Source organism: Equus asinus, chromosome 13 (assembly GCF_041296235.1).
Source record: "Equus asinus isolate D_3611 breed Donkey chromosome 13, EquAss-T2T_v2, whole genome shotgun sequence".
Classification (NCBI taxonomy): domain Eukaryota; kingdom Metazoa; phylum Chordata; class Mammalia; order Perissodactyla; family Equidae; genus Equus; species Equus asinus.
Genome location: NC_091802.1, coordinates 36,144,815 through 36,214,020, shown reverse-complemented (window position 1 = coordinate 36,214,020; position 69,206 = coordinate 36,144,815). Strand labels below are relative to the sequence as shown.

The window sequence follows — 69,206 nt, the reverse complement described above, 5'->3', positions numbered from 1 at the left end:
ACTGAGAAGTTCGCTGCTGGCTATATCCTCCATAGGCCAGGGCTGAGGGTGGGAGACACTATTATAATATAATATGATATAATATGATATGATATGATATGATATGATATGATATAATATAATATAATATAATATAATATAATATAATATGTAATACATGGGGCCCCTGAGAGTAATGGGGATAAGAGGAGCCTAGAATAATAGAAGCTAGATGGTAGCACTTAACTGTCGGAAGATGCCACAATTCTCATAATGAGCAGCAAGGTCAGAGAGGCAGCCAGAGGTCCTGACTTTGGTAGGAGAAAGGACTGTTTGACTGATACAAGTTTCACTCAGAGGGAACTAAAACCGTCTCCTTCACATGCAAACCTCTTCCACTTCCATTGAGAGAAGAACCAGAAAGAACCATTTGGCTGAGAGCCTGGAATGGGGAAGCAAACAGATAAAATGACCAGGGACTGTTTGGAGGTTAGAGGGGGGATGGGGAAGAGGAAGAGAATAAGGAGGAACCAGAGAGGGAATTCTCAGATGTCCACTGATTTGGGCTCAGTGGAAAAAGGAGTAAGTTTTCTATACCATTCTTGACTGTAGGGTTGATTGTCTAATGATAAGGTTTTACCTTCCCACCCTTTCAAATCTGAAGGGTCATACTTACCTTGAGCTTAAACCAGTACTAATTAGTTCTGGGTATCACCCAAAGATGTCTTGGTTGAGCCAGATGAAGAGAAGGCCAGCACGGCAGTTGTCTGGGGTGGACCCTTGGCGTTAATCAGAAAGGTGGCGCCAGTGAACCAGGTTTCCACAAGCGACTCCTTACATAAGAGGCAAGATGTAAATTATTCCCACTCCTCCCAGAGCGGGCAATGCCCTTAGGTGCAAATTTTAAAATACTGTTCATCAGTCCCAAACAATTTCTTTGAGTATTTCTACCAACATGTAAATTACAAGGTGCAGCCACGGGCCTGGCACCAAACCGAAAACCAGCCAGCAACTTTGCTATGCTTCCCTGAAGATTGCGGCTGCAGTCCGCTGAAATTATGAAACCAAATCACACAAGGAGAAGACTGTGTACCCAGAAGGAGAGATTTATTTTATTGTCTAATATTTAAACAGTTTTATATGCCTCCCAATAAATTGTCTGAATGGTTCAGAAAAAAAGCATGTAACAAATATATGCAATAAATCCCTCTTTTTCAACATAAAGGACTATATGTGCAGATTTTATTAACAGGGCATCTGTTTCTCTCCATCTCAACCACATCTCTCAGTCCCCCTGGCCTCAATAGCCTGTGGGTACAAATGAGGCCACATTATCATTACTCCCCAAACTATAAAAGCTCTTTGCTCTGGCCTGCAGCACCTCAGATGCTCAGCCACCCCCTCCCCAGTATCGCTGAATGAGGGGCCTCTCTGTGCCCAAGGACAGCCTCCCTGTCTGAGCCTCCTCCCCAGCCAGCCATTGCCCACATGCCTCAAATAGGAACCCTGTACTGTTGCTGCTTCTGGAGCCCTGCAGCGACCAAGATGTCTCCTGACGCTGCGCTGCTGGGCAGGCTGGTCGTTGCTGGTGGCACCCGGTGCCCTCAGGCCATGAAAGCTACCGAGGTCTGTGGAGATGCGGAGGTGGAGGAGCGGAGGGAGAATGGCCCCTCCACAGCTCCACACCACGTCTTGTCACCTGGACTTCAAAGGGGCAGAGGGGTGTTCAGAGTCTCCTTGCACCCTTCAGCTTCTGGCCCTGACCTGTCTCTATCAAGGTTCTAAACCAGTTTCTCAGGCAGGGCCAGGAGACACAGGCCACTCCATTCCCTCCCTTCTCCTCCCTCACTTCCTCCCTGTCCTGGATTCCCTTCCACGCTAGCCTGCATGTGTGTGCATGCGCACATATGCACAGACATACAAACGTAAGCTCCATGAGGGCAGGGATTTTTTAAAAAATTACTTTACTGAGGTCATATTGGTTTATAACATTGTGTAATTTCAGGTGTACATTATTATATATCAGCTTCTGTATACAAAGCATCTTGCTTACCCCCAATAGTCTAGTTTTTGTCTGACACCATACACATGTGCCCCATTCGCCCTGCCCTCTACCCCTTTCCCCTCTGGTAACCACTAAACTGTTCTCCTAATGCATGTGTTTATCTTCCACATATGAGTGAAATCATATGGTGTTTGTCTTTCTCTGTCTGCCTTATTTCGCTTAACACAATGCCCTCAAGTTTCATCCATGTTGTTGCAAATGGGATGATTTTGCCTTTTTTGTGGCTAATATTCCATTATATATATATATATATATCACATCTTCTTTCTCCATTCATCAGTTGATGGGCACTTGGGTTGCTTGCACATCTTGGCTATTGTGAATAATGCTGCAGTGAACATAGGGGTGCATAGATCTCTTTGGATTGTTGATTTCATGTTCTTTGGATAAATACCCAGTAGTGAGATAGGTGGATTGTATGGTATTTCTATTTTTAATTTTTTGAGGAATCTCCATACTGTTTTCCACAGTGGCTGCACCACTTTGATTCCCACCAGCAGTGTATGAGGGTTCCCTTTCCTCCACATCTTCTCCAACATTTGTTATTTCTTGTCTTGTTAATTGTAGTCGTTCTAACCAGTATAAGGTGATATCTCGTAGTTGTGATTTAAATTTCCCTAATAATTAGTGATGTTGAACATCTTTTCATGTGCCTGTTGGCCATCTGTGTGTCTTTGGGAAAAGGACTGTTCACATGAGGGCAGGGATTTTTGCCCATTTTAGTCACCATTATGTCTTCAGTGCCAAGAACAGTGCTAGCACATAATAGATGCTCAAGAAACCTTGTGAATGAATGGGGGAAAAAAGTGAATCCAAGAAACCCTCCTACCTCCTCCTTCATGACAAAAGTCCAGGCACCTATGTGTATCATTACACAAAGAGAGCCCACAGGGTCCCCAGTCCACCATTTTACCGCTCAGCTAGGTTCAGCCAGGATGAGGATGCAGCTGTCATAGTCATGTTGTCAGCATGCCCTGGCCTCAGCAGCCTGGGCCTACAAAATGGGCACAAGTCACAGAGGCTCCAGTTCCCATCTCACTCAACTATAGGAAGTCTGGCCTTCCTGAGTACTCCTGGGGTCCCTGGGGGAATGCTGGGACCACCCTGTGCCCCTGCTGCCTCACCCAGCCTTCTGCCCCTACCACTGCTCCACTCTCTCCATCCACCCAGTGCCTGCTCTGTTGCAGCCCGTCCCCAGCCTCCCTCAAGCTGATCCTCCTTATCCCCAGCACTGGCCCAGACCCTTCTGGGAGTTCAACACAAGAGTAGGAGCTAGGTTCCAACTGCTAAAGACTTGACTGAAAGTTTGAGGGAAGAGAAAGAAAGCAGAAGACAGAGAGACACTTCCCACTGCCTCTCGATGCCCCGGGGCCCATCCCCCAGGGCCTCTAACATCTCTTTGACCACCTGGCCGGCTTCTGGGAGCAGGGCCACTGCCCTGAGTACATGATCTGGCCTGGGCCATCACTCCTATCTCATTTCCTCCCACTCCCCCTTGCTCGTCAACCTGCAGGCCCTGGAGCCTTCTTTCTATTCCAGGAACACGCCCAGCTCACTTCCACTGCAGGACCTTCACCTGGCTGGCTTCATCTGGCCTTTACTTCCTCTCCTGATGTTGCCCCAGGAGGCCTTCTCTGAGTATACCATCTACAATAGCCACCCGGCCCCTCGCTGTCACCTCTGCCTGTTGTATGGTCCTCATAGCATCTATCACTATCTGAATTACTCTTATCCCACAGGGATATCCATTTATTTTTGCTTGTGTATTGTCTATCTCTCTTGGGGAGACTGTAAGCCCCATGTGAGCAAGGACTTTGTTCCACTCACCACCGCATCCCGATGCTTAGAATGGTGCCTGGCACACAGTAGGTGCTCGATTAAAACTCACTGGATGTTGAATGTTGACTATCCTCCCTGCTTGGACTCCTGGTCCAACAACCACCAGCCCAGAGAGAAGAAGGGTTTCCCTCCTCTCAGCGTTAGGCCTACCCCCGAGGCTCTGATATCTCATGATGGGATCTAGCTCATCCCAGCATGCCTGACGGGGGAACTGTTGACTCTTCTCAGGGGAGACCCCACCACCGCCCTTAGCCCCAATCAACCCAGACAAAATTCCCCAACATCCGGACATTTCCTAGTGATGGTCATTTAGGGCTGAGGACCAACATGTGGAGGGCATCAGCGGTCTGGGGAAAGTGAAGCCCTGCCAAATCCAGGCCAGTTCCTTTAGTCAGTCAGAGGCAGGCAGGGTCAGGCCTGCGGGAGCCCCCTCACAGCTTTGGCGCCCCTGTCTGTGAGCGTGGGAACAACACACACATCACCGGGCACAGACCCTTGAATCCGTTCTCAGAGGCCCCTGAGTCTGGAGACCGAGGCCCAGCTCCACACAAACACGCACGCTGCGGACACTGGGAAGCAGACTGCTCACTTCGTCTCCAGGCACGGTATGGTCAGTGACTCAAGGGTCCTCCCCAGGAAGGACAAGTGGGAACTTGCTGGTCATCCAGGTAACTCCTGTCTCCTCCTAAGGTTTTGCCCAGAATAAGAATCAGCCTTGGTGCAAAGGTGATGTCAAACCGCCGCCACACGGGCTTCCACTTCTCAGAAGGCAATTTTCTCAGATCCAGCATCAAGGTTTCAAAAGGCCTCCATCCCCTCCATGCACCCCATCACAGCCAGGACCTGGGCCCTTCCTGTTTCCATCTGCACTATCCCTTCTGGTGCACAAACAAGGCAGGGCGGGGGGCTTGATTAACTCGGAATGGCTTTAGCTGTTTCAGCCTCTCTCTGATAATTCTTAAAATGCTAAAAGCACAGAAGATGACTCTAAGTGTTTTCACAATCAGAAACCAAAGGGGAGTAGCAAACCTTTTAAAATCAGAATAGACTGAGAGTGGAACATGTTCTGACAAATGCATGAGTGCACACTGATGGGAGGTGGGCGAGCGCACAGGGATCCGGGGGCGGGGAGGGGGGCACACGTGGTCACTTCTGCCTGCAGAGAGGGGAGGGCCCAGGAAGAGGGGGCCTGAAGGGGGAATTTAAGCTGCGTTTAAAAGACGAGGTGACGTACCAGGCAACAGCTGTCTAGGGGTCCGGGGGCCATCCAGGCCTGTGTCTCTTCCGTCTGACACTATTTCCATGCAGAAGCCCCTGTCTTTATTGCCTTTATCACCAGAAAATCATATCACAGTAATTGGGAACATGAATCCCAAAAGCCTGGAATGTAGAATGGTAAGAGTAGGAAAATATTGTTTTCTCGTTTTCAAATGATGAAGTAGACATAAGAATTGGGAATAAGTGAGTAAAACTTGGTTGGGAATTCCTGGCAGGAGGGTGACATAGACACTGCTCTCTAGATATCGTCCTCAGCCTCCCCTCCTCCTGTCCCCAAAAAACACCCCTGAAATGGCTGTCAGAAAAGCAGAAGCCTTGCAAGAGCCCTGGAAACTAGCCATCCACACCATGGAAGCATGAGGTCTTTCTGCTGGATTGTGCCCTGCGGGCCAAATGGAAGGCCAGGTTAAGAGAAGGCAGGCTGCTACCACATCCACAGGGGCCACGTGTCCAGGACAAAGTAGGAGATGCTGGCTACCCAGGGGAGTCCACTTCAGTCAGCAGGCAAGGGCTGGAGGCCAGGGTGGCCCAAGGGATGATGGGGAAAAGGTGCACCCCTAAGCTTCCCTCCCACCTCTACACACCTGCAGCTTTCAGACCACCCCTAGCACACTCTGTGCCTGGCTGGTCACACCTGGGCACAGCCACCGAGAAGCTCTGAGATGCAGCTGGTGGCTCTATAAATCAGAAAAGCGTGCCACCATCCAGCCAGTAATCCCCCAAAATCTTTTATGAACTTATTTGCAATGGTTATGTCTTCTTGAGAATTTAAAAATAATAAAACTCCATTATTTTTTTTTTCCTTTTCTAAAAATTCATCCATGGAGGTGGCAGTAAATCTCCCAGCAGTGGCGGCCCAGCTCTTGCTTTCTCCCACTCCTCCTGGGCTGCGTGATGTCTGAAATGATCATTTCCTGCTGTGTTCTCTGTCAATTTTCCTTGAGTCCTTTGGTTGAACCTGAACGACTGAGAAAGATTCAGGCAGAAACTCTTACCACCTCCCACTGAAGTGGCTCGGTTCCTTCTTGACTTGAGTCGTTGCTGGATAGGAAAAAATGACGTCCCTTTCTTCCCCCGCTAAGTGTGGGATCATCTGAGAAATAGGTCACAGGAATTAGGCAACTGGAGATGAAACTGTCAGGTTTATCACCGACAAAGGAGGCTAGAGAACATAGCTTTAGCTCCTTAGACAAGTGGGCTCCCCAGTGGTTCACACTTGAACTCCACAGTCTTTGCCATCAGCCCCTGATACGCTGCCCCCTGCAGGGACAAGGCATTTATTGCCAGGCAAAGAGAAAACCAGAAAACACTCTTTCTGAGAAGGAGCTGAGCCACACTGACCAAACAGATAAGACATTCCTCTGAGGAGTGGGCGGCAGCCAGAGAGGCCTCTAGAGTTTCTGTGGCCTAAGTCTGAACCCCACCCTTACCCCCACCCCCAATCTCACCCTGCCCCAAAAAGATGAAACTAGAGAAATAAAGCTTCTCTGCTAACGGCCATACTGGTCAGACATAGACTTTCCTCTGTGAGGATGAGGCAAAGAAAGCTCATAGGATCTGGGAACAGTGCAGCTCCAAACATAAACGTCCCCTAAAGGTTCTGAGGTCGCTGCCTCTCTGAGGGGGGAAAGAAAACAACAGACTGCAGCACAAGTTTCTTAAAAAAGATCTGATTCAAACTCTCAATAAGATTCTAGGGGGCTCTGGAAAAGGTCTAGAAACTAGAAAAGATCATAACCCAGAGGCAGAAATCTGAGAGCAGGAAGTGTAACAAGGAGACAGAAACCACAATAGCTGGGTTAAAAACCTATGACGTAGGCTGCAAATAGCAGACAAGACACTGGAGAAAATAAAACTAACGTGGTCAAGGGCAAAATGATAAAGAGATGAAAAGGAAAGAAGCAGGCGCTCAGACATGGGGGATATAATCGGGGAACGCCAGCAATTCTGGAGAGAAAAGAATAGGTACAGCAAAAGCAGTAATCAAAGACACGAGAGGAGAAAACTTTTCTGGTATACAGAAAGAACTCAGCTGGAAACCGAGAGTGTGTTCTGAGTCCCGAGCAAAGGTGATGAAAAGAGGACCACATTTTGACACGCTGTGGTGGAACTCTCAAAGGAAAATGAGTTAACAAAATTTCTGGAACACACACACGCACGCACGCACACACACACACACACACCCTTGGAACGGGGAACTGAAGAGGGAGAGAGATTTTGCTTTTCTTTTTATATCCTTTGTTCTGCTGTATTTTTTCAAACCACCACATGCATATGTTTCCTGTGTAATTTTTAAAACAGGCTTAAATTAGGGGGAGGGGTGATAAATAAGGATCTTGCAGACAAATGGGAAAAAGAACAAAGAGCTTAAAACTAAAATGATTTCAGACTTCTCACAACATCCAAAGAAGTAAATGTCATTTTTTTACCTCAACTCACTGTTAGAAATACATTTTTCTTTGTAACACATTTATATATATATGTAAATATGATAAAAGATACAAAAAGAAAATGTAAATCTCCCTCTTACTTAAATCTTCAGACATTCATGATGCAATAATTATCCTTACTACATCCAATGCACTTTAATATTTTCTATTCTTGTCTATATTGTTCCATGTTTTTTAAAATGCAGTCACAATCTATTAAATAGAGTGGGTTGTGACCTGCAGTTTGAAATACTCTCATCTAGAAAAACCTAAAGGAAAAGCCATGTTGTCATTCATGGATGATGTCAGCAAAAAGACCTTCTCAGGTGTGGAAGTTGTTTAAAAAATAATCCCTCCTGAGAAATAAAAAAATATCTGGAGACAAATGAGACTGAAAATACACCATACCAACTCATATTGGATGCAGCAAAAGTGGTCCTAAGAGGGAAATTCATAGCAACACAGGCCTAGCTTAACAAACAAGAAAAATCTCAAATAAGCAATCTTAAACTACACCTAACAGAATTAGAAAAAGAAGAACAAATAAAGCCCAAAATCAGCAGAAGGAGAGAAATAATAAAAATTAGAGGTGAAATAAATGAAATTGAAACAAACAAACAAAAAACAGTAAAAATGATCAATGAAACAAAAAGGTGGTTCTTTGAGAAGATAAACAAAATTGACAAACCCTTAGCTAGACTAAGAAAAAAAGACAGAATCCTCAAATAAACAAAATTAGAAATGAAAGAAGAGAAATTACAATGGATACCAGAGAAATACAAAGCATTATAAGAGAATACTATGAAAAAACTATATGCTGACAAATTGGACAATCTATAAGAAATGGACAAATTCTGAGGCTCATACAACCTCCCAAAACTGAATCAAGAAGAAATAGAGAATCTGAATAGACCAATCACAAGTAAAGAGATTGAAACAGTAATTAAAAACCTCCCCCAAAATAAAAGTCCAGGACTAGATGGCTTCTCTGGAGAATTCTACCAAAAATTCAAAGAAGATTTAATACCTATATTTCTAAAATTATTCCAAAAAACTGAGGAGGATGGAACACTTCCTAACACATTCTATAAGGCCAACATCACCCTGATACCAAAGCCAGACAAGGACAACACAAAGAAGGAAAATTACAGGCCAATATCACTGATGAACATAGATGCAAAAATTCTCAACAAAATATTGGCAAATCAAATACAGGAATACATTAAAAAGATCATACACCATGATCAAGTGTGATTTATACCAGGGACACAGGGATGGTTCAACATCCACAAATCAATCAATGTGATACACCAAATTAATAAAATGAGGAATAAAAGCCACATGATCATCTCAATAGATGCAAAAAAGCATTTGACAAGATCCAACATCCATTTGTGAGAAAAACTCTCAATAAAATGGGTGTAGAAGGAAAGTACCTCAATATAATAAAGGCCATATGTGACAAACCTACAGCCAACATCATACTCAATGGGGAAAAACTGAACGCCATCCCTCTGAGAACAGGAACAAGACAAGGATGACCACTTTTGCCACTCTTATTCAACATAGTACTGGAGGTTTTGGCCAGAGCAAATAGGCAAGAAAAAGAAATAAAAGGAGTCCAAACATGCAATGAAGAAATAAACTCTTGCTGTTTGCAGATGACATGATTATATATATAGAAAACCCTAAAGAATCCATCAGAAAGCTGTTAGAAATAATCAACAACTACAGCAAAGTTGCAGGGTACAAAATCGACTGACAAAAATCAGTTGCATTTCTATACCCTAATAACAAACTAACAGAAAGAGAACTCAAGAATACAATCCTATTTACAACTGCAACAAAAAGAATAAAATATCCAGGAATAAATTTAACCAAGGAGGTAAAAAACCTATAAATGAAAACTATAAGACATTATCAAAAGAAATCAGTGATGACATAAAGAAATGGAAATATATTTCATGCTCATGGATTGGAAGAATAAATATAGTTAAAATATCCATACTACCTAAAGCAATCTACAGATTCAACACAATCTCAATCAGAATCCCAATGATATTCTTCATGGAAATATAACAAAGAATCCTAAAATACATATGGGGCAACAAAAGACCTCGAATAGCTAAAGGGATCCTGAGAAAAAAGAACAAAGCTGGAAGCATCATAATCCCTGACTTCAAAATATACTACAAAGCTATAGTGATCAAAACAGCATGGAACTAGTACAAAAACAGACACACAGATCAATGAAACAGAATTGAAAGCCCAGAAATAAAACCACACATCTACGGATAGCTAATCTTAGACAAAGGAGCCAAGAACATACAATGAAGAAAGGAAAGTCTCTTCAATAAGTGGTGTTGGGAAAACTGGACAGCCACATGCAAAAGAATGAAAGTAGACCGTTATCTTACACCACACAAAAATTAACTCAAAATGGATCAAAGACTTGAAGGTGAGACATGAAACCATAAAACTCCTAGAATAAAACATAGGCAGTACGCTCTTTGACATTGGTCTTAGAAGGATCTTTTCAAATATGACGTCTACTCAGACAATGGAAACAAAAGAAAAAATAAACAAGTGGGACTTCATTGGACTAAAGTGCTTCTGCAAGGCAAAGGAAACCAGGAACAAAAGGAAAAGACAACCCACCAACTGGGAGAAAATATTTACAAATCACATACCCAACAAGCGATTAATCTCCAAAATATATAAAGAACTCACACAACTGAACCACAAAAAAACAAACAACCAGATCAAAAAATGGGCAGAGGATATATGAACAGACATTTTTCCAAAGAAGATATACAGATGGCCAATAGGCACATGAAAAGATGTTCAACATCACTAATCATCAAGGAAATGCAAATCACTTAGATATCACCTTGCACATGTTAGAATGGCTAGAATCACCAAGCCAACAAATAACAAATGTTGGAGAGGGTGTGGAGAAAAGGGAACCCTCACACACTGCTGGTGGGAATGCAAACTGGTGCAGTCACTACGGAAAACAGTATGGAGATTTCTCAAAAAATTGAAAATAGAAACACCATATGACCTAGCAATCCCACTACTGGTATTTATCCAGAGAACTTGAAATCAACAAATCAGAGACTTATGCACCTCTATGTTTACCGCAGCATTATTCACAATAGCCAAGACGTGGAAGCAATCCAAATGCCCATCAACTGATGAATGGATAAAGAAGATGTGGTATATATATATACAATAGAATACTACTCAGCCATAAAAAAGACAAAATCATCCCATTTGCAACAATATGGATGGACCTTGTGGGTATTATGTTAAGCAAAATAAGCCAGACAGAGAAAGACAAACACCGTATGATTTCACTTGTATGTGGAAGATAAACTAACACATGGACAAAGAGAACAGATTAGTAGTTACCAGAGGGGAAGGGGGTTGCGGGGTGGGCACAGGGGTGAAGAGGCACATTTATACGGTAACTGACAAATAACAACATACAAATAAAATTTCGCAATGTTATAAACTGTTATCACCTCAATAAAAAGATAAAAAATAATACCTCCCAAGTGCTCTTCTTGAATAAATCACTTGAAAATATATGCTAAGATACTAGGAGAAAAATCACATGTAAAAATAAGAATGGGGCTGGCCCCATGGTCAAGTGGTTAAGTTCATGCCCTCTGCTTCAGCGGCCCAGGATTTCTCCAGTTCAGATCCTGGGTGTGGACGTCGTGCAGCTCGTCTTGCCATGCTGAGGTGGTGTCCCACATGCCACAGCTAGAAGGACCCACAACTACAATGTGCAGCTGTGTACTGGGGTCTTTGGGGAGAAAAGCAGAAAAAAAAAATTGGCAACAGTTTTTAGCTCAGGTACCAATCTTAAAAAAAAAAAAAAACATAAAAAACCCTCAAGAATGAGGGGCCGGCCCGTGGCAAAGTGGTTAGGTTTGTGCATTCCGCTTCAGTGGCCCAGGGTTTCACCGGTTTGAATCCTGGGTACGGACATGGCACCACTCATCAAGCCACGCTGAGGCGGCATCCCACATGCCACAACTAGGTACCAGGGGGCTTTGGGGAGAAAAAGGAAAAATAAAATCTTTAAAAAAAAAAAAAAGAAAAACTCAAGAATGAGAAAAAAATCCAGCTTGAGGTGTCTGCTTAGAGGTTTATGTCTTCTAATGAAAAAAGACTTTCATGTCTTCTCAAAAGAATATGAATTGCTAGCATCTTTTTTTTCAATCTTCTGGCAATATCTTTTAAAAATTGGAATGTACATACTCATCTCACTTGTGGGAATCTGTCATACAAAAATAGAGACACCAGTATACAAGGATATATGAACTAAGATGCTTCTTGCAGCAATATGTATAGTGGCAAAATAACTAGCAATGACCTCAAGTCCAATAACGTGTAGATGGTTTAATAAATTATGGTGCGTCTATACTAAAGTAATAAACAGTCTGTAGCTATTTCTAATAAATTAGCTATATGTGTATTAACTGGAAGGGTGTCCATGATAAAATGAACCTAAAAGAATGACCATAAACAAATAATGATTTAAACGACGATTAAATGATAAAATGATGATTAAAGAAAGCATGTAGTTGGTCCCATGGCCTAGTGGCTAAGTTTGGTGTGCTCCGCTTCGGCAGCCTGGATTCAGTTCCTGGGTGTGGACCTACACCACTTGTCAGCAGCCATGCTGTGGCAGCGACCCACATACAAAATAGAGGAAGATTGGCACAGATGTTAGCTCATGGCGAATCTTCCTCAGGAAAAAAAAAAAAAGCAAGTAGTTGAGTAATTCCTGTATGATCCCATTTCTGTAAAACATTGAGGGGGAACATATGAAAGAGTTTACATCTGCATGTATTTATGTGAGCAGAGAGGAAGATGTGGCAAGAACACAGCAAACTGTCAAGGCTGCTTAATTCTAAAGGGTTGGGGCAGAGGGGAAAGAGGGGGAGATCGCTGGCTGTCCTGAAACACTTTTGAGGTGACTTGTTGCAATAAATACACCTTACTTTTGAAATTTCTAATCCAATTTAAAAAATGATCGACTTGGTAAAGGGCATTAAATGTAACATAACTTAAAGTTATATAACTTAAAGTTAATATACATGCATTACTCTAAATAATTGTTTCTTTTTTTTTTAAGATTTTATTTTTCCTTTTTCTCCCCAAAGCTCCCTGGCACATAGCTGTGTAATTTTAGTTGTGGGTCCTTCTAGCTGTGGCATGTGGGACGCTGCCTCAGCATGGCTTGATGAGCGGTGCCATGTCCGCGCCCAGGATCTGAACCAGTGAAACCCTGAACCACCAAAGCAGAGCATGTGAACTTAACCACTTGGCCACAGGGCTGGCCCCTAAATAACTGTTTCTTTAAAAATTATTTCAAATTGAAGATTCCAAAGAAATATTTATTCTTTTAAAAGAGATTAGCTATTATAAATAAAAATGACAAAGTTTGTAATCCCAGATGAAATTAAGAGAAAGCGGGAATGAATGGGGACAAACTTATTTTCCACAACAGGGAGTAAAAATTAGTTTTATATGGACTATGGTCATTGAATATTATATCAAACACATCTGAAAATCTCTAAGGCAAATCTGAGTAAAGTTAGTAAAGAATTCTAATTCTTTTTTTTTTTTTTGAGGAAGATTAGCCCTGAGCTAACTGCTGCCAATCCTCCTCTTTTTGCTGAGGAAGACTGGCCCTGAGCTAACATCCATGCCCATCTTCCTCTACTTTATATGTGGGATGCCTACCACAGCATGGCTTGCCAAGTGGTACCATGTCCACACCAGGATCTGAACCGGCGAACCCCAGGCTGCCAAAGCAGAACGTGTGCACTTAACCACTGCACCACCGGGCCGGCCCCAAGAATTATAATTCTTGCCTTCTAAATTATTGAGGATTACAGTAAACAGTCTATACAGCACTAAAAAGAAAATTAACAGCAAAATGTGTGTTAGGCCTAAAACTAAAGCCCAATATTAAGTCCCAAACAACCCTCCTTATCAAGGGGATCAGGGCAGGTCCTGCTTGTTCCTGAGGAGTGGGTTTCAGTTCCTGCTAGCCTGCATAATTATTCAAAGAAGCCCATAATATCCTCCCAGAAAAACCAGGGGTCATCTCACACTTTTGATACTATAAACCCTGCCTCCTTGCAGCCCCTGGTTGTTCACTCTGTTCCTGAATTTACTCTGTTCCCTGTACAACACTGCACAGTATGCTGTTCCCTCCTCCCCTGGACAGTGCACATGTGTGACTAAGAAACCACCCAGAAATGGGTGCCATGTGTTCGGCCATCTCCATAACCCTAAGGCAGAAATCCCTCTCTCACCAATGGGGTGAATAGTTGGCAATTAAAAAACAAGAAGATACAAAAAAGCAGAAGGCATCAAATAAATTGGTAAAAGCAGTAAAAAAGAGCTGGGAGAGAAAAGGAAAACAGAAGATTTTATCAATTCAACAGAAGGTAGGAAAGGAGAGAAAAACTAGAGAAAAAGGATGGTAAACAGAAAATATAGTGTAACAGTAAAGGAAAGTCCAAATAAGTCATTAATGGCAATAAATGTGAACTGATTAAGCACATGTAGGAAGACATAGATTATCAGATTGGGTAAAAATTAAAATCTTACCATATGTTATTAATTTTTCCTCAATTCTGGAATAATCTCAGCTATTGTATCTTCAATATTACTTCCCTGCCTTTTTTTTTTTTTTTTGGTGAGGAAGATTAGCCCTGAGCTAACCTTTGTTCCAGTCTTCCTCTACTTTGTACATGGAATGCCTCCACAGCATGGCCAACAAGTGGACTAGGTCTGTGCCTGGGATCTGAACCCATGAACTTGGGCCACCGAAGCAGAGTTCACAGAACTTTAACCGTTCAGCCACAGGGCTGGCCTCCTGCCATTTTCTTTTCTTTTTTTTTTTTCTTTTTGGTGAGAAAGTTTTCCTCTGAGCTAACATCCATTGCCAATCTTCCTCTTTTTTTTTCTTGAGGAAGACTAGCTCTGAGCTAACATCTGTGCCAATCTTCCTGTTTTGTATGTGGGATGCTGCCACAGCATGGCTTGACGAATGGTGCAGGTCTGTCCCTGGGATCGGAACCCGCAAACCCAGGCTACCAAAGCGGAGTACACTGAACTTAACCACTACGTCATGGGGCTGGCTCCCCCGCCATTTTCTTTTTTCTTTTCTTCTCTAAGTCCTATTGGACATATTTTGGAGTCTCTCAATCTATTCTCCTGCTTTTTGAACTGTTCCCTCTTATTTTAAATCTCTTTGTTTCTCCACCTGCACTCTGTGTAGATTCTTCAGAACTATCTTCCAATTCACTAACTTTATCTTCAACTATATCTAGTCTAAAGTTCATCCCGTCTATTGAGATTTTTTTTGCTTCATGACTATATTTTTATTTCTGAGATTTATAATTGTTTATATTTCACATCCATATGTTCATTTCATTTTCATCTACATTGTTTCATAATTTCTTGTTTGTCAAATGATGTCTTCATTTCTCTCTGAGATAAATGAGATAAATTCCTTATTTGCAAGTGTTGCCAGTATATCCCAAAGAAATGAATTTCATCTGTGACTTTGTATTTCAGTTGTTGAGTTGGTTGGTTGTCTTCCTTAGTATTTTATTTCTTCCTGTGCTTTAGAGTTTTGGTTTGCAGGCTCATCATGGCTGGGAGTTTCTGCTTTTGCTTTGTGCTCTGCTTTTCACTTTTTCCTGTCTCATCTGGTGGATTTAGTTTGGTGTTCGCATCCACTGTGCCTAGTCCGGAACTGGCCTTGTGATGCAGCTGTGAACTTGTGCTCTCCACCGATGTGGGGGTCTGACAGACCCAGTCACAGGGTTAGAGGATGGCTTGACCCAATTCTTGGTTGTGAGGCTGTCTTTGCTCAGCTGCCTCCTTAAGCCCACAGTTTTGGCCATAGCTCCTAAAAGCTGGTCAGTTGCCATTTTTTCCAGCCTCCTTTCACGAGTGAGGGGGCCTCACTCCAGTCCCTGGCTTCAGCCAGAGAGCCTGGCTCTATCCTCTACTCCATGTGCAACATTTTAGCTCCCACGACCCCATCAGCCCTCGGCTTTGGCCCTACTCACCACTTTGCTTTCCAGTTAGTTCTCTTTCATGTCCACTGAGATGTTTAGCCTGCTTTTTAGCCTGTTTACGTCTTATTAATGTCTTCTAAAACTTTTTCTCTCATTGTTATGTGTTTGGAGCATAGAGGGTATGTCAGAACAAGAACTTTCCCACCTGCCTCTCGTGAGTGTTTAAACAACTTGGGGATGGAGTTTCCACTTCTCACGGTGGAAACATACTAGTGGACAGAGTTTGGGGTGACAGAATTGAGCACTGAGACTACAACTCTGGGGTGCAAGTAATGGGCATTTTGTCTGGGCTTAGTGGGCTGTCCAGAGATGTGGATCAGACCAGTAAAAGTCCCTCCGGGCAACTTCTAATTATGGACCAGCTTCCTACATCGACCCCAGGTGGCAGTAAGACGATTTGCAGGGGCAGAATGTTCTGCCCAACGTGCTCTCTTGCTTGGGAGTGGAAGCCCAGCTGACACCTCCTTTGTGAACTGCATGTGCCCACCACAGGTTTTTTAGACAACTCGGGAGACCAAAAAGAAAGCTAATACAACATATGGGCTCTCAGCTGGCTAAATAGAAAATTGAAAGAGAGGTCACCCTTTCATTTTGGGAGCAATTCATACTAACATAGAATACAAACAAAATAACAGAAAAATAAGAGAGACATAGTTGAGTGTTTAAATTCTTCTCCAGAAAAAGATTCATAAACTTCAACATTGATCCAAAAAAGAAGCACAAAATTCTGAATAGACCAATAACCAAGAAAGAAATAAAATAGAAGTTACCAAAGAATTAGCTCCCTGGGTTACCTTTGCTGGCGAGACTTTTTAAATGTTTCAGGAACAGCAGTGTGTATTTTTGCACAAATTATTTCAAAACACGGAATAAAGAAAGAATGCTCCTCAATGTGGGTTGTAAACTGATATAACTCTGATTCTCAAATCTACCAAAAAATAAATTAATAAATAATAAGCAAAGAAAACCATAGACCAGAGTTTGCAAACACAAGTGTCTTTAAGAACCGGAAAGTAATATAAATGGGTGAAGTTGATTGAGTTTGAAATAACAGTGAAAAGTGGGTGGTACAGGAAGTAGAGAGTGTGTGCCCCTTCACCAGGAATTCAAAATCAACCTGCGCTGGTCAAATAAACAAGTTCCATGAGTCACCAGTTTGCAGCTTCTGGTATATAGATCCATCTCTGCTATAAACATAGATGTAAAAATCCTAAATAAAATATTAGCAAGTCCAATTCAACCTATATTAAAACAAAAACAAAATCTACTTAGACCAAGTTACATTTACCCTAAAGGATGCAAAAATGTTTTAATATGTGGAAATTATTTTTAAAATAATCCATCATCTCAAAAGGTCACATTAGAAAAACCCATATGATCATTTCAATAGATATTGGGACTTACTTCCTGAGAAGCAGAGGCGCAGGGCTCCAGAGCTGGGTTGGGTGTGGGCTGGAAGAGGGTTTCCCAACAGTAGCATCCAGGAGTAAAGCCAGCATCAGGCCCAGTGGACAGGCCAGTGAAGTGTCAGGACAAGGAATGGACAGGGAAGCAGGGTAGCCAGATAAAGGCGAGAAGACAGAGGCTGGGGAGATGCTTGGAGGCACAGCCTTGGGGATCTACGTCCGCTGGTCCTCAGCCTCCATGTCCTCTGGTCCTGAGCCAAGTGTTGACTCGAGCTTCCAAAAACGCATTTGAAAACATTCAGCACCCATGCCTCATAAACTAGCTCCTAAAACTACCACTCTAAGGATAATAACTTCATGTGAGACAGGATAGATCATACAAGCAGCCCACTTAAAACTAAAAATGGGGGCCAGCCCGGTGGTGCAGCAGTTAAATACGCACGTTCTGCTTCTGTGGCCTGGGGCTCGCTGGTTCGGATCCCGCGTGCAGACAGCACCACTTGGTCAAGCCATGCTGTGATAGGCGTCCCACATATAAAGTGGAGGAAGATGGGCATGGATGTGAGCTTAGGGCCAGTCTTCCTCAGCAAAGAGAGGAGGATGGACAGCAGATGTTAGCTGAGGGCTAATCTTCCTCAAAAAAAAAAAACCCACAAAAAATGCTTTTCATTCTGATTTTCTGAGGAGCCATTTCTGTATTTTTAAGGCTTTCTGCAATAAAAGAAAAAAAAGCACAATGGAAGTTTTAGGGGAAGCTGAAGAGGAGAAAGAGGGCAGCAGGGGGCTGGCCCCCTGGCCGAGTGGTTAAGTTCATGTGCTCTGCTTTGGCGGCCCAGGGTTGCGCCGGTTCGGATCATGGGCGCGGACAAGGCACTGTCCATCAAGCCACGTTGAGGCAGCGTCCCACATGCCACAACTAGAAGGACCCACAACTAAAAAAAAATATGCAACTGTGTACTGGGGGGATTTGGGGAGAAAAAAAAGAAAAAGAAAAAGAGGGCAGAAATGAACCTTGCATTTCGTGTGGTCAAATCTAAACCCGTCTCTGCACGTTATACCTCAGTAACAAATTTGTTTTAAAAAACAGTTAAATCTGAGTGGATACTGATATAGTGACAGGGAATAAATGCTAAATAAAGACTCCCACACTCTACTTCAGACCACACACAAAACAAACTGCAGACGGATTAAAGACTTACATGTAATCTGTAAAATAAAAACTGCAGGAGAAAATATATGCGAAGACATCCCTCATCAAAGATCAGATCTTCTGAACCAGAACAGAAAACGAGAAGCCATAAAACAAGAGGAATATATTTGATTCCCGAAAAAGTTAAAAATTTTAGAAAAGTCTTAAAAAGTCAAAGTGCAGCGATAAATTGACGGAAACTTTAAACTTTAAAAGGATGAACAACTCTTAAAATTGATAAGAAAAAGACAAATGATGCAATAGCATTAGAGAAACTCATGGAGATTTTGAAGAGGCAATTCTGGGACGAGCAAATCCAGCCAAAAAACCAATTAACAGACACTCCCCAGCAGAGAAGCGAAAATTAAGAAAACCGAGGAGGTCACTTCTCACCTCTCAGGTTAGCAAAAATTAAAAACAGTGCTACCACCTGCTGCTGGAAGGGATGCAGGAAGACAATACTCCGACACAGTGCTGTTGGCAATGTGAATTGTCACAGCATTTTGGAAAAGCAATCTAGCAATAGCTATTAAAATTAAAAATTCCCCTTTTCCCAGGAATCCCATTCCTGGGAAACTCTACCATAGAAATAAATGCATCAGTGCCTAGGGATATGTGTAAAACCATGTTTATTATAGCCTTGTGGTAGTGGCAAAAACTGAAAACCAAGTGAACACCCATTCATGAAGGGAGTGGAATATTATGCAGCCATTAAAAAAGAATTTTAGATCCATCCCATCCAACTTGGAGGAACTTCTGCCCCATATTTATGGTGAAGGGAGAAAAGCAAGATGCAGAGAAGTGTATGTAGTATGAGTCAACTTTTTAAATATAATGACACCCATCCCCCTCAAAGTAAAAAAGCTGTGTGTGTCAACTGTTACAGAGAAAGGTGGAAGGAAGGAAGTTAGGAAGACAGCAAGCAAGCCAGCCAGGCTGTTAACATGGAGGGGAAGGGGAGAGAAATACTTATAATTAGTTTCTATATTTAAAAACCGTGTGTAATGTGACCCCATCTATGCAAAGTTATGTACTCATAAAGACATGGGGAAAAGGATGGCCACCAAGATATTAATGATGAATATCTTAGGGGGTAGGACTGCAAGTGACTTTTACCGTTTCCCTTATATTTTTTCTATGTTTTAAATGTATATAAGTATGTATTATTTGAGTATTTATATAATCAGCAGAAAACAGTTACTTCATGGTGAGGTGGGGAGTACTGGCAGGCAGCCCTAGGGGACCTGATTTCATGAGCACACGAGATGCATATTTAATTGACATGTCAATTGCTGGCATGTCAACTGATGTTTTCCAAAATCTCTGAAGTGCAGGTTCTCTTAGGTAGCCGGACTATCATCTCACACATTGTGTACAATTCTCCCGTTGAAGGAAGGCTGAAGAAAGGAATGATCACGAATACTGAAGGGGTGAGAGATGAGCAAAGGAGGTTTCACGTAAGTGCCATCAAATATCTGGATCTCCTGTACTCAGCACAGCTTAGAATTCCCTCACCAAGCTCAGCTCCCAGCAACTTCCAAACCCTTTATCATCGCTTTCAAACTTTGTGTGTTTGTTTGTTTACCTTTTCTTTTCCCAGACCTCTCTGGAGTGATTCTGAGGGTCTTCCTGTTAAATCTCCAGTCTTGGTTTGTTCTGCTGCGGTGCTCGGCTCCGCTGCAGGGGCGTGCACCTGGCTTTGGCGGACACTGCCTTCCCTCCCCTCCCCTCCCCTCTCCTCTCTCCGTGGACCTGCCAGCTTCAGGAGACAGCGGCAGGTGTTCAGACCGCGTCTACGCGGAGTTGAACATGCCAGGGTCTGAAAAAATATTAGGGTCAGCTGGTTAAACAGGAAGTTGGGCTTCACCTGCTCTTTCTTTCACAACATTTATTGAGCATGGTGTCCAGTGCCAGGCTAAGGATTTAAAGGTGAATAAGGCACGATCCCAGAGAAATCACGCCCAGATATGTGCTCGACTGGACAGTGCTGGGGAAGCACTAGGGGAGGACGCCATTGATGGGGGGAACATGCCAAGGTCTAGCTGTTTCCAAGTTGGGTCCCAGATTAGCAGCACAACATCACCTGGGAACTTGTTGAAAATTCTAATTCTCAAGCCCCATTCCTGACCTACCAAAGCAGAAACTGGGCACGGGGCCCAGCAATCTGTTTCATCAAGTCCTCCAGGTGATTCTCACACACCCTAGACCTTGAGAACCGCGTCTCTAGCAGAGGCCTGAGGATGCTTATGATGAGAGAGGGCGGGGAGAGGTAAGAGGCTTTGTGAAGGACCTCAGATGCCAGTCAAGGGGGTTAGACTTTGCCCCGTAAGTGCGGCCTCCAGGGTCGCAAAGAAAGCAAGGGCCTGTGGCACTTAGTCTCTGTCAACTTGGCGTTTCTGGGAGCTACAGCATTCTCTGTGCGCCCTGGAGCGGAGAGTCTATCCGCGCGGGGCTGAGTTTTCCCGCTCCCCCGAGATACCAGTCGGAGAGCAAGAGAGGGGTCGGGCCCCGGTACCACGGTCTGCGGTCCAAGAGGAGGTGAGCACACGCAGGAGAAGGAGCATGTGCACAGACAGGGAAGGTACGGTGGGGAGCAGACCCGGCGCGGGAGGCCCGCGCCCCGCCCCACGCCCTCCGCGGCTAGAGCAGGCGGCTCTGCGGGCCCAGGCTCCGCCCCTGGCCTGCGGGGCGCGGCGATTCGGACCCGCGGGCCCCTCCTCCGGCCCCGCCCCAGCGCGCACCCGGCCCGCCTACCGAGGGGGAGCCAGCAAGGTCCGCGCTCGTGCGCGCGCCCGCGGACGGGTTGCAGGTCTGGGCGCGCGCCCCGCGTCCCGGGCAGGAAGATGGTGGCGAGCGCGCGAGTGCAGAAGCTGGTGCGGCGCTACAAGCTGGCGATCGCGACGGCGCTGGCCATCCTGCTGCTGCAAGGCCTAGTGGTGTGGAGCTTCAGCGGCCTGGAGGAGGACGAGCCGGGCGAGGTGCTCCGACTGCCGGGCGGGCAGGCGGGCAGGCCGGGCGCGGGAGCGCGCGGGGTCCTGGCGGGGCTGCGGGCGGCCCCGGCTGGGGAAGTGGGGCACTGGCCGCGTGCGTGCCGAGCGCGGGCGGTTGCCTGGAGCGCGTCATCGGACGCCGGGAGCCCCCTTCCCAGTCGGGCCCGGGGACTGCGCGCGGGGGCGGTGCGTGACCCGGAGGCCCGGGCCGCGGGAGGACAGGGGACCGGGGTGAGAGGGGCGGGTCTTGGTGGGGTGGTTTACCGCCTGGGGAGCAATGAAGGTCAGGCGCAGGGAGCGGGGCCGGGAGGTGGGGCTGGGCCCGAGCCTGCTCCGAGGTGGGGTGCCCCAGGCCAAACTTTCTGAAGTTGGGAGGGGGCCGGGGGGGGTGCGCGCCGTGGGTCGAGGAGTGGGGCCGAGGGACCCCGGGCATCCTCGCCTAGCGGCGCCTGACGAGCAAGGGCCGGTGGGGAAGTGGAGCCCTGGGCTGGAACTCACTCCAGCAACTGAGGGAAAAGGGAGCGACCCCGAGGGAGAGACGTGGAGTGTCCCCGAGGCATGGCTGTCTCAGCCAGGGGTCTGAAGAACCTGTGTGGGTCTTCAGGAGAGGATGGCAGGGGAAAGTGAGCTGGTGAGTTGGCCTTAAGACATTAGGGAATTGGGGAGGGGGCCCCTCTGGCTCTAAGGGAATGGGGACAGCAGCAGCTGGTTTAGCAGAGCCCCAGGCCACGGAGCAGGGGCAAACCCGTCCTGCTCAGTCCCCAAGTCCCTGCCCCGTGGGTCTCACCCACTCTTGGCTGCTGTGGTTTTAGCTGGAGGCCCACATATGTCCTCCCCAGCGTGGTCAGGAAGGGTGCAGTGGGGTCTGGGGCCATCCTGAAAGGTCCGGGAGGATAGGCCAAACCCTGGCCCTAAGCTGTGGGGCAGAGGACAGGACTTCCCAGTCCTCAGCACCACCCCCTTGGTTCTGGTGCTCCTAGGATTCTAGGTCAGACGCTCTGCTTGCCATGTCGTCCTGGGTTTCTCCAACTGGCAGACGGAAGGCCAAGGTTCCCCTTCCTGCGTCTGGGCCGTCTGGAAGGCCGGGTGCGGAGACTGGGAGAAGAGCTGCTCTTGCCTTTTTTGGGAGAACCAAGCAGCTGGGATGGTGAGGGGAGCTGGAACAGAGTCACCTGAGACCATAAGTCCAAAAGGAGGTGGTGGGGGAGGCTAGCTCTGTGACATCCGAAGGGAGTGAGCTTGTTCTATGTGGACCAATAAGTAGGAGGAAGAGGAAGCGAGTGTTTTGGGCTCAGTGTAAGAAGACTCTCTGGGCAGATGAGACATTCTGAGATGGAATGGGCTGCTGAGGCAGTTAGGGAGCGCTCTGACTCTGGAGTATGTGACAGAAGCCTGTGACCACCCTGGGGAGGGGCATGGTAAAGCATCTGAGGCTTCTCAGAAACAAATGGCCCTGAGTGGCACGGCTCTGTGAGTCTTTGTTTGGGCAGAGAGATTGTCCAGGCCTCAAGGTCCCTGCTGCCCTGCCCACGGGCTGGGGTGGAGAAGTGGGGCAGTAGAGTGGTTGGGAGCCCCTCTCCCCTCTCCTCTGCTTCCTGGCAGAAGCTTGATAGGGGAATCCCTGGACTAGAATGGAAAACGATCCTTGATGACCTAAATGTTGTGCTGTCCAAGCAGCCACTGGTGCTTGGTCTCCCTCAGCAGCCACCGCATCAGACCTGGGTATTGCCAGGCAGCCTAATATAGTGCTTAGGAAGGTGGACACTGAGGTTGGACTGCCCCGCTTCACCGACCTATGTCCTATTCCAGCGCTGCTCCTAAGTAGCCATGTGACCACCGGCAAGTCACCCAACCTCTTTCTGTGTCCTCATCAGTATCCCCCCTCAAGACAGGGATAATAGCACCTCTCTCATTGGGTGATTGTAACGATTAAATAAAAATGATACCTGTGAAGTATTTGCAGGAGTTCCTGGCATATGCTAAGCCATCAGTAAATAACTCTGATTATCTCAGCTCTGCACATTGGGAATGGGATTCATTCCTTCATTTAATCATTCATTCAACAAATATTTATTAAGTCCTACTTTGTACGAGGCACTGTGATGATACTGGGAATAGAGAAATGAACAAAATAGACAAGGTCTCGGCCCTCGTGGGCAGACACTCTGCAGGGAGAGGCTGACAGTGAAAAGGAAATTCAGTCGAATAACAAGGGGGCTGGTTTAGAACAGATGGTCGGGTAAGGCTTCTGCAGGAAGTGGCCCGTGAGCTGGAGGCACCAGTCAGCCTGGGGAAGAGGCCGGCAGAGTTTGGGCAAAAGGGCCCGAGGACAATGGGCTTAGCTAGGGGCCTCTGAGGAATGGAAAGGAGGGTGTGGTGGTTCCCTGGAAGAGGGTTTAAGACTTAGCCCAGGGCACATCCTCGAGACTACAGTGAGGGGCTGGGGTTTTATTCTAAGTGCAGTGGGAGAGCACCGAAGGGGCTTAAGCAGTCATGGGATCAGATGTGCATTTAAGATGCACACTCCGCCCGTCTGTGGAGGGACTAGAGTGGAGACCAGGGATGCCCATTAACATCCAAAGAGCCACTTTATGGTTTTCAGAGCTTTCACAAACATTGTCTCACCGCTCACTTTAAACACAGTCTGAGAAATCCAGAGGTGGGGGGGTTTGGGTAAGCGTTGCTGTATTCGTGGTCTCCCTGGCTCAGAGAAGGGTTCTGAGGAGCTGCGGAGCCAGGAAGTGGCAGAGGACTTTGAATGCCTCCTCAGTGGGGAGGAGGGGGCCTCAGAGGCCGGAACGCATCCAGACCAGAGGTCAGAGGGCCAGTCCCCACCCTCAGTAGTCAGAGGGGACTCTGACCTCAGGGCACAGAGGGCAGCTCCTCTAGGGGCACAAGTATAGGGCCCTGCTGCTAATCATATGAACATGCCTGCAAGGGGCAGAGGTGGGGGCTGGCTGCCCACTAGGGGACCTCCCTCCCGTTCCTCACTGCTGCCTTCTAGTTCCCCAGCCTCCTCTGGGGTGTCCTTCTCAGGGTCAGCAAGCTCCCTGCTGCAGTGCAGGGCACCAAGATGCCCATCTCCTCCCACATCCTGTCCCCCACCACAGCCAGCCTGGCCCTGTGCCCTGTGCCCTGCCCTCCAGACCAGCTTCCTGTCTCGCTGATACTGGCTTCCATCCTGAGAGCCCCCAGCTCCTCGCCATCTCTACCCACCTAAGCTCGAGAATGTCTTTCTCTGCCCACTGTGTGGCCAGGTCAGACATCACCAGGTTGATGTACACTGCACTCAGTGGGGCTGCCCAGTTCTGGGTGCCCTCCCCAATGTGGATATAGAATGGGGTCTGTTGCTTCCTCCCCACCCTGCCCTCCCTCCTGCAGGTGCCTCTTCTCAGATGGAGATGGATGCCCTAGCTCTCATTGCACACCTCTCAAGAGATTAGAGGGCTATGCCAGGCACAGAGGGCATGGGTGCTAGGGTGTAGGGGTGGGGCTCTGGCCTTAAGGCAGCTGTCAGCCTGACATGTGAGGTGCCTGCTGTGCTCTGACAGAGGAAGGGAGGAAGGTGCTAGGCGAGGAGGGGCAGGGAAAACTCAACCCAGAAGAGTCCAAAGCGTCTGAGGGTCTTGAGCCCTCTCCTGAGTTCGCATTTGACTGTTTCTCCGTCCACTTTCAGTAATAAGAATAAGGATGGCGGCACTGAATGCTGAGCCTGCACCCAGAGCTCTACATTCATTCATTCATTCAACAAATATTTATTGAGTGTCTCCCATTGCCAGACATTCAGTGAACAAAACGACAAAAAGCCTTGTCCCCGTGGAGCTTACATCCTTGAAGGGGAGAGACACAGAATAACAATATATTGAATACAGTAGAGGATGAGCGAAGGCATTGAGTGCCATAGAGGAAACAAAGCAGAGGCGGCAAGAGGGCTGGAGCTTTAAGTACAGTGGTCAGGGTCTTACTGAGAAGATCCCATTTGAGCAAAGAATGGAAGAAGGCAAGGAATGATCTGTGGGGACATCTAGGGGAGAGCATTCCAGGTACAGGGCACAGCGAGTGTCAGGTGGGATGGAGGGATACTGAGAAGGCCATTGTGGCTGGAGAAGAGTGAGCATGAGAAGAGGTTGGTAGGAGATGAGGTCAGAGAGGGGCAGGGTGGCGGGAGGGGGCAGCCAGACACAGCTCACACCACCTTTGTAGGCTCCTGTAAGGGCTTTGGGCCTCGTCCTCAGAGGGGGTGCCGTGGGCGGTTTCCAGCAGAGGGCTGGTGAGATGGGCCTTGTTTTCCCAGGAACGCTGGCTGCTGTGATGAGAACCAACTACAGGGAAACCAGAGTAGGAGCAGGGACCCCAGGCAGAGGCAGGCAGTGATGGAGGCAATGAGATGTGATCAGATTCTGGATGTATTTGGAAGGATTTACAGGGGATGGGTATGAGGGAAACAAGAGTCAAAGATGACTTGCAAAAGTTTTTGTCCTGGACAACTTGAAGGATGGAGTCGTCATTGACTGAGATGGGGAAGACTGCAGCAGACGCTGGTTGGGGAGGAAGCTCAGGAGTCGCTTTTGGACTTGTGGGTTTGAGAGGTCTATCAAGCTCCCAAGGGAGATGTCAAGGAGGCTGGCAGTTAAATACCTGAAGGTTCAGGGGAGCAATCCAGGCCAGAGAGAGAAACCTCTGAATAGATGGAGTTTAGAGACTGAATGAGATCTCCCGGGAAGTGAGGACAAGGAAAGGCCCCAGGGTAGCCTTGGGAGATAAGGAAGGGTCAGCCAAGAAGACTGATAAGGAGAGGCCAGGAGGATGGCGTCCTGGAAGCCAAATGAAGAGGGCGCTTCAAGAAGAGGCTGTGGCCAGGCCAGAAAGGGACTTGCCCTCGGGTGGTGGAGGGGAGGCCCATGAAGTGGTTTACAGAGAATGGTGAGAGGAAAGGGGGCAGCTTATGGAGACAGCTCTTTCCAGCTGCATTATCTCAGGCTCTCTTTCATTTGACACTGACACTTCTCTCCTGTATTTTACAGCTGAGGGAACACACTCAGAGACGGTGGGTACCTGCGGAGGAGTGACAGAGCCCTAGTCATTCCAGAGTCTGTCACACTATACCTCTTGCTCCTCCATGCTTTCCACATCTCACCCACCAGACACCAAACAGATGCCCTCGTGTGCACTGGGGAGATGGGGCTGACATGAAAGCCTCTCCCCAAGGAGCTCAGTCTGCTAGAGGAACGTCCCACTTGGGGCAAATAGGCTGGCTTCCCACGAGGGGACTTGGAGCTGGATCTTGAAGGATGGATAGGATTTGGTCGGGCAGGGAAGAGGGGTTACCGCACGGGGACAGGGAAGGCTGGAGAGAAGGGTAGGGTGTGTATACACACTTTCAAATGTAACCGGGCCATCCAGGGAAGCACCTGGGTTGAGAAGAGGCAGGAGGAGCCAGGAAGCAGGGTGTGGCAGCTATGGAGGTACACCACTCAGGTTTCCCTTCGAGAGAGAACCTGCTGGGAGTAGCATTACTGGCCAGCCTCCAGCTGCAGGTGCCTTCAGGCTCTGCCTCAGCCTTCTAGCCACAGCCGGGCTCTTCCTGGGCAGCTCCCAGCCAGTGACTAAGTGTGGTGGTGGTACAAGGGCTCGCATCCACAGGCCGTCTTTGCACCGGCGTTTCCCATTAGCTGGCCAAGGCTTTCTCCGAGCTGAACTGTAGTCTGAAGCTCTTCCTTTCTCCCTGTCCTTGCACAGGTGTCAGGCCTGCATGGTGGTCCAGAGGCTTTCCCTCTGATTCCTACTCCCGCTCCCCCATCATGCATAGCTGCTACCCCCTGTGAATCTCTTGCATTCTGACTCTATCTCAGTCTCTGCCTCCCAGAGAACCCAGCCCATCCTGGGGTCTCAGATTGCATCTCTGTCCTCCCCACCAGGCAAGACCCCTTCACTCTCTTGTGGCCTCAGCACTCCCACATGGAAATGCCCTCATCAGCAGAGTGCTTTCCTTCTGAAGAACGCTGCCTCTTTCCAGCCAGGCCCGGGTCGGAGTGCTGGGTGGACGCTCTTGTATCGTCTGCAGGGTCTCTGCACCTCTCTCTTGTGATATATGTGGAAATTCATTTTCCTATCTGCTGAAAAAGAAAGTCGTATCTGAATCCAAAGCACAAAAGAGAGGCAGTGTCCTGTCATCCGTGTGATAGTGGGGATGTGGATGCGATGGTGCCATGGGGGGAGGTGACGCTTCCTCGGCCGGCTGGTCAGGGAAGCTCCCTCTGGAAGTGCTGTTTGTGCAGAATCCTCACATGAACAGAACTTCTGGGTAAAGATGGCAGGAGCCCCTGGGCCTGAGGCCAGCAGGGAGCTAAAGGAGCAGGAGGAGAGTGCCCCAGTGACCTGTGTCTGCCTGTCTTTTACAGAAAGGAAGGCAGAGGAAGCCACGGCCGCTGGACCCCGGCGAGGGCTCCAAGGACACAGACAGTTCAGCTGGGCGACGGGGCAGCGCAGGCAGAAGGCATGGGCGCTGGCGGGGCCGTGCCGAGAGCCCAGGTGTACCTGTGGCCAAGGTGGTACGGGCAGTAACCAGCCGGCACAGAGCCAGCCGGCGGGTCCCGCCAGCCCCACCCCCAGAGGCCCCAGGCCGCCAGAACCTGAGTGGGGCAGCGGCTGGGGAGGCGCTGGTTGGGGCAGCTGGCTTCCCACCACACGGAGACACAGGGAGTGTGGAGGGTGCCCCCCAGCCTACTGACAACGGCTTCACCCCAAAGTGTGAGATTGTGGGCAAGGACGCGCTGTCTGCACTGGCCCGGGCCAGCTCCAAGCAGTGCCAGCAGGAGATCGCCAACGTGGTGTGCCTGCACCAGGCTGGGAACCTCATGCCCAAGGCTGTGCCCCGGCACTGCCAGCTGGCTGGTAAGACACAGGCCTGGGCGGAGAGGTGGCAGCCCTGGGAGGTGGCATGGCAAGGATCCTCACCCCCATTTCTCAGAGGATGAAAGCTCAGAGGGGCCCACCTCCCTGCCCAAGTTGGTGATCAGTGCTGAGTCGCAGATGCAGAGCTGGGACCCAGGACCGTCAGGCTCCAAGTCCAGGGTTCTTCCTTTGGAAGGCAGGCGGCCCCCTCTTCCCACCTTGTTCTCTACTCTCAGGGAAGATGAGCCCTGGCATCCAGTGGGATGAGGTCCAGGCCCAGCAGCCCGTGGATGGCCCTCCGGTACGAATTGCCTACATGCTGGTGGTTCATGGCCGCGCCATCCGCCAGCTGAAGCGTCTTCTCAAGGCTGTGTACCACAAGCAGCACTTCTTTTACATCCATGTGGACAAGGTACTATGGGGAGGGCTGGTGAGGAGACCGTGGGGATCTGAGTAGAGCAGAGATCCAGAAGGTCACAGACAGAGAGGGTCTCTCACCCGCTCTGGTGGCCCAGAGACCGGGAAACAGGTCCAGAATGGGGGAACAGCCAGCACGAGGTGACACGGCTAGTTAGGAGCTGGAGCCTTGGCTTCTGCTCTCTCCATTCCATGTCACTTATATTCTGTCCTGGGGTTGGGGTAGAGTGGGGAGGTTGTAATGCTGGGGGTCCACCTGTGGCTGCTGAGCGTCCCCCTCTCCCCCTTGCAGCGCTCCAACTACCTGCACCGCGAGGTGGTGGAGCTGGCCCGGCAGTATGATAACGTGCGGGTGACGCCCTGGCGCATGGTCACCATTTGGGGCGGGGCCAGCCTGCTGAGGATGTATCTGCGGAGCATGCAGGACCTGCTGGAGGTGCCTGGCTGGGCCTGGGACTTCTTCATCAACCTCAGTGCCACCGACTACCCAACCAGGTGTGGGGAGGTGCTCTGAACCCTCCAGATGGGAGGGGGGCCATTTGGGCACTCGCAGTTGGAGGGTCCTGATGGATTCCTACACTGCTCCCCCCATGCCTCCTTCTGGGATCCACACAGCCCAGATATGGTCCCTTGGCCCCAGCAATGTTTTAGGGGAGGGGTTGGTGAAAGATGATCTGGAGATTGAGAGTGACCAGAGATGGGGAGGAGGAGGAGCCAGAGGTCTGTACCTGGGGGTGCTGGGTCAGACAGCAAGGGGTGGAGGAAGGATGAGGTGGTCTTCCTAAGGCGTCTCAGGTGCCCACCACTCCAGAGCATCAATTGGGGGTAGGGCACGAGGCCAGGACAGCTCTCTGTGAGAAAGGAAGGGGCCTGGGGGTGAAGGTAAAGAGTGCTGGAGGGAGTCTGTTCTGGGCCAGTGACTGAGCAACCCCCTTCACCACTGCCCACACCCCGTTCCCTCTCCAGGACCAACGAGGAGCTGGTGGCTTTCCTGTCGAAGAACCGAGACAAGAATTTTCTCAAGTCACATGGCCGGGACAACTCCAGGTGAGGGAGTCGGGGAGGAGGCCTTGGCCCTGGGGTCTCATCACATCCTCTCCCACACAGGGGGCTCGGTGGCCCAGGCCCTGGGTTACAAAGCCTCCAAACCAATCACAGATTGAGGAGTGCTGCTTCCCAGGCAGATGAGAGAGCCTGGACCCCACCTAGCACAACCCTCAGCCATGGCGGTCTGCCACCAACAGGTTCATCAAGAAACAGGGCCTGGACCGGCTCTTCCATGAGTGTGACTCACACATGTGGCGCCTGGGTGAACGGCAGATCCCAGCAGGCATCGTGGTGGACGGCGGCTCTGACTGGTTCGTGCTAACGCGCAGCTTCGTGGAGTATGTGGTGTACACAGATGACCCACTTGTGGCCCAGCTACGCCAATTCTACACGTACACACTGCTCCCTGCTGAGGTGGGTGGCCTGGGCCCGCACCAGTGCCAGGGAGGGCACATGACGGGGTGCCCACGGCTCACCCTCCACCCTGCCCTGCTGTCTGCAGTCCTTCTTCCACACGGTGCTGGAGAACAGCCCAGCCTGTGAGAGCCTCGTGGACAACAACCTGCGGGTCACCAACTGGAACCGCAAACTGGGCTGCAAGTGCCAGTACAAGCATATCGTGGACTGGTGTGGCTGCTCCCCCAATGACTTCAAGCCACAGGACTTCCTCCGACTGCAGGTGCTTCCCCACGACCCCCAGTGGCTGCCCCTTGCTAGCTTTTCACCATCAGCTTTCCAGAGTCAGAAAGGATTCAGGGTGGGCTAGTCAGAGAATCTGGGGGCCTTCCCCTGGAGCCGCCCTCGGGGCTCTGGGCAACAGTGGCAGCAGGAAGAGCCCAGGAGGCTGATCTCTAGGAAGTTCTGGGAGGGTCCCCCTCCCCTGCCTTGTGCTCTGGGACTTCCAGACCCCTTCACCCTCCCTGCCTGTCTCCAGCAAGTCTCCAGACCCACCTTCTTTGCCCGGAAGTTTGAGTCGACTGTGAACCAGGAGGTACTGGAAATCCTGGACTTCCACCTGTACGGCAGCTACCCCCCCGGCACACCAGCCCTGAAGGCCTACTGGGAGAACACCTATGACATGGCCGATGGCCCCAGTGGGCTCAGTGATGTCATGCTCACCGCTTATACTGCCTTTGCCCGCCTCAGCCTGCGCCATGCTGCCACCGCTGCATCCCCGCTGGCCACCCCACTCTGCAGGTGAGACCTCCTTCTGACATATTGCAGGCCCTCGGGGTGTGGTGCCCCATGGGGAGGCCAATCAGAAAGAGACAGCCCTTGTCCCCAGGGAGCCCCCAGTCTGAGGCCGGGAAAAATGGAAATAAAACAAAGACAGCAGGAGCCAGGCACATAGGTGCTATGGGTGTGAGATTTGGGGCAAAGGAAGCACCTGGGGATGGGACTCCCCAGAGCCCCCTTCCTGGGACTCCAGGCCAAGTCAGGTGTGCTGATGGCATCTCCCTTTCTCCCTGCTGGAACCTTCTTAGGTTTGAGCCCAGGGGCTTGCCGTCCAGCGTGCACCTGTATTTCTATGACGACCATTTCCAGGGCTACCTGGTGACACAGGCGGTGCAGCCCTCAGCCCAGGGGCCAGCAGAGACGCTTGAGATGTGGCTGATGCCCCAGGGGTCGCTGAAGCTGTTGGGGCACAGTGACCAGGCCAGCCGGCTCCAGAGTTTGGAGGTGGGACAGGCCCTCCCCTTGCTTTCTCCTGACCCCCAGCAAGACTCAGGGTAGTGGGAAGAGAGGGACAGACACCAAGGGAAGGGTAAGGACCGGGTTAGGCCTTTCAGGACTGGGTTCCTGGGCTCTTCTTTCCAGTGATGCAGCCTTGGCCATGCCCTGTGCACGTGCCTATCAACCTCGCATGCGCACATTGAGGAGCACCTCACTTGGGGCGTACAGAGGACATGCAGTGTGCAGGGAGGGGACTGTAGTTCCACTACAACACAAGCCAGTCTTCTAAACTACAGGGATTTTCTTCTAGAGGGACTTGGATGTTCCATTCAGGCCATAGGTTAAGCTTCTGAGTGTCTCCTTGGTCTCTTTCTCAGAGGCCTTGGCTTCATGTGGGGATGGTCTCTGGGCAGGGCTTCAAACCTCTCTGCCTTACTGTCCCCATCACTGCAGAACAGGTCAGAATGGGAGCCTACAAGGACTCTCAGAGCTGGGAGAGAGATTAAAGAAATCCTAGTCTGAGCACTACGTTTTGTAGATGGGGAAATGGAGGCCCAGAGAGAGACAGTAACTAGCCCGAGGTCACAGTGAGTTAGAGGCAGCATCAGAGTAGAGAGGACTTTCCCGCCAGGCTCCTGCCCAGCTGCCTCCCTCCCTACAGGTTGGCACCGAGTGGGACCCCAAGGAGCGTATTTTCCGGAACTTTGGGGGGTTGCTGGGGCCGCTGGACGAGCCTATGGCCATGCAGCGCTGGGCCCGGGGCCCCAACCTCACAGCCACCGTGGTGTGGATTGACCCCACCTATGTGGTGGCCACGTCTTATGACATCGCAGTAGACACGGAGACTGAGGTCACGCAGTACAAGCCCCCACTGAGCCGGCCCCTGCGGCCAGGGGCCTGGACGGTTCGACTGCTTCAGTTCTGGGAACCCCTGGGTGAGATCCGCTTCCTCGTGCTGCCCTTGACCTTCAACCGCAAACTACCTCTCAGGAAAGGTAAGGATCTTTCCCAAATGATGCCCAGAAGCCGAACAGAATAGGATTTGCCAGGCAGGTGACCCCAAGAAGCTGGCCATCAGAGCTGACCCCCATCCCTAGAGGAGGGGAATGGGAAGGGTGGGGCTTGGTCGTGCAGCCTTAGCCTCCAGGACCCTGCACTGTGGTGCGGGAAAAAGGGAAGCTTTGGAGTCAGGGAGACGCAGCTTTGGAACAGAGCTCTGACACTTCAGTTGGACTTTTATCCTTGGCAAATTACTTGTCCTTCCTGAGCCTCAGTCTTATGACACATAAGTAGGAGTAATACAACAACCACTGGAGACCTCCTGGGTGCGTGGTACACAAATCCACTCAAACTAGCTCGAGTCAAAAAGGGGAAATTATTGGAAGAATGTAGGGCTCTCCCTGAGAACCCAGGAAATGTCTCAGGTCTCACTGGGAACCAGAAGTGCTGTCTCTTTCTCTGGGGCCATCTTGTCCCTCGTCCTGTCCTCTCTCTCTCTATGAGCCTCAGGCTCTGGCCTCTCAATACATGATACATGGCTTCTCAGTGCAACAGAGACTGATGAGGGCCTCTTGGTCCCCAAGTTCCACGTTCTTGAGACAGCAAATCTGACTGGCCATCCTAGTCCATTGCATAGTAGGTGGGCAGGGTCACATGACCCTCCACCCACTTGCCTGAGGCTAAGGGAGCAGGCTCTGAACACAGGTATAGGCTACAGGTTCCCACACGGGGGGCCTAATACAGGTAACTACCCCTGAGGAGATATTAGGGATGAGTAGGTGGGTAGAAGTGGCTGGTATGCAGTAGGTGCTCAAGAGGTAGGTAGATGTTTCCTTCCTCCAGCCACATCCTATCATGGAGAAGGTAGGTGAGAGCAGGGGTAACCCAGAGGAGGATGAGGTACTGGGGGCCGTGGCAGATCTAGAGCAGGAAGCCACACCCCTGCTCTCCTAGGACTGTCTGATGAAGGAGAAGGGGAAGAATGGAGGCAACCCTTCCAGCAGGCAGGTATGGAAGCTGAGCCTTGAATGAAGCTGGACCTTTGCAGACAGAGAAGGGTGTTTCAAGCTGAGGGGGCCAAGTTGGCAGGTGTGTGGTACATGAGGAAACAGAGGGCGGAGGGGAGTAGGATGCAGTAGAGTGGTGGGAAGGAAGGTTGGTGAAGCAAGCAGGCCCCCACGGCTGGAAGGCCTGAGTCCTAGGCTTCTGACGGCTCTGGGAACCACTGGGGATGGCTGAGAGGGCCGTAGGTAACACAGACTAGACCATTATGGGAAGGTTACCTTAATTTCTAAAGCACCTTGAAGCCACTGTTTTATTTAATCCTCACATTGGGAATTTAGGGCTTACTGTCTTGATTTTATAAAATTAACAGTTTTCTAAGCACAGAAAGTTCCATGACCTGGGGCTACCCAGGTCACAGGTCACTCAGCAAGATGTGACTCAGTGGTTGAGCTGGAGCAGGAACTGGGATGCCCAGACCTGACCCCCAGGGTCTGGCCTTCATGGAATCAGTTGGGCAGGGCACGCTTACTGTCTGCTCCGCACCCGCAGATGATGCCAGCTGGCTGCACGCCGGGCCACCCCACAACGAGTATATGGAGCAGAGTTTCCAGGGCCTGAGCGGCATCCTGAACTTGCCTCAGCCAGAGCTCGTGGAGGAGGCCGCCCGGCGACACGTGGAGCTCACAGGCCCCGCACTCGAGGCCTGGACAGATGGGGAACTGAGCAGCTTCTGGTCTGTGGCCGGACTGTGTGCCATGGGCCCCTCCGCCTGCCCCTCCCTGGAGCTCTGCAGACTGACCAGCTGGAGCTCTCTGTTCCCCGACCCCAAATCAGAGCTGGGGCCTGTCAAAGCAGATGGGCGACTCAGGTAGCAGGGCCCCAGCCAGCGCCTCCGGAAGACCCGGAGAATTGCACCTTAAAGAAATGGAGGGTGTCCACCCCCCACAGGCAAGAACCAGAGGCCCAGGCAGTACCCCCATGTCAGCCATCAAGAACCCGCATAGACGGCAGGAAGGCGGGCATAGTATTTACTCCTGCTGATGGCTCTGCTGAGGACCAGAAGTTGGCGGGAATGTGGGGAGAAGGGCTCCAGTTTCCACACCCCGCTCTTGCTCACCTTCTCCTCCAGTTTTGTTTTGTTTTTTAAGGAAAAGGGGTGGTGGGGGGAGGAACTGGAAACAAAAGATGTGCAATAGGGCTCACAGCAGCCCCAGGAAGTGGGCCATGGCTCTGGGGAGCAGGGGCCTGACCAGCCCATCTGCTGTTGCCCTGGAGGAGGCTGGGCCCACCTCATTCTTCAGGGCCTCATCCCCCAGCCTGGGCGTGTGGTGCTCACGGCTGAGGCTCTGCAGGGGTGCAAGTGCCGTGCCAGGCTCCGAGGTCTGGAGAACAGGTGATTTGGGGGAGCACTGCAGAGCTGGACTCTAGCGGGATAGCCTCCCCTCTTGTAGCCAGGGGACCGTAGAAGAGGGGGTGGGGCTGGCTCTAGGGTTTTCCGCATACCCTGCCCCTTGATGGGAAAGGCAGGGCACCAGGCCTGCTGAGACCAGTGCAGGGTCTCCCAGCGACCCAGAACTGCAAGCAGGGCCTGGGCTCCCGCCTTAGTCGGGGGAGCCCTCACGAGCAGCGTGGGAAGAAGACTCTGTCAGGGCTCTCAGAAGAACCTGGAGCAGCATTGTGCCTGAAGCTCAGTGTGAAGTCTGAAATATGCAACAGAAGAAATATATCTCTATCTCTCTAAGCTAAGCCTCTGTGTGTTTCCTCCTGGGTGTCAGGGAGCCATCACTGTAGGACCTTCACCTAAGTCTTGGCTGCGGGCCAGCCCAGTGACGTAGTGGTCAAGTTCACGTGCTCCACTTCAGTGGCCCGGGGTTCACGGTTTCAGATCCTGGGCATGGGCCTATGCACCATGCATGGTTGTGTCCCATATACAAAATAGAGGAACATTGGCAACAGATATTAGCTCAGGGCCACTCGTCCTCACCAAAAAATAAGTAAATAAAAATATATAATAATAAAAGTCTTAGCTGGTATTTTGGCAGCTGTGAGAGGATGGAGGTCTCATTCCCCCAGAGTGAGAACAGTTTAGAACCCATCCAAGAGCCAGATGGGACGCAAGAACCCATCTAATCCAGCCCTCTCTTTTTCGGAGGGGTAAACAGGCCCACAGAGGCTCAGAGACATCCTCATCACCACCTAGTAGGCCAGCAGGAGAGCCAGCTGAGTTCTTGAGAGTCCTGACCCAGCCACGGCCTGGTGGTTACCGTTGGTGCTTGTCCCTTTAGGGGCAGGAACAGCGGGGGCTGGGGTCCCTGGCCACTGCCCTAGCACCTTGGAGGGCCATGGTGGAAAGGTTCATCCTGGCTCCCTCCTTTTCTCAAGCCCTTTCTCCCTCTAACTATCCTGCCATTGTCAGCAAGGGCTCAATGTCACCTCACGCTTTGCTTAGTGTGGAAGGGAGAAGAAGGTTTCTCGGCCCTTTAAAAGCACCCTATCAGCCAGTCACAGTGCTCCGATCAGCTCAGCCTGGGGAACAAAGGGCTCAGTTCTTGCCCAGGATGCCACATGGCAAGTTTTCCTAGTTGCCAGTAGAGGGCACCCTTGACCACCAGTAACAGCATTGGGTTTTTTGTTGGTTTAGCCACTGTGCTGACGGGGCATGCAGTATCTCATTTATTCCCCACAGCCAACAACAAAGGGCACTTTTATTATCTTCATTTAGCACATCAGAGAACTGTGAAATGATGAGCCCCAAGTCATAGCTATTAGGTGGTGGCAGCAGGCTTCAGACGGAAGCAGGAGGCCTCCAGGCCACTATCACTACATTCTCCTGCTTTCCTAAGGGCAGGTAACCAGGAAGGGGCTAACAGCAAGAATTCCAAGGAAGAACAGTGTTTGGGTTCAGGGGCTAAGATGACTGTTTATTCTAGCTCCTATTTTAGCGAACATCTGAAGCTCTACTCTGCTTCTCCAGAATTTTTTTTTTTACATCAACTCAAGTCAATGAAAAGAAAAATTAATCTCTGCATTCAGCATATTAGGCACAGGCAGTAAATATCAGAACACACAGACTCTGCTGGCTAAGGGCTCACAGACCAGCCTGCAGGTTTAATCCGGGCTGTGGCTATGCTATTGTTGGGTTAGCACAAGTTATCAAAGCCCTCTTTTTTGAACCTAGGCGGGACATGCGCTGTTTCAGCCTCTGCCATTCCCACCCTATCACCCCAGGTCCTAGTTACTCATTACTGTCACCTGCTGTGAACACTTTGCGTTTGCACTTTCAGCCCAGTGGATGTGATCCTCACAGAGGGTTCAGAGTTAATTGGTCTGAGATGGCAACCCAACAGTGGCGTGGGTTTAAAGCTCCCCCCGGCGATTCTAATTTGCAGGCCAGTGGGAGAACTAGGAAGTCCAGCCCCACTCCCACTGCTCTGGCGGGCCCTCTTGGCCCCATGAGTTAGAAGCACTGCAGGACCCGGCTCCAGGACTCCCGATAGGTCCAGGGGGTGGGCCTGGCAGCAGGGGCCCTCCCCTCCCCTCTCTCTGTCCGGGTCACTGAGGCAAGCGTGAGTACGGCGTGTCTGCTGCCGGAGGTCCCCACCCTCATCTTTTTGTAGGGGAGCTCAGCCTGGAAGCTTGGGCTTTTTGAGGCTTCTTTGAAATCCTCCCCTGGCTGGGCCCCTGGGGTCAAGATCAGGATTCCGGGCAGGCGGATGTGGGATGGGGATGGGAGCGGGCCGGTTGGGGCAGGCTGGGCCCCTGGAGCTGCACACTAATTCCTTTGCAGGGAGGGGGAGAGCCTGGGCAGAGAGGCTTTTGTATTTTGTGGCCCTGCACGTGCCCAGTTTCCAGGGCAACCATGGACACCTCTGTTCCATTTGAGGTGACAAGTCCAGAGACAGCCAATTGGCATGTGGAGCCCAGTTACCTGGGCCAATGGGAAGTGGAGGGTGGCAGAGTTGGGCTGGGAGGGGAGCTGGGACTGAGAAGTGCAGAGATCTGGGCAAGTTGGAGCTCCCCTGGCTGTCTCTCAGTTTTAGTGGAAGCAGAGCCTGTTCTCCTGAAGATTCTAGGGGGACCTTTGTGGCTGCCAGGCCTGCAGAGGGGACTGCCATCTGGGGGACACTAGGTCATGGCATAGAATTGACCAGGACAAGCAGGGGCAGAAGCCAAGAACCTGGAGAGCTGCCCACAGATATCCTGGCCCTGAATGAAGTTGCCCCTCTGGGCCACGGTTCCTGGATTGGGGGGTGACCCAGTGTTGAGGGAGAGCCAGTCCTGTGGCCCTGCTGGCTGTCCCCAAGGTAGCTCAAGGCTGATGTCCTTTCTTGGCACCCCTCTGCCACTGATGCTCCACGTGCAGAGATCACCATGGACAACAGCCTCCTAGCCATAATTGTGGCCACCGGTAAGTCCCTACTGCTGTCCGAGTCCCAGGGTTGGGGCGGATGCACCCTTGGCCCCTTACCATAGGCCAGAAGCCCAGCCTCCTCTATAGGGTCATCCAGAGTAAGCCACTTGGGAAGAATGCTGTGTATGGTCAGTATAGGATCCCTGAGGTCCCTTCCCTGCCAGGTTCCATGATGCCACAGTCTAGGACAGCAGGAGGGGCTGGACACAGGAGTCTGAGTCCAGACTCTCGAGCCCTCCGCTGCCTTCTCAGATCCAGCATTTCTAAGGGTGTCTGTCCTGCCACAAGTTCCTGCCCCTCCCTTCCTAAGTATGTCCCTCTGTAAATTCCCTCACACACATGCCTCCTTCCCTGGGCTGACGGAAGAGACAGGATAAAGCTACTCCACTCTCCCGCACAAACCTCTCCCACAGGGAGCTGATGCAGCAGCACAAAGGGAGCTGCCTGCGCCTCAGTCTCCCCTGCATGTCAAGCTGACACCAGACCCAGCCAGGTCATTCCTACCCAACTTCTGGAGCCGAATTCCAACCCTGGGGAGGGGAGACGGGACTCTGCATGCCAGACCCAGGCTGAACCCGGCTGTGCCCCTTGGGGGAGGGTAGTTTCATCCCTGGTGTTCATCACAGCCATCCTGCTGCTGCTGCTGTACCAGCGGGAGCCCCAGTGCTGCCAGGTCCTCTGCTCCTGCCACTTCTTCCGGAGCCCCAGCCAAAACGTAAGCACCCCTACCCAACAACCCCTTCCCTTCATGGTCCCCTAGCCCAATCCCAACAAAGGGGCACCTGCTCTCTGACCAAGAAGCTGTTTCAGTATGGAAGACGCCTTTGGAATCTACTCTATGACAGACTCTACATCTTCCAGCCTGGGTTCCCTCGGGGCCAGGGCAGCAGTGTGCAAAGAGTTAACAACATCCTGGCCAGCCTCCTCCATGGCCATTGTTAAAACAGGACCCAGTGCTGGGAGCTGCGGCTGAAGACAATCGTCTTTTCCCAGCTCTCCAAGCAACTGGAGGCCCACCGTCTCCCTAGTTCCCAGGGGAAGGCTCAGAGCCCCGACTGCTGGGAGGGGTGGTGGTGGTAGGGGTATTGTCAGTCCTCTCCTCAGGGATGGGGCACCATATGTGATCCTGGGTACAGAAAGCAAAAGAAATCTTCTGACCTGCAGCCTCCCCAGGCTCTGATCCCTGCAAGTTGGGGCACCAGACAGAGGATGGAGAGGTGGGACAGGAAGAGGAGGTTTTCTCTGACTCTCCCCACAAAGGTCATCAGAGCTGGCTGCCAGATCATGAGAGAATGACTAGTGGCTAGAAAGGAGTGGAATCTCTTTATACCCAAGTGCATTTCTGAAATGAGGATCTAAGCTTTGTGCCTTGAACTCGATAGTGAGAACTAAAGGGATGGGGAGAGGGACATGGGGACAGAAATGGTTTGGGCTTTGCTCTCTTGCTTGCTGACCCTAAATGCTGAGCTCCACTTTGAGTTGTCCTTCATAACTCCCAGGACAGCCCCCCTCCCTACCTCAGCACCATGGGACACCCCACCGAGGTCCAGGCAGAAAGGTGCCGAGAGTCTCGGCGGATGCAGGTAAGGGAGGACCCTTGGGGCTGCCACCTGGGAGTAGGGGGAGAGGTGTGTGCTGGCAGCCTAGTGTGGCTAAGAGAAGGATGGGAGGAGGCCTAGAGAGACTCGGAGAGGAGGAGGGCCTGTGGTATCACTCTGGGGAAGAACGTCCAGATGGAAGTTGGAGAAGCGTCGTGCATGCCTGCCTGGCTCCCTTGGCTTTTCTTGGTCACAGGGCTATCCCCAGGGGCCCGAGGTATTCTGTGTGGGGCTACCTAGCAGTTACCAGCTGCCCCTGTGGCAGCTGGCTCGCCTGCCCAGCTATGAGAGTGTTCGAAAGAAGGATCGGCAGCAGCAGATTCACCAGCTGATTGCACAGCGCTTCAGACTCTGGGCCTGCAGAGAGGTGAATGTTCAGCCCTCCCGGCCTTGGGTGCCTTGGAGAACTGAGCTTTTTTCATATTATTCTTTTTACACATAATGCCCAATTAGAGTCCCTCGGGCCAGGACAAGGAAAGGGCCACTGATGGAGAGCCCCAGGATTTGGCTGGAGGCCCCACTTCTCCTCTTTGGGTGGAAGGAAGGATGGCAGACACCAGCCCAAGGAGGCCTGCCTTGCAACTCAAGATGGGCTCCTGCAGAAAAGTTTCCATGGAGCCAACAGCTCTAGGACTCAACTTGTTTCCAGAAAGGACTGTGACTGGGGGAGAGGAGAGATAGGAAGCAGCAGTCCAAAGAAGGGGCAAGTGTGTATGGGGGGTGTGGGGGTTGGTTAATGCCTTTGCTCTGCCCTGCAGCTGCCACCGAGCTACGAAGAAGCCCTAAGGTCACTGCCTGCACCATCACCCAACCGTGGCTCTGCTCACCCACCTCAGGAAGCAGCCACCTGCCTTGCTTAGGGAAACACCACTGTGCAGAAGGGAGCAAGCTCTTCCCTTCTGCCCCTTCCCACTTCTCCAGGGACAGCGCTGAGCCTCTGGAGATGCCCCCACCAATCTCCCCCAGCTGGGCCTTGGTACATGAGACTCCAGGAGAAGGAAGCCAAAGTGAACCTCAACAAACCCCGGATCACCTTTGCCAAGGATCTGCAGGAGGTGGGGAATCTGGGATCACGCCCTGAGAGAACAAGGTGACAAGTTCAAGGCAGACCTCCAGAATTGGGAGGTTCCTCTGCCCTCAGTTCCTGCAGCTCCTGCCTTCAGGGCAGAGGAAAGTCCTTGGAAGGAAGCCACTGGACTCTACAAGCCCCTCTCTGGGGCCGCAGCCCACATCACCTACCTCCAACAGCCAGGACGACCATCCACCCCAGCTGAGACTTCCTTCCTGGCCCTTCCATGCAAAGCCATGTCTCTAAAGGTCTTGGGTTGGGTTGACAATGAAGGCCTGGCCCCAGTCCACTCTAGGCCCAGACTGAGTATTCCTGAAGCCAGATTCTTTGCTGCTGCTTATGGCTTGAGATAAACTAAGAACCAGAAAAGAATGAGCTTGCTGTGTCTCTCTGGGTGAGGGGGAAGAAGCCCATTTGTCACCTTCACCCGTTCTGTCTTATCACTGGAGGAAGGACCTCGGTATTCCAGGCAGATGGGGCCTCTCTGCCCTCGACCTACAGAGACAGGGAAGGGTCTCCCATGTGGCCATTTCTGGGACTGCCGCCCCAGCTCCTCTGAATGTGACTCCAGGAGAGAAACAGAACTGTGTTGCTTCCTCCATTGGCCCTTCCCACCCACTCCCCCAAGGACCCTGACTTCTGTAGGACCCAGGAGGGGAAGTAGCAGTGACACCCTCAAGCACTCCTTTTCCTTCCTCTCCGGGGAACGGTGCTAAAGCAATCCTCTCCTCAAAACAAAGTCCCCTCTTCTCATTTCCTCACTCTGATAGGCCTCTCTCCTGCTTGGTGTGCACTAGAGATGGGCGAAGACCAAATCAGAAAACAGCTCCATCCAGGCTTGTCCCCACATAGCACAGACTCATGACTCCAGCTAACTTTATTTTTGGCTCAGGTCAGGTCTCCCAAGGGGTTTCCCAGTCAGTCACTTCACAGAGTGTCCTGCAGTCACCATCAAGCAGACTTCTTCCTCAGGAGGCCATGTCATCACCCTAACCCTTGACTTCTCCTGGTACCACCCTCTCCTGTGAGCTGGGCTCCAGTCTCTGTCCAATGGCCTCAACCAGGAGTTCAAAGCATAGCAACCAGTTTGAAGGTGCCCTCAGGCTTGGCAGGAACCACGTGAACAAAAGTCTTGTAGAGCACAGCACCCTTGGGCAGCCTGGTAACCAGATCCACAGCTTCCGAGTTGCTGGGATTGGGCACGTAGACCTCCTTAGTGAAGCGGACTACCCCCTCCTCCAGGGCATACAGGTACTTCCTCTTCCCCAGCCCCACCTGCAACACATAGACCTGGTCAGCTGGACAGACAGCCAGGGGGTCCATCCCACGGCTTCAGGACAGACTTCACACAAGGATTCAGGCCCTGAGGCCGAAGGGGGGAGGGTCAGAAAGCTCCATCTTGGGTTCCCTTTCCCACTGCTTGGCCCTTCCTTGCCTTCTACTTCTCTACTGACTCCATGACAGAGGAGGGAAAAGAAAACTCCAACAGCCAATCCTGGTGGCTGCTCAGTCCCTGATGGCTGATACCTGGACCCACATCTCTGCAACTGGCCAGAAGCCATACCAAATAGATCCCCAAACAGGCCCAGGAAAATGCCCCTAATCACTGCCCCTGGGAGCTTGCTTCACTTAGACTTAAAAAACACTGGAGTTGTCATATTAAACAGTAGTTTGAAATACATTTTCATCTATACAGTGATCTATAAAGTTCAGGCTCTGTGGAAAGTATAGACTAAAGCTATATGGATAAGGCACATGCTAATAAAACAACAAGAATAATACCAGCCAACACTTATACAGTGCTCACTGTGTGTAAGGGATGTTCCAAGCTCTTTCATATACATTAACTCAGTCAACTCTCACCTTGTGAAGTAGGCACTATTTCTAACCCTGTTTTTCAGATGAGAAATAACGAGCAAAGAGATTAAACTATGTGTTGGATACGCAGCTTTTTAACTGTATATATTTTAACTTTTTTCTTTTAGAACTTGAGATTGGATGTGTGGTGATTTTCACCAGGCAGTCCAGCATTATTCAGAATTTCTCTGATTAAAAGAATGGATTGTGGAGCCAGGATGCCTGGTGCAAATCCTAGCACTACTACGTGCCACTGTGTGATCTGGGCAAGGTGCTTGACTTCACTGTCTCAGTTCTTTCATCTATAAAATGGGGACAAATATTCACTACTCCAGGGTCACCTGAACTCAATTAAAAAAAAGAAATGGTTGAATAAATTTAGCATACTGACTCACTCAAAACATGTTAGCTTTTATTATTGTTGACGTTATTATTTTAGCAAGTCCCAACAGTTAACATAGCCAAGGTCTCAAGTTCTAAAAGACAAAGCTACTACAAATACAATCAATTTACATACAAATTAGCATTTCTGAAATAATTATGAGCTACCATCAGTCTTTCTGTACCTACTAAAACTGACAAAAAGGGGACAGCCGGGGGGTGGGGCAGGGGGCGTGGAGGGCGGATAGATTACAAAGGAAACTAAACTAATATTTAAAATAATGTAAAGAGTATAGCATAGATTTGTGTTAATAAGAACTTTTCTACCTCAGAAAGTAATCCCAGCTTGCTGAAACTGAAATCCCTGCCTGGTATGGACCTAATTTCTAGCACACTGAATTCTATTTTACTAAATTCAAGCTCTCTTTCAGCCATCTAATAAAAACTTTATGCAAAAGAGAAATTATTAGAAATAAGGAAAAGTGAACAAGTTGAAATTAGTTTCCCAAGATTCAAAAAATAACTTAAATCACTAGGCATCTCCTCCAAGAACTAGGGATTAGAAAGGAGCTCCAAGAGACCCAGGCTAATGCTATACCAGGCAAGACACAGCGATTGCGAGTCAGGCAGACCCGGTTTAAATCCCAGCTCTGTCCCTTGGGCCCCTCCACTCTCCAGGTCTCTGGCATCTTACCTGTGAAACAGAGATGATACCTACTACCTCACAGGGATGGGATAAGGACGAAGGATGCTTGGCATTTGATAAGCACCCAATAAATGCAACTGATATTATTATTGTTGCTGTGTTAGGAGCATGGAGAGGTGGTCCTAGAAAAGAAAAAAGCGGGGAGGGCCACAAAAAACTCACGTGGGCGCCTGGGTGCCAACGGAAGTGGCGCTGAGTCGCAAGAATGTTGCCAGCATGAACATAGTGACCTGGAAGAGAAGTCCACAAGTGTGCTGACTCTGGGCCCCAGTGATGGGGCAGCACGATGAGCTACTAAGAACACAGGATGGCTCAAATGCTGCGTGCCAACCTCTAAGTCTCCCGCTGGATAAAACCAACTCCCAGATGGTCCGACACAAGTAGACCCCCGGCCCCCACCCAGCAGCCTCCTCTCTCCAATTGCATGGCCAAGGTTCACATCTGCTCTTCCTCAGGGCCCCCACCCCACCTCAGGTCTTATCTGCCTCTTTAATCTGGAGCCAAATGCTCTCATGAGCTAAGGGAGAGTGAGGGCCAGGCACTTGCAGGGTCTTCCTACTCTTCAAAGGAATGCCAGGGGCAGGAGGGTAGGGTGCAGCTGGGAGATGGAAGCCAAGGCACACCCTCACCCTCCATTTTCTTGAGGCCAAAGCGTCTGCCTGGTGACTTTCCACCAAGGTTTTTGGAGCTGCCACCTGTCTTCTTGGATGCATATCTGACGGCAAGAGCTGCGGCCTGAGGCGGGCTCAGCAGGGCTACAACAGCAGAGAGAACAGACATGTTGTTCAGACGGAGAGGCTCCCAACTAGACTCTTTCCCTGACTCAATGGGCCATTTGCTAAGCTGAGGGATGGCAGGGGGCAGTGGCAGGGGAGGTGCGGAAGATATGTGAGCAGAAATGCCACTTGACTGTGTTGGCGGGGGACAAGTCACTACTTGTATTGTCCAGGGTGTAAGCACTGCAACAGACTGTGTGTGTGTGGCCGGGGGAAGAGGGCAGCAGGGAAATATTAAGTAAACACCATGTGCCCTGGGTCCTGACACATTCAGTCCTGTTGAGAAACAAACACCACAGAAACAGAAGCCAGCAAGAGGACATCACAGAGCTGCCTGTTTCAGCCTCACTCACCACATCCCTCAAGGCTCCACGCACTGTGGAGGGGCCAGACCACAGAGCCCAGCAACAGGACACCCAGAGAGAGGATCCTACTTGGGCCTCATCCACCACTTTCTTAGCCATCCACCCATCCAGTGCACACCAGATACTTGTAAACAAAAAGGGCAGCTTCTCTGAGGGTGGCTCCCACAGGCTCCTGGCCATCCCAGAAGGCTGGACTCTCTTCAGCAAGCCCATCAAGCACAGGTCCAACCGAGAAGACTGACACCCTGCCCTTGTTAATCTGACCTCTCCATACTCATTCCAAAGTGCTCAATGGCATTTATTTTAAAAAGGAAAGTGCACTAAAATGCATACTAACCAAGATGGAAGCCGCCTGCTATATGACAAGCCCAGGGCTGGCAGTCCTTGCCTTCAGGTCTCCAGACACAGCCATGGCTAATCAGGGCTATCCCATGGTCTTTAGAGAAGCCTTGTGGGTCTCTGGAGCCTCTAAGTTCAGAGTTCCTGAAGCCTAGGCTTCTAAAGTTCTAATGCGAACAGAGACCAGGCTGGGGCAAAGCACCAGAGATAAACAGACAACATGTTAAATGCCCAGCACCAGGATCTACCTACATATAAACACCTATTCATTCACTCATTCACTCACTTAAGCTCAGAAACTGGGCTTTTGCTTTACCTATATTATCTCACTCACACATCTCTGCCCTTCACCCTACTCCACATCCTCCTCCTCAAAGTAAATGATGTTACCACCTAAGCAGAAATCAAGGAATCACTGCAGATTCCTTCCCTTTACTCAGCTCACATATCCAGTTCACCAGCAAGCTCTGTGGATTCTACCTTCAAAATAGATCTCAGATGCATCCATTTCCCTCCGAGTTCACTGACTCTACCAACATCTTAGCTAAGTCATCTCTCATCAGAGCTACTACTATTACAGCCTCCCATCTGGTTTCCTCAGTTCCACTCCTATCCCCTTTAAATTCACATAAGAGCAATGGTTTGCTTCTCAAAATGTAAAAGCGGGTCAAGTCACTCTCTTGCCCTCACTCTCTTCCAAGGCTAGGCCTCCTGTCATCCTTTAGGTCCTAACTCAGATGTTACCTTCTCAGAGAGCTTCCCTGACAACCCAACCCCCCAAAAAAAGACACACAGAAACAGTTTTACTTTCTTTCACAGCGCTTGTCGCCATTTACAACCATTTTATTTATGCGCTCATTTATTGATTTATCCACTAGAAGAAGCGTCCAGGGGATGGAGACTATGTCTCCATCTCCTCTGAGATCCCCAACACCTACCACAGTGTTTGGCACAAAGCACTTAATCTGCTGAAGGAACGTATTAACTGTTTGAGCTCCAAAGTGCCAATGTTATTAACCCATTTTTATAGGTGAAGGAATCCAAACAAACCCAGAGAGGGGAAGCGGCGTGCCCATGTCACCAACCGCCAGGAAAGCTGTACTTGCAAGCCAGGCAGTGGAAAGACACGTGCTCCTCGAACCACCGCCCACAGGGCTCGGTGCCTTAGATGTGTCACACGATCAGCGACAGCCGTCCGGCAAACCTCGTGGGCCCCACACACTCCCTTCTCTGCACCCAGGGTCCTTCGCAAGAAATGGCCTCCACCCCAGGCTCCCTGCAAAGTCCCTACTCCGCCTCCGCCCCTCAACCCGCAAGGACCACTGGGTCCGGTTACCAGCTATCCGCGTCCGTAGAGCCAGCACCGCCGACGCCATGTTTGCCGAAACTCGCTTCCGGTCTCAGAAAACTTCTGCTTCCGCTACCGGGTGATCTACTTCCGGGGCCTGCCGGGCAGTTGAAAGAGTGGCGCGGAAAGTCGCAGGTGAGCGCTGGGGGTGCTGGCGCGGCGGGCGCGGCGGGCGCGGCAGGGCTCTCCCCTGAGCCCCGCTCCGCGGGGGTTTGGTGGTCAGGGCGCCCAGAGCCTCCGCCGCGGAGTGTAGGCGAACCGCCCCGCCCGGGGGCCGGCGTGAGAGGCGCGGAGCGCGCCCAGCGGGGCCGGCTTGTCCGACCCATCGTTTTGCCCGAGTCAGCCGAGGCCCAGGGTGGGACAGGGATGAGGTCCCTCCCTAGTCCTTCAGCTTACTTTACTGAGCGCCTGCTGTGTGGCAGAGACTGTACTAAGCACTGCAGGTGCATGCTTTCATTTAGTTCTCACAACGTTATAAAGTAGGTATTGTTGTTATTCCTATTTTACTAAAGAAGAAAGCGAGGCCCAAAAAAGGTTACGTGGCTCATCCCGGCTCACACCAACAGCGCTGGTAAATATTTGTTGGAAGAATGACTCTTATATACGACCCAGCAACTGCCGTCTTTGGTATTATGCAAGAGAATCGAAAACATGTCCCCACAAAAACTTGGATGTGAATGTTCATGGCAGCATTACTATAATGACCAAAAAATGGAAACAAACCAAATATATATCAAATGGATAAATAAAATGTGGCATATCTATACAGTGGAATATTATTCAGGCATGAAAAGCAATTAAGTACTGACACATGCTACAATAGAAATGATCCTTGAAAATGTTATGCTAAGTGAAAGAAGCCAGTCACAAAAGACCACATACTGTATGATTCCATTTATACGAGATATGCAGAATAGGCAAATCCTTAGAGAGAGAAGTAGATTTGTGGTTGCCAAGGGCTAGGGGAAGGGGAAAATGGACAGTGACTGCTTAATGGCTATGGAATTTTTGGCTGGGGGGTGATGAAAATGTTCTGGAATTAGTAGTAGTGAGTTGTACAACCTTGTGAATATACCAAAAACCACCCACTGAACTGTATATTTTAAAAGGATGAATTTTATGGTATGTGAATTATATCTCAATTTTTTTTTTTTTAAGATTTTATTTTTTTCCTTTTTATCCCCAAAGCCCCCTGGTACATAGTTGTATATTCTTCGTTGTGGGTCCCTCTAGTTGTGGCATGTGGGACTCTGCCTCAGCGTTGTTTGATGAGCAGTGCCATGTCCACGCCCAGGATTCAAACCAACGAAACACTGGGCCACCTGCAGCGGAGCACGCGAACTTAACCACTCGGCCACAGGGCCAGCCCCTATATCTCAATTTTTTAAAAGCGGATGACTTGGCATCTCCAATTCAAATGCGGACATCAACAAGAGGGTGGTGTTATCACCCAGTTGAAGTTTTGTAATAGTAACCTCCACTTTGTTTATACCTCACCTTGACCTAGAAAGGATCTGAAGTGAGTTTCTGTTAGACTACAGACGTAGCTGTTCTGAGTTCCAGAATAAACGCATTAGGACCGTGTCCTATTTCTCTGTTTCTCTATTTCCCTCCGTCTGTTGTATTTACTCCCATAAAGCTGGGCGATAGAACACATCTAGTAGACTGAATTGATTGAGTGCATCTCATCTCTCTTTTCCTTTTAGGGAATTAATCTGATAGCAGTATTGATGGCTCTAAAGAAGTCATCAGTCTCGCTGGAATCCAGTGAGAGTGACTCTGAGGAGTTGCCGACATTTACCTTTCTGAAGAAGGGACCATCTTCAACAACGAGGAGGCACCCTCAGAGGGAGGAGAAGATTGTAGTGGTTGACGCCTCAGATTCTGAGGCTTCCTGTCCTTCATCACCAAGGTTGAAAGATCCATCACCTGTTCCAGATGTAGCTGCAACTGTCACACAAACCCAGCCGGTCAGGGTGCTAAGCAGTGGAAGTGACGATGAGGAGGAGTTTATTCCCCTGGCTGAGAGGCTTACACGTAAGTTTTTGACCCACAAGCAGCTGAGCCCTGAGGAGTCTCGTTTCCCAGTTAAAAGGGTTTTGGGTCATCAAAATAAAGAAAGAGCATCATGTGACTGGAAAGAACAGCCCTTTCCAAAGATCCCTGATATTCCCCTCCATGACACCTCAGAGAGGCGTGCATTAAATAGCAAAGACCTTTTGGTAGACAATTCACACCGTCAGCTTCCAGCCTGCCAAGCTACCTGCCCTGTCCAGAGCAACAGCTTGATAGAAACCAAAACAAATGCTGAGGAACCCCTGCCTCAGAAGAGAACCAAGCATAGTCGGAAGGTCCAGAAGAAAGGCGCACAGGAATGCCAGCAGCGGGGACAAGCAAGCCAGAAGGAAAACACCCTGAGACAACAGGAAAGGAAGAAGAAGGCAGCGCTGGTTAACAGGCTGAAAGCTCAGAGGCCAGAGGAATGCTTAAAGCACATCATTGTGGTGCTCGATCCAGGTCCTCATAGCATCTATCTTCACTCTTTGCTGAGTTAACTGCCTTCTGGGCCACCCACTGACAGCCCGTTTCCCATCTGTTGCAGTGCTTTTACAAATGGGAGGTGGGGGCCAGCTTCTCGGAGCACTGCAGTCCATGGAGTGCTGCTGTGTGATTGAGGCACAGGCCGTGCCTTGCAGCATCACCTGGAGGAGGAGGGCTGGGCCAGCCGAGGTAGGGCTTTTCTGGCTGATGTCTCCCCTCCCCCTTAGAGTTACAGGATAAACATGCCTTTATTCTAAAGGATATCTATCAGTCAAGGCCCCAGCAGGAAAATAGATGGCACGCTCGACTTAGGATAATTTGAGGAGGATTTCCAAGGCATGGGCAGGGTACAAGGAAACTACAGGGGACAGCGCAGTACCTCAGGGTAATAACAGCATTAACCAGTTTCTCCACCTCAGGTACTGTTTGCATTTCAGATCGGATAATTCTGTTGTGCTGGGCTGTCCCGTGCATTGTAGAATGCTTAGCAGCATCCCTGGCATCCACCCACTAGACGCCAATAGCACCCCTCCCTCCCCTCCGTCGTGACAGTTGAAAATGTCTCCACATATTGCCAAATGTCCCTTGTGGGGAAAAATCGCCCCTGGTTGAGAAGCACTGGCATAGCTGTTTCCATGCCTAGGCCTGAAGGGATGAGGTTGCAAAAGTCAGGAAGGAGAGAGAAATGTAGAGAGGACCCGCCTTGAGAGAAGCTTGACATCCAGTAGAGGAGCATAGCCAACCCTAGGCGACCCCACTGGGAGGGAGCCAGGGGAAGACATGGCCTGACTTCACTCCTCCCTCTTTCCAATCGCCTGCTGCATTCCCACTGGCCATACCCTGCCAGCGGATGGGCGGCCCTTGTGATGTGGTGTGTAGAGATCACCTCCGGCAGAGAGCAGAGTGGGGACGGGTGGAGAGTGGATCTTTGGGCAGAGAAGATAATCTGCACAGGATTCCTAGTTCTCTCTCACTGGGCTTTGGGAATGGGCGGGCTTGTGTTTGAATCCCAGCCTCATGGCTTTATCGCTATGACCCTGGGCAAATTATTTCATCTCTTCGTGCTTCATGTATAAAGTGAGGCCACGGTTACGTCCCTTTCAGTCCCTTCTCTTGTTGGGACTAAATGAGATAGCCAAGCACCAAGCACGTCATAGGCACTCAGTAAGTGTTCCTTCCCTCTCCTGGCTCCCCTGGTTACTACAGCTCCTGTCCTTCCACTCCTCTTACCTGCGAATCCAGAATACTCCACCCCTCATTTTCAAGAGTGTATTGATGAAACATTAAGATTTTTTCCTCTCTTGTTTGGATCTCGTGATTTAGGGCAGTTTCAGTAACAGTTATCCTGTAAGGACTTCTCCCCACATCACAGTTGGGGATACTGAGGCTTAGAGAAGTTGAAAGCCTTGTGATGGATCACAACTGATCAGTGGCTGGGTGGGAACTAAAACCCAGAGCCCCTCCCACCTACGTTTTGCTGTAGTATGAGTCTTAGCTTTTGCTTATAGACCCAGTCAGAAAGCTCTGCAGTCCTGCTCCCCATCGCTCCACGGTACTGCTCTGCTGGGGACTGTGGGCCGGGAGGCGGCCTTGGCGTCATTTGATTGTGCCCTGACTGTGGTGAAGAGGAGGCGCTCTCACAGACTGACGTTTCCCTTATGGTTCTTATCTTTGTCACACAAAATCCATGTGTTTAAAGGGCCACTCAGCTCATAGGTGGCATCTGCCCTCAAAGTCCAAGTTACTTGTTTGTCCCAAGTCCTTTGGAAGAGTCTCCTTCCCTCCACTCCCCTATCCAAAATGCATAGGGATATTGGCAGTCACTGCTCAGCCCATCTCAGCTCCTTGCTTGTTCGCTGCCTCTGAGATGCAGTACACCAAGGTTGAATAGTTGAGCACTGGGAGGGACAGGATCATGCGTTATTGTTTTTTGCCACTGTGACTTCATTCCAGAGGAAAAAAGATAATGCAAAATGGGCTAGGCTGGTGGAGGTGAGTTCATTCACCCAGAAGGCCCGGGACTCTCTCGCAGGTGCTGAGCACCTGCTGATCTGCCTCCTTCTGCTGGGTTCCGCGTCCTTTGGCAGGATGGAGAGGAGGGCTGGAAGGAGGAGCCGATGGTCCTGGTGCTGCTCCAGGCAGAGGCGTTTGTGTCCATGATCTATAACTTCAAGCAGGTGGGCAGAGCGAAAGGCGGGGCGGTGCTGACGCATGGGACAGAGGTTGATTCTAGGGAGCAAAAATTAATGCAGCTTCTGCCCCTTCACACAGGGAAGTCTGGGCAGCACCGAGAAAGGGAAGGAAACACTTCGGAGCTTTGTCACTGACATCACAGCAAGGACAGCGGGGAAAGCTCTGTCACTGGTGATTGTGGATCAGGAGAAATCCTTCAGGTTTGGATTTGTCCTCGAGATTTAGCATTAACAGGGGCAACTCCTGGGCCAAAAGGGGTGAATTTATTCATCCAAGATCTGGGTCCCTCTCCAAGATAGGGTCCCTGATAAGCCCTGTGGGACACTGTGGTCCAGTCTTCTCACACCTCTTCTACCTGAGCTCAGCCTGGAGCTGCTGCCCTTCTTTGATGTCCTCCCCTGCTGCAGTGCTCCGAATCCTCCAAGGAGAAGGAAACAGGGAGTGGCAAATAGAGAACTGGCCAAGGAGAAGAAACAGCAAAGACAACGGGAGGCCAACCCGGGGCCCCTGGTGTCCAGGGTAGACATAGAAGAGGTAAGAACTTCCTGTTGCCTGAGTCAGCCTGGGGGTCTGCTTTGCTATTGATAAAGAGTAAAATGCCTGCTCGGTACAGCTTTCCTTGGCACTGAGTAAGAGAGAAGGGGCCAAACGGGGAGCCAAGGGGCTGGGGTGCAGCTTCAGTGAAAGCAAGAGGAGAACAACTTCAAACTAGTCTCTCCCCGCCCTTCCAGTCCATCTTGCTTTTGGGTTTCTAGGCACTGGTGGATCTGCAGCTACACACACAAGCACAGGCTCAAATTGTGCAGAGCTGGAAAGAGCTGGCTGACTTTGCATGCACCTTCACAAAGGCTGTGGCTGAGGCGCCCTTCAAGTGAGTGCCCCTGGCAAGTCCTGGCTCCACCGCTGGGCCTCGTCCTTTACAGCGGTTCTGGTACCCAAAGATGTCCCTTTCCCCTCAACTCTGCTGTCAGTCCATTGTCTCTCAAGCTTGAGGCAGAAGGGGCTGACCTCCGCTAGGCATTCTTGGGAAGAGCCCTCTAGCTGTCCCCCTAAAATGTTCTGCTTTAGCTTGTGTGTAAGTTTCTGTTCTGCAGGTTGGAACTGGGTTACCAGCAGGTCAAGTTACCAGAATTCATTACAGGTCAGATCACACTGTAATAAGACCCCATAAAACAAATTTTTAGCCTACTTAGTTCAAGGAGTGTTCATAGTCAGAATTTAAAATTAATATGGGACCTAAGACCATCCAGTCCAAGTCTCTGATTTTATACCTGAGGGAACTGAGCCTGGGGGAGACTGACTTGTCTAACTCCTAGCTGGTTAGAACCAGAACTAGGCTCCCAATTGCCTGATACCTAGTCCCTTGTGCCTACCCCTTGCACATTCCCTCTTGGTCAATACAAAACAATCTCAAGATATGCAAAAGAATCCAGTACTTTTCTGGTACCTTCTCTCTCAATGAGAAAGGACTAGATGTTGCTTTTAGGGAAATCAACTAGCACTGCTTGGGAACAAAGCGAGCACTATATGGGTCAGATATAATATTGTGTCCACCTCTTCTGAGGTCAGAGGAGGGAAGGTTTTAAGTTCCTAGTTAAGGGAACAGGTACAGGAGAGTAACAAGTAACTCACAGCTCTTCAACTGTGCTGTTTGCAGGAAGCTCCGAGATCAAACTAGTTTCTCCTTCTGCCTGGAGAGTGACTGGGCTGGAGGGGCAAAGGTGGATCGCGCTGGCAGAGGACTTGCACTGGTCTGGAGGAGACAGATTCAGCAGCTGAACCGAGTCAGCCTGGAAATGGCCAGTGCTGTTGTGGATGCCTATCCCTCCCCACAGCTCCTGGTCCAGGTATGCTGTTCCAGGGGTCACCGCCCAGCACCCTCTGGCCTTACTGGACTCCCAGATGGTTTCCATGGACAGCATTGATGAGGGCCCAAGAATGCCTTGTAGGTCAACAGTGCAGGTCTGCTAAGATCAGAGTTGTTAACACTGACTGGGGAGGGAGGACAGGCTCTCATCCCCAACCCAAGTTTACCACCCACCTTGTTCATGGATGAGGAATGCCCATGGATGGTATGGTATTAAGAGATCATTTACCACTTTCAGGCTTATAAGCGGTGTTTTTCGGAGCAAGAATGCCAGAATTTGCTTGCAAGCATACAGGTGCGTCGTGGGGAAGGCGTGACATCCACCTCCCGCCGGGTTGGACCAGAGCTGTCCAGGCGTATCTACCTTCAGATGACCACTCTGCAGCCAGATCTCTCTTTAGACAGTGCAGACTGATGATAGCCCTCAAGGACAAGGATGGAACGCTAGAGAGAGACTGCGATCTCACCCACCTCAGAACATGACTACAGTACAGATTGGAAGCGCCTCCCGGAGCCCAAGCCTGGGTCAGGCCCACAACAGACTCTTTCCTGGGTGTCATTATTTGTGAAAGTCTCCCTGTCAACTTGGGGCAGAAGGCTGAGATACTTGCCTCTACCTTCACCAGCATTTAATGTTCCCCTCCTGGCAAAAATCAGCTGCCATGTACGAACCACCCCTACCCCTGCCAGCCCTCCAAAGACAAAGGAACATAGAGAGACCACTCAGACACATATTTAATAATTGCAGAAATCCAAAAGAACTGCAGCATCAAATCTCAAGATCATGAGTGAACTGCCCTCGGTGGGTTGTTGACTAGGCTGGATGTGCTCCAGCCTTCCTCTCACCCACTGGAGCTGCCTCGACCAGCCAAGGAACAGGGGTGTGATCACTATGCTGACTTCTGTATTCTCTCAATCTCATTTTATGTACTCTGGGTTTAGATTCAATAAAGCATTTGTACCACTGGCTCCGGAGCTTGGAGGAAGACTAGGAATGTATAGTGATTCTGAGTAAGGTGTGGGCCTACGCAGCAGAGCTATCCTTGGGGGAGGAGAAAACAAGTCATTTCTTCCAATATCAAGACAGTTGTGAGTGGCAGTCTTATCCAAATGGGTCACTAGGGCTAAAAAACTGGACCCTGACCTTTGTCTCTGAACTGTGACAGGTTCCTGCTCTCCCTGGGGGGAGGCAAGGAGCTTGCAATTGGGAGTTTTTAGTGAATGAACCCCACGACATGGCCATTTCTGATCCCTTCATTCAGCTGCTGTGAAAAGATGAGGCAAAGGAGGCCACAGAGTAACAAAACGCTTAATCTGGCAGAGGAGAATGGACCGTCCTGCCCTTTTCTGTGCTGGTCATTAGTGAACACCCTGCTCTTAAACTCCATGGTGCTGCTGGTTTCCCTTCACTGCACAGGTGTAGTTATAGGTCCAGAATGAAACAATTCTAAACCCCAGTCCCCATGAAGCTTGAGTTTCCAGGTTGCCTTTGAGGTATTTAGTCACACCAACTAACAGATGGTCATTAACAGAACTGTCACAATGTGGCTTTCAAGGGTCTGCCTTCCTGGTTATTGGCAATTGGCGAGTTAATGCTCTAAGATTGAGGCAAGGAATCTGGACCATCCCCATTTTATGGAAGCCACGAGTTGTGGGGGGACTCCACAGGAGCTGCCCAAGACCCTCATGGCAATGAGATTTCCATTTGTGGGTCATAAATCTGTCTACCATGGGAGATTCTATACTCTGGCTGAGAGATGCTCAATTCTGGTGTGAGTTCTGTCCTCTCGGGACATTACAAAGCAGGCAAAATGATGGAAAAGAAAGGATACTGGAGTTCTGCTTCAAACTAGCTGGGAGACTGTAGGGAAGTCATGGAAGGTCTCAGTTTTCCTGTCTGCAGGTGTTACATTAGACTGGATGATCCTGAAGTCCCTTTCACGGCCTGAGAGTTTGTATGGTCACTAAAATGTCTGAATGTCTGAGGTCCTTAAGAAAATAGGTATCCCCTCCCCCCCAATTTAGGCTAGATTTGCTGAGTGTGGTGTTCCCCTAGTCCCCAAAAACACACTGCCTCCTGATCTGCCCTGGCTACCCAGGGAGGAATGAAAGAGGGTTTGTGACATAAAAAAGGTATAAATGTAGTGACAGCTGACCATTTAGTAGAAACAAGCCTTGCCTTTACACAGCTTTGTATAACAACTAGAAAAGGCTATGTTTCCTCTTCCTACCCCCCAGCCTGTTCCTTTAGGCATGCAGCTAACTGTCCCCACCTCCCATTTCTCCTCATTCCACCAGGGAACCCTGACTAAGGAACAAAGAAGTCCTACGAAGAGGAGGTCTCAAGTACCAATCAGCAGCCATTTGATGATGGCAGGTAGGTCTGATGCTAAAAAGAGGTTGTGTCCAGCAGAACCCAATTCCATAGGAATCCAAGCTCCAAGGCTGGGAGGCAGCGGGTGTTGAGGACAAGCTCACTGCTGAGAATCGGTCTGCAGGACCCACTGGAGGATGTTGTGGCTGCGCAGACCCCGGACTGCATTGTCGTAGATGGTGTTCACGCTGGTGCAGAGGGGCTGCTGCTGCAGCTCTGTCATCCGACAAGCAACCAGCCCACCGGCCACACACAGCAGCAGCAGCAGCAGCAGCTTCAGCACAGCCCAGGACCGGGTGTGTTTCCGGGGTGGTGGCTTCCGTGGGCGAGAGCCAGACTTAGATTCTGGAGGGACAAAGGCACAGTAGACAAAACAGTTGAGGCAGTTTGAGGAGACCCACACTCTACCCATCAGTGCTAATCTCCTCCGCGCAGATCCACTTACTCCCCTCTTCTCTAACGAAAACTCCCCAGCCCCAGAAGAGAAAACTGTCATAAGGACATCTGAGCTCTTAAAAACTTTGCTTTGCAGAGACAAAAACAAGTGCCTTCTCCCTTGGATCTCAAGGGACTACACTCAAAACTGGAACTCTTTTTCCATGTCTCACTTAGCACACACAGTCCCCAAGTCCCAAGTTCTCCTCCGTAACATGGTGACGATCCAGGCCCCCTGGGACCAGGGGGAGGGGCCTATCAGGAGGCATCAAGCATGGATACAGTGCTCCCCATTTGGGGAAACAGTTTCAAGAGTTATTAATATTGCTAATGGCCTTATTATTATACTAGATGCATATAAAAAGAAAGCTTGGAAGGTACACCATATTGTTAACAGTGATTACTGCTGGGAATGGGGGACTACAGGGGATTGCCATTTCTGATAATATACATATAACTTTTCTAAATTCTCTGCAATGAACACATATTACATTTATAATTAGACAAAAATTGTTTTCACGATTTTTACCCAAATTTTGGAAAACTTGACTGAGCACCCACATGCCAAGAACTGCATGATCCTGTCACACAGATTTTCTCATTTAATCCTATCACTATCCTGCGAGGAGGTGTGATCCTCATTTCACACAGGGAAACAAAAAGGGTGGTCAGGTTAGGTGACTTGCTCAAGGCCAAAGAGAGTGAGCAGGAACAGGGCCTCGGGGCCCCACCTCCCTCCAGAGCTCCTTGCCCCTCAGCTGCCTCTCCCTCACGGGTCTCTTTGGGCCCAGAGGGTATACAATCCTCCCTTGTACATGGAGCCATCACCACACAAATTCAACTGGACACATTTGGGCAAAACACTAACGTGTTTTTTATACAACAGCTCTCTGAATGCAGGCCAAGTGATTCCTGTGGTGTTCAAGCAAAAAGAGAGTGATCTGTTCTGACTTGGAAAGAACCATAGGCAGCGCTGGCTTTCCTGAGATTGCACCACATACCCAAAGCACACCCTGGACACTTCACAGATGACCTGGGGGATTTTGGGGCGTAATCTGACCATAAGCAATCTTTGCTTTTCCATAGGATTTTACAATCTAACCCCTACAAAATGTGCAGCTCTGTTCTGGGAATGCTTTAAGCCACATCTGACCAAAACACCTGCACATAAGCTCATGGCTCTGGGGAAACACACCAGCTGGGCACTCACTCCCTAGGAGGTCCACCATTCCCTGTAAGCAAACTCTCCAAGCTACTCCCAGGCGTGAGGATACTGTATCTGACAAGGTTTGCAAACTCGCTCGCTCGCTCACTTGCTTGCTCACTCACTCATCTATGCCTGAAAATGTAAGCAAGTCTCCCCAAGGCACCCTTGCTGGAGCCCTGCAACTGAGAGCGAACGTACTTGCGGCCTGATTTGTTTCCTTCTTAGGTTTCTTCTCCTGCTCCCGCTTGGCTGCCTTGAGGGCATCGTACTCCTTTCTTCGGCGCTCCTTCTCTTCTGCCTTCTCCCGCTTCCGTACTTCCCGCTCCTGAGCCTCCTTAGCTCGCTGCTTGGCCTCCCGCTTCTTCTCAGCCTCTGCAAGAGAATACACCCCAAAATGACTTCTCTCCCGCAAACTTTCCAGTATCCTTTCCTCAGTGACTAAAAGGATGGCTTCAGCTTCCTTTCCCTTATGCCATGGGTCACCTAAGATATATTAAAAGGAAACAACTGTCTTTCTGCTCTCCCTAAAATGCAATAAGCTGCTCTCAGGGTTTGCTGAGTAGATTCTTACCGAGGGGTTTCTAGTCACAAGCAGCAGAGATTAGGGTGATGTAACAAGGGGGACATGAGAAAGGCATGGGTGCTGAGTCTGGTGCTCCTCTAGAATTAGGTACTAATTCAGAAGGCACAGCAACTATACAGCTCAGAGACGAGGAGAAGAAACAATGGAGGTGTTAATTTACAGGATTCCTACCTTCCCCAGCTTCGGAAAGGAATGTGGTGTGGGGAGGGCAAGTAAGAAGAGAAAGTGAGCACTCAGGTTCATGGTTAGAGACGATGGAAATGTTTGCCTGAAAAAGCGAGACTAATAGTTTGTCACAGGGAACCTCTAGACTTCAACTCAGGATCTACAGGACACGTTCAGATTCACTTCACAGCTCAAGCCTGTTTACACGCAGGACCCAACTTACAAATTACTGGGTTCTAAAAATGCATTTCCAAATTAGTTATTTGGAAGCCTGAGGTACATTTTTCCAAAGCCAGAATGCCACAAATGATGGTGAAATGTCCTCTTAGGGCTGAAAAGCCTATTTGAACCATCATGTAGCTGAATAGTAGTACTATAAGTACTGTAGCTTTCCACTGCCTCTCCACGTACAAACAAGCTCCAGGTTCCAGCTGGCCACTGAGAATGCCAAGAACACGCTACCCCCAGCCTTGAGAGAACATGTGCCATCAAGAAGCAAAAGCAGCAGTGGTCACAGAGTAAACATGGGCGCCACAGCAGCCATGCGTGTAAAATGGACGGTTCTAACTCAGGAGTTCCACCTCAGGGACTGCCTGTAACCAGTACTGCATACATTCCTCCTCTAACCACGGGAGCCCTCACGTAAGGGGGCTCAGAGTCAGCCATCCAGTTGACAGAGCGCCTGCTGTGTGCCAGGCCTTGTTCTAAGTGCTTGAGATGCAGCAGTGAAGACAAGCCAGGTTCTAGTGCCTAAGTCATCTACTTTCTAAAGAAGGAGAGAGATGATAAATAAGTGAAGAGTAAAAAAGACAGTGATAGGTGCCATAAAGGAAATAATAGGGGATGTGATGGAGGATGACAGGTGGGATGGCCATTCTAGTTTAGATGGTTCTGAAAGGGTTAAGGTTAACCCCTGGCAACATCGGAGCAGAGACAGGAAGGACTGTAGGGAGCCAGTCATGTGAAGATCTGAAGGAAAAGGAAACCAAGCAAAGCCCCTACGGTGAGACTGTACTTGCTGTGTTCAAGCAACAGCAGAGACTCCTGTGGTGCAAGTTAACTGCTTTCTCTCCCTTGTGGGTGGAACAAGGCCAGAGAAGCAAGCAGGCTTGGGCCATGGCAACCCTTGTTGGCCATGTTACTGAGTTTGAATTTCATTCCGAGTTCAACTGGAACCCATTAGAGGGTTTTAAGGAAATAGCAGCATAATTGATTTATGTTTCAAAAAGATCTCCTTGGCTGCTGTGTGGAAAATGGCTTCATGGAGAGGGCACAGGTATGGAGACAGGACCTCGTGTTAGGAGGTACTGTGGCGGTCCACAGCATGGCGGTGTGATTACGGTGGTGGCTCTGGAGGTGGAGAAATGGTCATGTACAGGACCTGCTGACAGACTGGATATGGGAGTAACAGAAGAATCACAGAGGTCCTTCCAATTTCAGGCTTGAATAACTGCAATGATGGTGATTTCCTATTACGGGGGGACACTGGGAGGGGTTAAGGGGACCTGTTTTAGCCATGTTTAATCTGACAAGCCTATTAACCCTCCAAACAGGCATGAAAGACAAGCAGTTGAATATGACCCTGGAGCTCAGTGGAGAAGCCGGGACTGGAGAGAAAATCGTCAGATAAAGATGATACCGTCTACCACCACACTGCTCCCCACTGCTCTTCATGACACTTACTGGATTCTAGCTCCTGAAGCATGAGAATCAGCTGGCTAGGATAAGGACCCAGAAGATGACTAGAGAAGGGATGGCCACCTACCTCGTTCTACTTCTAGTCGCCGCTGCCTCTCTCGCTCCTGATCCGCCTGCACAGCCTTCATGTGCTGTAACACCTGCAAAGGGGGAGGAGGGAGCTGAATTACTCGAAGCAGTAGTCTTCACAGCTCACACGTTTGCGCAGGTGTCTCAAAAGAGAGACGGCTCTTTTCAGGATCCCAGATGACTCCTGGCCCAGCAGAAATGCAGACCTAATGGAGTCAATCCTATCTTTGTATCCTAACTTACTGCACCAACCTTACTTGGAGAAGAATCATCTGAGCCCTGGTCACTAAAGCTTTCGGGGGAAAAAAGTCTGTGAAACCCAATGCCGGCTGGAATCTCTAAAAAGTCCTGCCGTTTACAAACACTCTCACGTGCACGATCTCATATAATTCTCCCAGCAACTCTATGATGAACGGACAGCACTTCCTCTGAGATGCTCTCCTGACCTCCCTCCTTTGGCTACCGCAGGTTCCCCTCCTCCAGGTCCTGGGGAGTTTCCTTATCCATCTCAGTCCTAAGACTGCAAGTTCCCTAAGAGTAGGGACTACTGTCTTGTCTGTAGGTGAGCACAGAGCTCAGCTAATTATAGGCACTCAATCCATGTGTGATGAACTGACTAGATTCCCATTTCAAAGGAAGGAAACAAGGCTCTGATAGGGCCATTTGTCCACATCGCATGGCTAGAAAGCAGCACAGCCAAGAGTGTGGGTCTTCAGAGTTCCTAGACCAGAGCTTGTTCCGCTCACTTCTAGTGCTCCTTCCTTTGAGAAAAGGAAAGAGCCATTCGGCCCAAACACCACACAGTGCACTCGCACCCAGAGCCCCTCAAGTCCTTGTCAGCTCAGTCAATGGATGACCTCTGACTGAAACAGCCAGATTCTCACTATGGGCATCGAGAGAGGAGGAGGTAAAAGACTTTTTTTTTGGTTTGTTTGTATTTTTTAGAAGCTGGTATTCCTCGGATCTAGGGGCCAGAATGTCAGCTTGGAGCCCAACACGATCCTGACTCTACCAGTTGCTAACTGTGTGACTTTTGCAAGTCACTTAACCTTTCTGAGCCAATTTTCTCATCTGGAAAACGGAGATAAGACAGACTTCTCTAGCCTGTTGTGAAGATTAAATTACCTAACTTATACTGGCTGCCTAACATAACCCCTGGCATTACACAGGTTCAATAAATACTGCTGCTTTTTACTTTATCTTCTTTACTGCATTAATAAGGAGAGGAAAACCTAAACTATTCTAAGTTAAGACAGCAAACTGTGTTTCACTGCTGTACTAAACAATGTGTAGGACAGACGTGTATTCACATGTAATTATTTTATTTTGTGGAAACTTCAGACAAGCACACACCCATCATATGAGGTACTGAGGAGCAGGCCTGTGAAAGCGGCTCCCTTCCAGAGCCTAGGGTGAAGCCACAAGGAACCCTGTTCTGAGTAACCCAGGACTTGAACCTGCTGTCACCTCTCCAAAGAGTCACGTTTACTAAAACATGCCTGCTCAATGAGGAGCTTCTGGAGGAAGGTCAAGCATGATGGTGGGGGGCAGATGGTGGCAATCCAAGTACAAAGTCCCCGTGTCGCTCTGAACTCTGACTATTAAATAAGCACCAAGCATTCAGTTGGTTTTAGCGGATGTACAGCTGGCTAAACAAAGAGCTAGGAGGTTTAAGAGATGTCCCTTTTTACTTTGACTACAACATATGAGGAGTTAATGATCTGAACACACACCAGGTTCAGAAATCAGAGACTCCTGTAGTCTAGACTGTGAGCCCCTGAAGGGCAGACTGCTCTACCGATCCCAGTCCACTGCATACGGTAAGCACTTGATGACTGCTCTTGCACTAACACATTATTTTTATTTTTATTATTTTTATTTATTTTTTTATTTTTATTTTTTTGAGGAAGGTTAGCCCTGAGCTAACTGCTGCCAATCCTTCTCTTTTTGCTGAGAAAGGCTGGCCCTGAGCTCACATCCATGCCCATCTTTCTCTACTTTATATGTGGGACGCCTACCACAGCATGGTTTGCCGAGCGGTGCCATGTCCGCACCCGGGATCCAAACCGGCGAACCCTGGGCCGCAAAAAAGTGGAATGTGCGCACTTAACCGCTGTGCCACCGGGCCGGCCCCCTAACACATTATTTTTAAAAGGTGCTTTACTCTGCACCATGCTGATCGGTTACTATGACTAACCTATGCACCCACAAGGTCAGAGCTGGTGAGACCTAAACTAACTCCTGGAGACAAGTGACCTCATTCTGACTCCCCCAAGCTGCTCTCCTACAGTGCCTCATGGTGACAGCTGAAGCTCTGGGGCAGCGGTGCCAGGGAGCACGGCTTTCGTACTACATCCACAACACACTGTGCCACCTGGAGCTTTGTCTGGGAGATATATGTGAGTATTAAAGACATTTGCACTCAGTAAAAATGACTTTTGTGGATCAAAAATTATTTCTGTGGATCAGCAATTTCATATGGCTCAACGTATTATTTGTTGAATGAATAAGTGGATAAATGAAAGGTGTGTGCATACTGAGGGTTGCTCCTGTCAGAGAAATGGAAGTAATACCTACTTCCCAGCGTCATGAGGATTATGAGAAACATGTAAAGCATGTTGGACAAAGGAAGAGTGGTCAATAGTATCCACAGTTCCTCTTCAGAACAGACCTAAGGCACCAAGTTTTCAAAACAAGATTCCACTGATGACATGTACTGTTGCCAGCTAAGGGCAAACTGTTGCCTTAGCTATTTGATCGCACTGACTTTGGGCTTGGTTCCTTGTAACAATGGGTGATACAGATGACGAGACTATATAAGAAGCCCTGAGCCAATGATAAGAAAAGAACGGCCATTACTCTTGAGATTCATATAGAGACCCATCACACACACATTTTGCTTACATTAATTCTAGCATTTAAAGTTCAGTCTTTTTGTTCACCATGCCCCCTAAACATAGCCACGTAAGTCATCTGGCGCTCAGGTGACGAAGCAGCAATCTGTTCTAAAGCTGGAGGGAAAGAAATGACAGTAGTTGGCGTATCTGAGAGATGGGTATAGTGCTTTTCCTAAGAAGCAGTGGAAGGCATCTTCAAGGTTACTGGCCACCAGCAATGTCTGCCTTCCATGCTGCCTTTAGCTCCTCACTCTTGTGTCAGAGGGCTCCACTGAAATCAAACGCCAGATCTGCCCAAGATGTGCCTGTCTACAGCTATAAACTTACAATTAACACCTTTATTATCAAAATTTCTACAATTACTGTGACTCAGCAAGGCCACAGCCCCTAACCCTCTATCCCATTTAAACACCTGTCGACATAGTGCAGTGTTACAAGGTCCTGGTTTCCTAAGAAGGGAAGTGCTGCAGTAGGGCAGAAGACGGTACTGTTCTATTCCGTGTGAAGTAAACAGAGAAACAAAGGTCCCTTTGCTTGACAGGCTCATAGGAGACAGGTTTCACTGAGACCTCAGTGCTTTAATCAACACACAGCTGCAGGTGTCCTGGGGGTGGTAAACAAGAGGCAGCGGAGGCAGGTCCCAGGGGGGATGTGAAGGCGACACCAGGAGCTTCGTCTTACCTTGCTGGCACACTGCTTACACTGCTTCTCATCCAAGCAATCGCCTGCCACTTTGGCCAGGACAGGATCCAGGGGGTTATCCTTCAGGTCCAGCCACTTCAGGCTCTAAAGAGATGGGGCAGAGAGGCTGCTTAAGCCCGAGTTCACACAGAGTCCCTCCAAGTGGAACAAAAGGAGCAGGAAGAAAGCTCCTCTGTGTCCCAGCTGCAGGGAGAGCAATCTGGGGCAGCGCCATCAGGGTGCTGTTTCTGCCAGCCTTTCTCCAGCCATGCTCCGTGTCCCTGAGCCCTTTGCCACACCTGGCCACTAGTTCATGAATTGTTACCTTGAGCTGAGCAAAGCTGACAGGCAGGGTGACCAGCCTGTTGTTGAGGAGATCCAGGTGCTGGAGGTTGACCAGACGGCCGAAGTCGGCCGGCAGTTGCTGCAGTTTGTTCTTACTTAGGTCCAGCTTCACCAGGTGCGTGAGGCCACAGAAATCCGACTAGGAGCCAAAGAGAGAACACCTAAGCCTCAGGCTCACACGCTTGGATGTAACAGTCCAGGAGCACCTATGTGTCAGAGGCACCTATGTGTAAATCCTGACTCTACCTTTTCCCAGCTATTCCACCTCCAATGAAAATGGACATCACACTCATCACTCCTGGTGGTAAGTAGTGAGATGTGTATGCAAAACGGCTTTGCACAAACTAGGCACAAAATAAGTGTGGGTTCCTTTACCCTCAGTTCTCTCCAAGCCATCCTCCACATCGCTCCTGGAGTGATTAGGGACCCATTCTGTCCTCTCACAGAACCCTATATTCACCTTTCACAAGAGCTGCCAAACACAGTGCAACCATCCATTTTCCAAAAAGATGCAGCACCCCTTGAGCACCCGGTGTTCTCCCCTGTGCTCTTTGCAGCAGCTAGCACAGTACTTAGCACAGGCGCTCGATGAGTTTTCTTTGAATGACTGAATGACTGAGGGACTGACTGGGCTGGGACCCACCCTACCCACATCCTGGCTCTTCTTCAGCACAGTTCAAAACATCCCTCTTGTCATTAAGCCTTTGCTCAGCACCCATCTGAAGTGATGCTCCCACCTCAGCTGACGAGGCACAAGTTGTGTTCTCTGGGGACTTGTGAACGCCAGTGGACCTGCACTGCAGGGAAGGCATGACAACTGAACAAACTCAGACTGAAAGTACACTTGGGGTGCTCAGTAACTACCTGACAGTATAGAGCAGGTGTCAGGTTGCAAGGAATTGCCACCCTTCTGTAATGAGACAGAAAACACTCTCTCGGAGAAGCGGGATCTCAGGTGCTTTTTTCAACGTTAGAAACAGTTCTTGATAGCTACGGGAAGATGCTATGGACAAGTGGGGCCCCAGAGAATACTGAGAGGGGAATGGACTAATGATCCAATGAAGAAGCTGCCAACTTGTGAGACTCGATCTCTGAGCCAGAGCCCAAGAGAGCAGCAAGGAGTAACGCAGCCAGAGTAATGGATGGAAAAGGCAACAATGACAACAAACAGGCCTGACAGTGAAGGAGCACTGCCACGACCCAGGAGAGGCTGAGGGGCTGAACGACTCCAGTACCTACAAAGGTGGAGCAAAAGGGAACTGGGAGAAGTTGAACAAGAAAAATCAAAAGGATTTGACCATAGATTGCATGTGCTAGACAAAAAAGTATATCGACTAAGTCAAGGATTGGGAGGAAAATGATACAGTAGTCCTATAAAACCTCACTTTTTCCTGTTCCCCATCAAAAGATGCACAAGGAGGCTGCTCATAAACCGCTTTCTCCCTGGAACGCACAGCAACTTACAAAATGGTCCTAGCCTCCTCTATGCAATAGGGAGGTAAACTGTTTATCAAAGGAATAAAAAAAGGCAGAAAAAGGATGAGCCCAATAAGTGACCCAGCCAGCGTCCTGCTGACTTTAGTTTTCATGGCCTGACTTTCTCACTGTTCTAAACAAGAGGCCTCTACCTTGCTTCCCTTCCCACTGAGAGAACCACCCCACTCCACCCCCCGCCCCCAACACACTCAGATTCAGCTGTAGCCTGCCTGCAGGCCTATCCTGAGATTATACCATATGACACAACTCCCCCAAACAGGAGGGAGAAGCATCGGGGCTCTAGAAGGAATCATGCCTACTTGCCAATCTTACCGGTAGAGTAGTCAGTTTATTGCAGGACAGATCCAGTACAGTGGCCTTTGGCAGGGCAGCCTAAGAAAGGGAATGAGAACAAAATGTCAAACCAACACGGAATGATTCAGTGACATCTGCTAATAAAACATTTTCCAGAGAAAGTTCCCACGATTAGCAAAGACCTTTAAAAAAAAACAGCACTAAAGTATAATGTTCCTGGGGATAGGAGAGGAAAAACTAAGCCAGGAACCATGACCTAGGGAAGAATGCAAAGAGTAGGGATTCGGTTGTGGAACATTCAAGAAAGACAAACAGATTCTTAGAAATTCTCCATAGCACTTTTAATATTTTCTCCAGCATCCCTACTTATTAGGTTTCAGGGCAGGGACTGTGTCTAACACAGCTTTGTGATTTCCATATTCCCCAGTTTAGGGCCTTCCAGGCACTCAGTATACATGTTGGCTGATTCACGACTGAATGAATGAGTTAATGAGCAAATGCCAGAGGGAAAACAAGGCCCTCACAGCCCATCTCCATTTTCCCATGGTGTTCCGGGCTGGAGAGGCTCAGCAAAACTGACCCTTCTTTCTCCCTAGAGGCAATGCTGCGCTGACCAGATGCCTGGTGTAAACAGTTCCTGGTCCTAGGGCCAGGCTGAAACAAGAGTGGCCATCTTCCTGGGGTGAAGGAGGAGGAAAAAATTCAGTTAAGGACTCTGGGCCAACCTATACTTTCCAACTGTCAGAAAGTCCCAAGAATAAAGTTTGACTACCTAAAAAAGTTTTAGATACTACATTGAGAAGAATGCCATAATAGCCACATGCATCAGCATTTGCTACCTGCCAAGTATTTTACATTACAATCTTATTTAACCCTTGCAACACTCCTATGAGATAGGAACTATTATCACCATTTATAAATGAGGAAATCTAGGCACAAAGGTTAACTAGCTTGCCAAGGGTACTCAGCTATTAAGCAGCGGAGCTGGAATATGAACTGGGAATCCCATTCTAACCTGGGTGTTACACAGCCAGGGAGGAGGGAAGACTGGGCCAAGTGCCGAAGCAAATGTAGTTGTTAGAGGCACTGAGGAAAGTGTAGGTGATCCAAGGTAGGGTTATGGGGGGGCAGGTGGGAAAAGCAGGGATATGCGATCTCACTCCACTTTTGCAACAAACTAGTTGTGTAATCTCCCTGGAGCCTCAGGCCTCAGTTTCCTGGGTAAGGACTGGGAGTAGGAGGGTGGAAAGGGGGGGCCACTGGCAGCGTGAGATTCCCACCAGTTTCAGCCAAGTAGGGAATAGACCTTGCCAACCAAGCAGTGAGACTTCGCTCTCTCCAGGGAAGGCCGCCTCGGGGCTGGGGCAGCCAGCTGCAATGAAAAGCCCGGTCTGGGCCACACCCAAGTGTACCCGGAGGCCTACTCTCGGACCAAGTCGTTCATTCATTTGTTCATTCATTCTCCAGCAACCGTTCCGCGGGCGCCCACTTTGGGTCGGGCACGGCGCCGAAAGCTGTGAAAGCTCCCAGAACGCGGGGAGATTCACTTCTGACCCATAAAAAGCCCAGGACCGGACCAGCAGCTCCTCTCCATCTTCTGGAACTGCGCCAAAGTGACACGTGTACATCCCAGGAAGAATACCCGGGCCGGACACGGCCTCCCCGGGAACTCAGTCCCACTCCCATCCTCTTGGTATTAGGACCTGGAAACTGAGGCACGGGAAAGGAGGCGGCCCAAGCAGGGGCCAGCGCCAGGCACTGGTGGCCGCCTAGGCCTCGCGGGACTGTACTGACCAGCTCCTTGACAGGGACCTCATTCAGGTCGCTGAGGCTCAGGTCCAGCTCGTTGCCGTCCAGCTTGTCGCGGAGGTTCCCGCCCTTGCTACTGGCCTTGGTCATGGTGACGCCGGCTGAGCGGATCCCAGCTCTGGGGTCCGACGGGCAGGAGAAAGGGGCTGAGAAGCCGTTTGTCGGCACAGCGGACTCGCACCCAACCAACAACTCCCGCGTCCTCCCGCCGCAGGTGCGAGACCGCCGCCGCCGCCCGTCCACCGCCCGCCGCACTCCGAGCCCCGCGCCCTGCTCCCACCGGCGCTGCCGCGACGACGACCACTTCCGTGTCCACGTCACCTTCCGCGGCCACAGAGACGGACTGGGCCAGAGCGGCCCGGGAGTGTGCGGGAGCGCCCTCTGGCGTCCAGGAGACGCGTTGCAGCCGCCACAGCTGCCGGAGGGGTGCTCGGAGCTAGGTTGCCCCGCCAAGCGGCAATATTTCCCGGTGGCCCGGAGCGCCCGCGCTCAGGCACCGTCGCTGGCAGCGCCAGGAGGCGAAAGGGCACGGGACTGGGGCCAGAAGACCTTGGTTCGCATCCAAAAGTGGTCTCATCAGATCATCTCCATTCCCCTGGATTAGGAGCAGAAACTGGGTGTCCTTCAAAATTGCTCCTTGTCGTCTGTGTAACAATCTCCAAATCATCATCATCTGGAAAACTCAGCCTTTGACCTTTCTTATCTCCTCCTCACTGCCCAGCCCTTCTCCAGGCCGCCATCAACTCGCGCCTGGATTACTCTCTCCGTCCCATCCAGTCCACCCAGCTGCCCAGATAGTCTTCGTAAATATCTAGCCAAGCCTCTCCTCCGCTTAAAACCCTTCACACCTCCAGATAGCTAGCCGTAGGGTATGGACGTCTCTCCTTTCTAGACTGGATCCTGCCTGCTTCTGCAGCCTCCTCACAAGCCCAAGGCCCTGCATGGGATGCTGCATAGACTTCCAGAGGGTGGCCTCCTCACCTTTCCCTCTCCTGCAATGGCCCTTCCTTACCCACCCACCTTGTCTGCCTAGCTAATTCCAAGTCCTTCAGGAAACCTCCCGGACCACCATGAACTCCAGGCTGCGTTAGAGGTCCCTCCTGGGGGCTCTGGCAATGCCCTTCGTGCTGCCTTATTATCACAGGTGGTAGAGCTTGGTGGCTAAGGTGGGGCCGCTGGCACTAGACAAATTGGGTATTAATCCTGGCTCTGCCACTTGCTATTTATGAAACTTTGTGCAATCACCGTGCTTTAGGTGTGGATCTCTGAGAAATGTGCATAATAATGCTACCTAGCTGAGAGAATTTGGGGAGGACTGAATGAGTAAAAGCCATGAAGAGCTTACCACAGTGACCCGCATTTAGTAAGTACCCAGTAAATATCAACTATAATTCACAATCCACCTTGTGTTATTCTTCTCTTTATGTGTCTGACCTTGGCTCTGGACTGTAAAGGCAGGGATTTTGTCTTTGTATCCCCAGTGCCTGAGTGTCTGGTGCACAATAATTGCTCATTCAACTGCCTGATGAATGAATGAGTGAAGCACTTTACCCACTCCAAACTTCAGTTTGCTCATCTTTGAAATGGGGATATTAAAGTTTATCTCAGAGGGGAACTGAGACCAAATGAAGTCAGTGCAATGGTCTGTTCCTTGAACAAATCATTGTACACACCCCTCCCTCCCCCCAGAAAGGCTCTGTGCTGGGCTTCTGGGAAACAGACAAGGGCAACTGGGTAATAACGTAACCATGGGCCCTCTCGGACCAGTTCAACTGACCCTGTCTTATCAACAGAGTCATTATGAGTGGTTTTTCGGGAACTAAGACCCTTGGTATGGTTCAGGCCAGTTGAGACCACCAACCCATCAACTGGGCCTGTGCAAATACCCAATAAGTGACCTTTTGGATGTCAAAGGGCTGAAAACTTCACCCTCAGATCATTTTAACACCACCATTTTGTGAACATGCATCCTATGAAGACCCATGAAGCTTGACTATGCTTTCACAGATTAATTACCTCACTTCTTCTTACCTCCAATCATCTATCTCTACACTTCAGACCGCTCCGTCCTTCATTCCATAAATTTTGCCCCAAGCCCTGAATCGGGGAGACAGATCTGAGAGCATCTCTCTCCTGTCCCCTTGCAGAACGATCATGTAAATAAAGCTATTTTTCTTTCCCAAAGACTGATGCCGTAATAATTGGCTCTTTATGTGCATTGGGTGCCAAACCCTTGCTCAGTAAAATTTTTGGTGACGTGAAGGGACAAGGTCCTGTCACCACCTGCCCAAGGCTCTGAAACCCCGAGCAGGATGCAAGGTCTTTTTGTCTACCCTAAGTGGCCACCTAGACAATTTTGTCTAAAATCTT

The 69,206-nt window shown here is 49.9% G+C and overlaps 4 protein-coding genes across 7 annotated transcripts; 2 read left to right on the top strand and 2 right to left on the bottom strand.

Annotated features, from left to right (window-relative positions):
- The first annotated feature begins 21,041 nt into the window (after positions 1–21,041).
- Positions 21,042–35,072, top strand: XYLT2 (xylosyltransferase 2). Its single transcript, XM_014833752.3, has 11 exons — positions 21,042–21,283; positions 27,697–28,189; positions 28,426–28,601; positions 28,899–29,101; positions 29,573–29,653; positions 29,851–30,067; positions 30,156–30,332; positions 30,588–30,850; positions 31,138–31,333; positions 31,989–32,322; positions 33,881–35,072. Exons 1-11 carry the CDS (start codon positions 21,149–21,151, stop codon positions 34,201–34,203), a joined length of 2,598 nt encoding a protein of 865 aa, XP_014689238.1. The 5' UTR covers positions 21,042–21,148; the 3' UTR covers positions 34,204–35,072.
- Positions 35,073–41,268: 6,196 nt separating this feature from the next.
- MRPL27 (mitochondrial ribosomal protein L27) lies at positions 41,269–46,271 on the bottom strand. Its single transcript, XM_014833751.3, has 4 exons — positions 46,170–46,271; positions 43,983–44,108; positions 43,516–43,583; positions 41,269–41,684 (listed from the first exon to the last, which is right to left on the bottom strand). Exons 1-4 carry the CDS (start codon positions 46,207–46,209, stop codon positions 41,478–41,480), a joined length of 441 nt encoding a protein of 146 aa, XP_014689237.1. The 5' UTR covers positions 46,210–46,271; the 3' UTR covers positions 41,269–41,477.
- Positions 46,204–53,506, top strand: EME1 (essential meiotic structure-specific endonuclease 1). Of its 4 annotated transcripts, none has more exons than XM_014833738.3 (9): positions 46,204–46,316; positions 47,888–48,698; positions 48,784–48,911; positions 50,810–50,899; positions 50,994–51,115; positions 51,323–51,449; positions 51,671–51,786; positions 52,573–52,762; positions 53,021–53,506. In XM_014833738.3, the coding sequence occupies exons 2-9, from the start codon at positions 47,912–47,914 to the stop codon at positions 53,195–53,197; spliced, it is 1,737 nt and encodes a 578-aa protein (XP_014689224.1). In that variant the 5' UTR covers positions 46,204–46,316; positions 47,888–47,911; the 3' UTR covers positions 53,198–53,506. The 4 variants fall into 4 exon arrangements, with proteins under 4 accessions (XP_014689224.1, XP_070339142.1, XP_044602114.1 ...); XM_070483041.1 differs by having other exon boundaries at positions 51,215–51,449; XM_044746179.2 differs by lacking the exon at positions 50,810–50,899.
- On the bottom strand, positions 53,500–67,176 carry LRRC59 (leucine rich repeat containing 59). The gene is made up of 7 exons (XM_014833740.3): positions 66,822–67,176; positions 65,046–65,105; positions 63,217–63,375; positions 62,892–62,996; positions 59,312–59,384; positions 56,997–57,170; positions 53,500–55,501 (listed from the first exon to the last, which is right to left on the bottom strand). The coding sequence occupies exons 1-7, from the start codon at positions 66,924–66,926 to the stop codon at positions 55,257–55,259; spliced, it is 921 nt and encodes a 306-aa protein (XP_014689226.1). The 5' UTR covers positions 66,927–67,176; the 3' UTR covers positions 53,500–55,256.
- Positions 67,177–69,206: the final 2,030 nt, after the last annotated feature.

Bases quoted from the DNA above. Each gene is read 5' to 3' on its own strand.
- EME1 (XM_070483041.1), top strand. From the start codon at position 47,912: ATGGCTCTAAAGAAGTCATCAGTCTCGCTGGAATCCAGTGAGAGTGAC. The intron at 50,900-50,993 runs GTGGGCAGAGCG...CCCTTCACACAG, and splicing joins TGATCTATAACTTCAAGCAG to GGAAGTCTGGGCAGCACCGA. The intron at 52,763-53,020 runs GTATGCTGTTCC...TACCACTTTCAG, and splicing joins CCCCACAGCTCCTGGTCCAG to GCTTATAAGCGGTGTTTTTC.
- XYLT2 (XM_014833752.3), top strand. From the start codon at position 21,149: ATGGTGGCGAGCGCGCGAGTGCAGAAGCTGGTGCGGCGCTACAAGCTG. The intron at 21,284-27,696 runs GTGCTCCGACTG...TGTCTTTTACAG, and splicing joins AGGAGGACGAGCCGGGCGAG to AAAGGAAGGCAGAGGAAGCC. The intron at 30,333-30,587 runs GTGCTTCCCCAC...GCCTGTCTCCAG, and splicing joins AGGACTTCCTCCGACTGCAG to CAAGTCTCCAGACCCACCTT.
- LRRC59 (XM_014833740.3), bottom strand. From the start codon at position 66,926: ATGACCAAGGCCAGTAGCAAGGGCGGGAACCTCCGCGACAAGCTGGAC. The intron at 65,106-66,821 runs GTCAGTACAGTC...TCCCTTTCTTAG, and splicing joins AGGTCCCTGTCAAGGAGCTG to GCTGCCCTGCCAAAGGCCAC. The intron at 62,997-63,216 runs GTAACAATTCAT...CCATCTCTTTAG, and splicing joins TCAGCTTTGCTCAGCTCAAG to AGCCTGAAGTGGCTGGACCT.
- MRPL27 (XM_014833751.3), bottom strand. From the start codon at position 46,209: ATGGCGTCGGCGGTGCTGGCTCTACGGACGCGGATAGCTG. The intron at 43,584-43,982 runs GTGAGGGTGTGC...CTTCTCTTCCAG, and splicing joins TGGCCTCAAGAAAATGGAGG to GTCACTATGTTCATGCTGGC. The intron at 41,685-43,515 runs GTGAGTTTTTTG...TATGTGTTGCAG, and splicing joins GTTGGCACCCAGGCGCCCAC to GTGGGGCTGGGGAAGAGGAA.